Source organism: Malaya genurostris, chromosome 2 (assembly GCF_030247185.1).
Source record: "Malaya genurostris strain Urasoe2022 chromosome 2, Malgen_1.1, whole genome shotgun sequence".
NCBI lineage: Eukaryota > Metazoa > Arthropoda > Insecta > Diptera > Culicidae > Malaya > Malaya genurostris.
Window position 1 is genome coordinate 5,012,138 of NC_080571.1, and position 67,852 is coordinate 5,079,989.

At 36.6% G+C, this 67,852-nt stretch overlaps 1 protein-coding gene across 2 annotated transcripts; it reads right to left on the minus strand.

Moving 5' to 3' along the window:
- Positions 1-17,167: 17,167 nt before the first annotated feature.
- LOC131431179 (mucin-2-like) lies at positions 17,168-60,332 on the minus strand. 2 transcript variants are annotated; one of them, XM_058596741.1, is made up of 3 exons: positions 59,606-60,332; positions 23,569-23,854; positions 17,168-20,191 (listed from the first exon to the last, which is right to left on the minus strand). In XM_058596741.1, the coding sequence occupies exons 2-3, from the start codon at positions 23,850-23,852 to the stop codon at positions 18,130-18,132; spliced, it is 2,346 nt and encodes a 781-aa protein (XP_058452724.1). In that variant the 5' UTR covers positions 23,853-23,854; positions 59,606-60,332; the 3' UTR covers positions 17,168-18,129. The 2 variants fall into 2 exon arrangements, with proteins under 2 accessions (XP_058452724.1, XP_058452723.1); XM_058596740.1 differs by having other exon boundaries at positions 59,594-60,332.
- Positions 60,333-67,852: the final 7,520 nt, after the last annotated feature.

The following is a 67,852-nucleotide window of genomic DNA, read 5'->3' on the forward strand; positions in this document are numbered from 1 at the left end:
AATAGTCGAAAACACGTTTTCGTTCGGCACGTCAGAAAAGACATTGCACTCCGTTGCAAAACAAAAAGTGTTCTGTAAGTAGCAGAAACTTTACGTCTGCTTAGCGGTTCAAATTGAACTGCCGAGTTTAGCACTAAGCAGTTCAATTTGAACTGCTCTGCACTGATGAGTCAAAGACGAAACGTAAAAATAATAAAAACGGTTATGTGCCCTAGCACAAAATTTGGCTAACCCCTAAATGACCATACCTGCATCGGCCAGAAATAGTCGAAAACACGTTTTCGTTCGGCACGTCAGAAAAGACATTGCACCCCGTTGCAAAACAAAAAGTGTTCTGTAAGTAGCAGAAACTTTACGTCTGCTTAGCGGTTCAAATTGAACTGCCGAGTTTAGCACTAAGCAGTTCAATTTGAACTGCTCTGCACTGATGAGTCAAAGACGAAACGTAAAAATAATAAAAACTTATTTCAGTTTTAGTGGTATTCAGTTTTCGATTCGGAAGGCACCCAACAATTTAACTCGTACTACGATTTCTCAAAGTTGTATACACTGATTTTTAAACATTTTGAAACAAATGTAAACTACTCAGGTGAATTTGTCTGACTTCGGCTACACCGATTTTCGAATTTCGGCTCCAGTATCGAATCGTTTCTCAGAAAGAATTAAAAATAAACTTATAGTCCCACAGAAAATTAAATAATTTTATCCAATGCTGACTTCCGATTCTGGAATTATAGGAGGATGAATTTTTAAAATTCAAACCGATATAGAAGATGATAATCCCGAAAAGCTTGAAAGTTGGACTCAAAACTATTGCAATTTATTCGTCATATGGCCATACGAATCGGTTTGGTTTATGCTGGTTCCTGAATACCGGCTCTGGAAGTACCTTAAACTACCGTAAATTCTAAAGTGGAACTTACTTCGACATATCATGAAATGTTTAATCGATTGTCCCCTGTTTAGATAGAGTAATGAGTGATTAAAATGTCAAATTGCAGCTAAAAACGACGGTCATTAAAATAATGTCATGAAAACCGAAGAATATTCATGAAAAAAAACACATGCGGGGTAATAAAAAAAGGTATCATCTCACTGCTAGGTGGATTAAGCACGTTTTTTTAGACGGAATTGGATTGTATGTTTATATTGATGATTATAAGGAAAAGTATACATAAGAAATGAGTAATGGAAATGAATTAAAATCATTGACAAATAGAGATTAGAATTATTAAGAGTTGCAAATTATCGATATAAAAGATGATTCCAATATTTTATGAATCAAATACCATAAAAACTTTTAGCATTTAGAGTTTCTGACAGGATTTCTCGCAGATTGACCCAATCCCGAACAAAACTCGTCCATCAGTATAGAATCTGCAGATGTAAGCCATCCTGACCTCTCCCCAAGGCAAGTATGCGAACTGATTCGGAGGGGCGTCAAGCTCGTGAATCGCGAATTGATCCAAAATTTTACCAACTCTCTAATAAAAGTCGCAGTAAAAGTAAAAAAGTAAAAGTAAGGAGTAAAAAATGAAACCAAGCGTAAGCGCGAACACTGGTGGAGAAAAAGGTAGAAGGGAAGCTGGAAAAGTTCGCTAATGCTGCCGAAACTAATTTCAAAATAGTTAAAAAAGACTCAAAATCCAAGAAGGGGTGTTTTTTCACGTACTTACATAATGAAAATGATGCATACTAACTTTTATAACGAATGAAAATGTTTATTGATACAATTAATGTGTTTTACCAATTTTTTTTAAACTCGGCCAACCTACCCCGGCTCTGGGGTTGGTTGACCAATTTTTTTCTTCGTATTTCATTGTTGTTACCTATTTTTCTGAGTTTTATTCAGGAAGGAAAAAAATTACACATGTGCTCGAAAGGTGTATCTTCATGACAGAGCAAAGCGTTTATCAAAAAGTCTAATCAGAAAGCCCCGGTCTCCCCTATATTGCAATCAAACAATCTAACTGAGAATTCTATCGTTTTTGTAATGTTTGATAATGGTGTCTCTAGTGAATGTTGGATTGTTATATACCGAGGGTAAGTAATCAATAAATTAATCGATTTTCTTTAACTTACTTTTCTAATTATCCTTTTTTATCAAAAACGTCCGCTTTTGTGAGTAGCAACGTGTTTCAAGCCGATTCTCTTACTTCCGTTGCAGGAAAAAAAACATTTTTTGAAAAAATCGTACACGAAGGTTGACAGTATCGATCTATTGCAAATGTTTTTGAACGAAGTATAAAATTCAATGCTCGCAAAGTCCGGTAAAATCTAGTGTTGTTGTTTTTGCCTTTCTCATATAGAAAGGTTATGCAATCACTTGAAAAACCGACTAGTGAAAATTGGCCCGGAGGGCCAAGTGTCATATACCATTCGACTCAGTTCATCGAGCTGAGCAATGTCTGTGTGTGTGTGTGTGTATGTATGTGTCAAATAATCCCACTAGGTTTCTCGGAGATGGCTGAACCGATTTTGACAAACTAGGATTCAAATGAAAGGTCTCGTGGTCCCATACGGAATTCCTAAATTTCATCCGAATCCGACTTCCGGTTCCGGAATTATAGGGTAAAGTGTGTTCAATATTGTACACCGTCACTTAAACCGGCGAAACAAAATACGTAAAAAAAATCTAAACTGGTCTCAAAACTACACAAATTGATAGTAATTATCAGTAGGCAACTAAACAAACAAATTCCGGCTATCCTGGTTATCGGTATCCGGTTCCGGAAGTACCGGAAATAGTGGTCATATATACCAAAATGGATCTCACTCACTTTTCTCAGTGATGGTTTGACCGATTTCCACAAACTTAGAAAGGTCTCGTAGTCCCATACGGAATTCCTGAATTTCATCCGGATCCGACTTTCGGTTCCGGAGTTATAGGGTAAAGTGTGTTCAATATTGCACACCGTCACTTAAAATATTTACGGATGCAACAAACATTTAAATCGTAATTTAGAGTGCGTACTAAAAGAGTTTGTGTGTCATGTTAGTCGGGTTCCGGTGCCGAAAGTGCATATAATAGTGAACCCATTTCGTTTTCTTAAAGATGACTTACGCAATCAAAGCACTGTTTTATTCTGTATGTTATGCATAAACAATCTCTTGGTTTCTTTCAAAAATCGAAGAGAAAAATTTTGTATAGAATACCACAATATTATATGTACATAAGAAAGGCATCAATACACCACTAGGTGGATTTAAACAGGTTTTTATCAAAACGTCCGCTTTTGTGAGAAGCAACGTGTTTCAAGCCGATTCTCTTACTTCCGTTGCAGGAAAAAAACATTTTTTAGAAAAATCGTACATGAAGGTTGACAGTATCGATCTGTTGCAAATGTTATTGAACGAAGTATAAAATTCAATGCTCGCAAAGTCCGGTAATTTTTTTTCTTTTGGTTTTGTTTGCGATACTTTGTCTAACTAAATAATAAACAGTGTTTAATCTAAGTTCCGACCTTCAGCAATACGAGTTGTATTAAAAAATTGCTGTTAATTGTTAAAAGTATACTATCACTGGGACAATGTATCTCATAGCGTAAAAATTGTCCATGAAAATTCATTGGAGCATTCCGTATTATAATTTGTATTTGCTTCTACTGTGCTTTCTACTCCGTCCTTTCAGTTTATTTCTTTCCAAAGAGCGAGTCATGCTCGATCAAAGCAGTTACCGTTGGGTGATGTATTTAGCGCGGGCTGCAATTTTTTCAAACGCCAATAAAAACCGCAGCAGGCCACGCGGACCGTTGCCACAAACGCTCACCGACCGCGCTTCGTCCCAGCATACAGCATAATCATTGTTATCTACTGGGTCAAGAAACGAAGAAAGATGAGGAGGAGAAGGAGGAGAGCATGGTAAAGAAAAAAGCCCTAAGATCTGAGATTGGGCGCCACCATCGTTCCCGCCTGCAGCCTACTGTGCTCGGGTAGTCACCGACAGCGGAAAATATGTGTGTTTCTATATTCATAATTTTTGTCTAATCTATGTAGCGCTAGACTGTGGGTGCTACCAATGAATGAACAAGATTGACGCGAGGCGACGGACGCACGTGAGAGACGACAACATTGGCAATTGCCGCTCGACGGAACAGCTCCAACTCAGCGGAAAACTATATTAGTCGGCCAGATTGGATAGTTCGGATCAGTCGACGAGGAGATTCGGATGCGCGAATAAATCCAATCGAATTATTTGTTGACAGAGTTGTTATTTAACTGTTTAGTGAAATGATTGTGTACATAAAGTTGTGTTTTGTAGTAGTGCTAGCGTTAGTTGGATCAACAGTAGCTGAAACGATACATTTCACCAATTCGGCAAAGCATTTACTGACAACAAAGAACTTTACCACATACGAAGTGGAAGTACCGGGTTCGAAGCCCATCACAATTATAGAGGCGAATCCGGAAAACACTAGCAGGCCGCCAGTTCAAGGACAGTTCCGGAATGTAGTTGGAGCAGGAGTGGAAGAACACGCGAATGTCGTAAGAGATGATCAGTTCGATGGATTGAAAAATGCACAATCGAAGAAAACTTTATATTCACCCGATCTGTTGAACAAATTTCTTCGAGAGTACACAGAAAAATTAAAGAATGCCGATGCAAATACCAAGCAAAAGTTGAATGAAATCAGTATAATCACTAATAACAATGAGATAAACCAAAACAGTGACAGTAGCAAGGAGGACCAACTGAACCTAGAGGACACGGATCAACGAAATGCTCTGGGAAACAGTAAGTGGTACGAAGACGATAGGAAAGCTCATCCATGGAACATTAAGGATGGATGGGTAACAATGGATGCAGTCCCGTGGTCGGAAAGTAAGGTCTCCAAGTGGCAAAGTACATTGAACAAAAACAACGGAATTTATAATCAAAATTCTTACCAAAATGGACAATGGAACAGCAACCAAAGTGGAGATATTTACAAACCAAGACCCTCGTTTGGCTTAACATCATCATCTGCCGTCAATTTCTATGGAAATGATGAGGATGACTACGCTGAAAGTCCTTACTTTTATGTTCGTCCAAATGAAAAACAACCCAAACCAATCGTTGAATCGCTATACAATCGTAGATACAAGCCTTCGGAAAATTACAATCGGAAAACATCGCAGCAAAGTCCAGACTACAGCGGGGATTCGTGGTACGATCATGGCTTCAAAAAACCTATCGACAGTAACAAAGTCCTTCATTCGCAGAGCGGCGACATCATCACCGACGGTCGGAAACCACAATTTCCTCAGTACAATCCTCTGCGTCCCTATTATCAAACCACTAATACGGATCAGACACATCCGCTATCCTACCCTGAGAAAGGAAATGGCGAATGGGTTCTAATATCAACCACCAAAGGCTACCAGTATCCTCGTCACCAGGGGCAACGCGCTATCACCTTTCAGTCCCCAACCTTATCTCACAAATCCGTCAAACTAACCGTTCTTCCAATGAAAAACTCCATGGACATGACCACTTCCCATAATGGCTTGATCGAGGTGTCCTCCTCCTCCCAAACTGTAGAACAATCGTACAACCAACAACAGCAACAACAGAATGAGATTTCCACTGTACTGAAGCCAGGATCTAGCAGCTCAACACCAGCTCCCGTGATCCGTAAGCGAAGAGTCACGCCCCAAATGTCCCTGCTGCATCGTGACAGCGTACATCAGGACAGTTCGGCCGTTCTAGCGGCTGTCAGTGCCGGAATGGTGCCCGCTACCTTAGCCGTCCTAGCCCCATTGGTTCTTGGCCGAAAGCGAAGATCCGTCAGCGAAGAAAATGTTCCTGCGCACCAGCGTCTACTACCTCTGATACCGTCGAGCATCGTGCTGCATCAGTAGGCTTTGATGAAGAGACTCAACTCTTTTGTTTTTAAATGTTTAAACGTGTGTGGTGTCATCATATTCCATCGTTTAAGTATATGTATGAGTAAACTCAATCTTTCTGTGCTATGAAGGCAAACGTGTACGCATGGTAAAAGGTGAGCTCGGGTTTAGGAAGGGGCAATCAGTGGTTTATCTGGAACAATTAATTTTTTTGCGCTAAGTTGTGTTAAGAAACGCATTTCGGAAGGGTCGTGCGAAAAAAGGTGCACTTGTTTGAGAATTCGCACAATGATAGTGTGGTAGAAAAATGAAGCAGGTTTTTTTTTGCAAAATCGGACACTTATGTAGTGCGAAGCTTGAATATACGAATTGATATTATGGATTTTTTAATTTTATGTGTGATTTAATGGTTATCGAGTAGAAACAAATTTCATAGTGGAAATTACCTATAAACTCCTTAATGAGCCTGATTTATTTGAAGTAAATTAAAGGCAATGTAAATGTGCGTCATTCAAGAGACAAAAAATCAACGAAGTAGACACATTATGTAATGTTTGTTTATCTGTGATCGGAACCTGAACAAACAAGTGTGATGAAAAAGTATGCAAACAGATTTTTTTTAATATTCCATCTATTGCTAATCTCTTTAAGAGGCCGTGGAATAGTTTTTATAATGCTGTGAATGAAAATATATTTCATATTTTCACAGATTCACTAGACGAATACTTATGGTTTCTTGCCAAGAAAAACTCCACTGGACCGTTGGATTCTATGAAAGATATAATATTTGTCCAAACCCTCTTGCTTATACAGTTTCGAATCTACCATTCTATTTTTGTTGGAAAGGTCGTACCCAACCAGTGGTGAAGTCATCAGTATTATGCTAAATTACTAAGAGCAAATTCAGCAGCTAGAAGTTCTATATGGAAGATCCATAATAGAGCAGAAACTGGAACAAACGTATCCCCAGCAAGCCGTTCTAGTTTTATTTATTCGACCAGTTCTTCTGTCAAATTTAAAACTGGTCTACGATGCCGTTCTATTTTTTGTATATTTGAAACACTAGTAAAGCACTGCTGGGGCTGCCAGTTTTTCTAGTTATAAAATCCAGATTGAAATTTTGTAACTGACATAAATTATGCATCCAGAATTAGAACACTCCTGAATATGCCCTAAGCGATGCGTACTGACTGATATACATTTCAAACAAAGTTTATGATTTTTGGTGATTATTTTAACGCGCAAGGAACAAAAAGTGAATTATTTATTTCTTTAAATATTGAATGTTTCATTGAATCTTTATTCTAGCCAGATTCTGATTTTCTACTTATATATTCGTGCATTTGTTCACTGCAGCTGATGAATTTGTGAATTTCCGAAGAATTCAATTGTTTTACTTACTGGAGATGGCAAAGCTTCTATATTATTTCTCCTATCAAAAACAGAAAATTTCGGCGAAAGAAAATACCGCGAATTCTAGTTGTTTTTGCCTAACACTCGGCTGTTCAAATTTCGGCAAAGTTTTAGCGAGATTCATGAAAAAAAAGTGTGTAACATACTCACAGATGGTTCAGTCATCGTGTTTTAAGGCTATATTTCGAATTTCCTTGATCGAAGTCGACCTTACTATCAGTTATCGACTCAAATTTCCAATCCGATTAAAGCTTCCGAGTCACGGCCACTTTAGTGTACAGACAACGATTCTACCACAATTTTTTAAGAATTGACGGATAACTGATAGCAAAAATAATTAAATGTTCCACTTCAATTTTTACATTATTTTATTTGATGAATTATTCAACTACAAACTTCGTCTAAATTTTGGGCACCAAATCAAACAAAAACAAATCTACACTGTCCATTAAAACAGACATAGATTGCGTATTAAGGGACACGTAGCTCGCTCTGCGTACTACATTTTCCTTCATGCTCTCTCGCAAATGTGCAAAATGACTCTCGATGTGGTCGGGTGGCCAAGAAAATTTTTATATTTTCAGTTATAAGTTTGACTACATCACATAAGATCCAATAAAGCTACCGCTTGTTTGGCAGCCTTCCTGAGCCGATTTTATTTCTCTCTCATGTTTCGTTACGTTACTAGGAAACAAGAGCAGAAAACAATGGTGCCGCCATAGAAATCAAGTTACCTTCAAAAAAATAACATTCACTTCATTTTTATCGCGACAACATATATGTTTTTATGCACTAATCGCATCTAAATTAAATTATCTAGACATTGTCAGGACAGATTTTTGATCCATGCTTTTGAAGGCGAGATATTTAATGAACAAATTGAAAGACGGCATTTTCAGCTATGCAATTCTTTCTTCAGAAAAAAGACTTTCCCGACCGCTAAAGTCAATGAATCATTTTGAAATTTTCACCGGAAATCAGATTTAAAGCGTGAAAATAGCCCTCTAAAACGCCCTAAAACACACTGGTCTCAGCCCTTAAGTGCGAACACATTTGCAAAATTTTTTTTTTTTGTTACAAAAAATCACGTTTACATTCGAATAAATACGAAGCGTCCCTATGAGAAAGCGGTTAGATTGGGCGTTGAGCGTTTGTTGTTACTCGTTCAGTTTGTTAGAACGGCTGTTGTTTTTTCCTGCAAAAATAATGTGAAAATTGGGTATTTTCTTTACATAAAATGAAAATGTTTTGTTATTCTACGCGAAGTAAAAGTATTCTACAGAAAAGTTGTGTTTATTGAAAATATAGGTGGTTAGAAATTTCCAAAATTCTCCAGTACAACTAGTCCAACGGTGCTCCAACTATTTATATTGAAAATAGGTCAACAATGGAATTCTGTCTGCCGAATTTTTTTAACAGAAAAAATGGCGCGCGGTTCAATGGTCAAAATCGAGAAACGAAAGTCCCGAATCGGCTCCTCGTTGGACGATTTATTGAACATTCATCGGATAACGGTCCAATGTATTGGACCAACGGAGGACTTCCGTTGGGTGTTTCCTTTTTAGAGGGGTGCTTCTGCTTTCGCTTTCCTCTCTACTTGATTTTTCTAATTTGCTATTAACCCAGAATTTTTCAAATAATATGACTCTTAAAAGTCTCAGAATTTTTATACTTGAATATAATCATGTGCACCTAAAAAACTTTTAGGCTCATTTTGTTACGGACAGAGCTTAAAATTGTCACGCATTCTCAATGAAAGAAACCATTCCAACAGTCGCATTTTCAATGCTTTACTGTCTCATTCGTAAATGACCGAAACCAGAAAAAACGGAGAGAAACAAAGCTTTTCTCATCGAAAAAATGAGAGAGTATAATTGCAAACGTCACTCTTTCCTCTATGACAAGACGAAACCAAACTAACGTCTTCATGGTGCATCAGCAGAATTTCAATTCTCATTGTTCCATCGGCTCTTGGCTATGAAGAGTGACTAAAATATGACAAATCGAAGTAATTACATCCCAGAACCTCTTTAGAAGTCAAAACTACTACAAATTTGAGCATCAACAGGTAAAAGTTATTGTGAAACCTTTTTCTGTCATTTTCGATTCTCATTGAATATCGACACTTCATACTATGGGATTTTCACTGAAAACCGCAAATGACTGAAAGGTCAAATGAAAGAAAGAATACAATTTTGAAACTACTGTTCCGCTTATGTCATTGACTGGACATGGATTTCGTTCTCATAGTTTGCAAGCGAAGCTGAGAGTGACTCTAATTTCTCGTCATTTTCGTCTATTTCTAGTAAATGAAAATTACTTTTATTAGCTCTGGTTACGGAAGATTAGTCGCAACAAAACTAAATATTGTTTGTTACGAACTGGTCATCGTAAATGAAAATGAGTGATTGAATTATTACTGACAGGAGCCCACGAATATTGAAAATTTAGTTGTCGCCAAACCAAGGAAGACTAGGATCCTATGCATTGAACCACCAACTCGGGCAAGTCATTCAAGTTTTTATCACGTGTTTATTTTAGTTATATGTTTTGATTTATTTCTTTGATACCGATCTTTTAAAACTTTACTACGTTTCTCCTTATTTCCGGCGTAAGAGGAAAATTGTCGAACTTTTGATTTCATTGTCGACGTTTCACACGTTTAATTCATAGTTATAAAAATTTATCGTCACCTAAGTCACTCAAATAAATTAATAAAAGCCCTTGTCAATGTAAAATCGAGTTAGAATGCATTTATTTTTACAACTTTTATGTGAACGCTAAATTCGCAGGGTGGCAAATGATCGGGAAAACCGGGAAAAAGTCGGGAATTTTGTTTCACCGGGAAAAATATTACTAGCTCACATTTGAGTAACATTTGTTAGCGTAATGATTTTTCTTCAACAAGAGACAATACCCAATTTTACGTTTAAGCGAGGTGTTCAGTAAAAGTGTTTAAACAAATTATTGTCCTGTACAGGTTCTATGCCTACACGCCAATTATATGATAAAAGAATAAGTATTCAACACACTTGCAAAATTAATGCCAAAGTCTCAAGACAACATCGAGGAAATTTAAAAAAAAATTATAAAAAAAAATTAAGTTTGCTAATGATTGCCCTAACTTCATCATAATTTGTCTCAGTAATGTCATCTTGTGTTATGTTCATATTTCTATGAGATGTCAATTGGACTCACAAAATTGGGAAAGTTGTCGACTTCGATCTTATCCACCGTTTTCAGGGAGTATTTGAGTTCCTTCTTTGAGTGCTGAAACTGGTTTCTGGTCATCAGAATATAGAACCTTAGAATGATTTAGAATAGTTCGACTTATTGACGACAAAAAGATTCTTTCGTACAATAAAATAACACAGAACAAATGAGCACAGAAAAAATATGAATTTTACGGGTGACATATTTCTACAAACGATAAAATTCATAACAATTTAATTTTTCAAACGGATATAGGCTTCTTTGGTTCAGTCGATTACCTAGCGTATTTTGTTATCTAATGTTTCTCGGTTCAAGTCGCCCTGTTGCTATCGATCTTTTGTTTTTTTTTTATTTCATTCGACTTCAAACTCCTAAAATTTTCAAATGACACAACTTTACTTGTTCATGAATATAAATCTGTGTGAAATACGATGTTCAACTATTACATTGTAGGATCACAAGAACGTTGATATGGATGTAGATGAAGGAGAATTGAATATAGTTTAAACTTACCGATAGACTCCTAATTTCAATAATGCAATGATTTGAATTATGTATGGCTGTATCGATATTTCCAAAAACAATTTCAAGGTTTGCATTGCTTTCGATATGAGATCTGTATCCTAGCCAATTAGTTCTAAGGTGGTAGAATATATAACTAATTGAACCGGGGACGGGTATAGCTTGATAGGAAGTAAGCGATGCCTTTCATGCAGCCCACCTGGGTTCAATTCCCAACCCCGCACATAGAGTAAAAAAATTGTCCTTGGGTTGAAGCCTCTATAAAAAAACAAAACTAAACTAACTGAACTAATCATTGCTTAATTTGAAACCCTGAATGTTATTGATAGATGGTCTGAATCAAAGTCAGTTTACTACAAATATTACATTAATCTGCTAGAATCAGATCAATTGTAGAAGGATTTCTCATAGAAGATAAATTAGTTGAACTGTTGGAAATAAAACTGGGTTAAAACCAGAGAGTTCATCATGAAGAACTCGTACTATCAGATTATTTTTCTGATTACTTCAAGAGCATTTAGAATCCTTTTAGGAAAAAAAATAGATCGATATATTGTGCGTTTTACAGTTATCATTTGAATTATTAGCTCATCAACGAATCAAAATTGTAAACATGCTGTATTTCAAAAATGTGATGACATGACGGATGTACCTATTTTTTATTGACTAACAAATACATTAGAAAAAAATGGTGTTTTAGAAGAGCCAGTCGTGGCAGCCGAATGGTTTTGGTAAATCTTTGGTATATGTACATCTAATGATTTTAAATTAAATGTTATTACATGAGAATTTAATTTGTTTTGTCTGATTGAACATTGTTAATAATTGGTTTTATGGTTTCCTGTGGGTATCGTTCGTTGAACAGACGTGCTTGGAGGCAAATTACTACAATTTAAACAGCGTATGTCCATATGACAATTTGTTGTACCATGGCCGAAGCCCTGGCAATGACGATATTATGTTAGGTTCGCTGTGCCATCATGCCTTTTATAATTTTCCCACCCAACTGAGATTGTCACTTTGACTTCCAAAAATCACAAGGAAAACTCTGCACAGAATGCTTTGAAATTGCAGGCATAGATTGTTGTTATTTTTTCAGAGTGGCAAGCGTCCGTTTTTCGGGATTCTTGTTCCTTATTGATTTATTTTCAATCATATGTATACCAAAAAATTAATAAAAACAGTCATGTGCACTCGGAAGAAATCGGTTACGTGTAACAAAAACCTCTAGATGGCTAGGAAAAAAAGGTTTATGCTTTTCTAATACGCACATGTTATAATGAATATTTCCTATTTATACATCGAAATGCCTGAAGAGTGCTTGAATCCTCAATTAGCGGGCCTATTATAATGATCTATTTTGGACATAGTTTAAAGTTTGAATTAAATGAATATATTAAAAAAAACTAAACTGGGGGGATTTGAGCATATTCCGAAAACCGGGAACATTTATCTCTAAAAACCGGGAAAACCGGGAAGTTGAAATCGGCAATTCACTTGCCACCCTGAATTCTGCCCTCGAAACATATTGAAAAACAAATATCTTAGTAATATCTATTTGGAGCTGGATATTATTGTTTTTCATCAGATCCTGTCAGTTCTTAAAAATAAATCAGTTTTCAGCTCAGCTACGCCATCGCACGGCATCACATTGAACATAACATGTCCATTGTATGGGTGCGCAGTGCCGCTATTTTGGTGCGCATAAATTTGACATTTCTCTCTCCTACTTGCATGTACGAGATTCGATACGGGTTCGCCTTAGAGGGCATACAATTTGCTCGTAAAATGTGAGAGCTGGATATCTTGATAATATGATGTGTTTGTTTTCATTTACCATGTTTGCCTGTTTAAAAAAATTGAATCTGAGTTCGGGAAAATCGGCTCGGTCATCTCGGAGAAACGTGAGTGCATATTTTTTGCGATCTCGACGAACTGATTTGAATGGTATATGGTACTCGACCCTTCGGACATCGACTCAAGAGTCGTGTCTTACAGTGATTGCATTCAAGGGCTGCGGAGTACACTGACCTCCACACCTGGAAAATGTTTGAGTGTAGAATTCCACACCTGGAAATGCGCTGTATTATCACTTTCCTTCTACAATGAACAAAATTCAAAACTCAGGCCCAGTATCTTCGTCCAGGATCCAGGTTCATAATTCAAGTCCACAATCCTTTTCTAAAATTTAGGTCTGGAATTCAGATTTCAAAATCCAAATTGAGAACTCAGAGCACAACTCCAGAATCCCGATAAAAATCCCTATTCAGAATCCCGGTCCATCTATCTGCACCTGCTGAATTTTTACCCGAAGCCAGAAATCCGAGTTTCATATTTTTCAAATCAGCTTTTTCAAATTCAAATCCAGAATCGCGGTTCAAAATTGAGGTCCAGGATCCATGTTCAAAATTCAGGTCCTGAATCATTCTCTAATATTTAGATCCAGAACCCAGTCCCGAATATAGATCCATAATCCCGGTCCAGAATCCAGATCCATAATCCGATTCCAAAGTCTAGGTTCAGAATTCAGGTTTGTGGTCAATTGTGAAAGATCGAAATGATTTTATTAACCAGTGCTTTTTAGAACCACACAGCAAAAATCACACAAAAAATCATGTAAATTTACGTCTCGATAGATGCACACAAAAGGAGCGTCGCTGTCGACCTAAACTTACAAACCAAAAGGTGTCAAAATATGTCATGCCAGTAATTTCATATCTAAATGATTGAATTTGACATCAAAACAAACAGAAAATTCAGATTTAAATGTTTATTGACGTGATATCAAATTTTCACATTTTTTTCTTATAAATCAACTTTGAATTATTTAATTGTGAGTTATGAAATCATTCATCTCTTTTTTCAGATCCAAGTGTCATACTATTCGAATTAGTTTGTTCATATTCACATCAACAATCTAGGTTCAAAATTCAGGTTCAGAATCCAGCTCCAGAATCTAGCTCCTTAACCCCAATTATAATCCCTATCCAGAATCTATTTCCAGAATTCCGGTCCAATTATCCCTGCATTAGCAAAATTTTTTAACGAAGCTTTGTTTTACGTCATGAGTAATTTTCGAATGCTAATCATATCCTAAAAAGTATTGTTGAAATTTTCTTTCATTGAAATACTAGCGTCAGTATTAATCTAGAGCGTTCTGTTTGTACGTTATTTTCCCCTACCTTGTTTATTTATGTTCGTCGCTATTACCCGCATGAGCATGGCTGCTAGACGGCTGACTAAACGCTGCCAGCGGGCAAAATATGGCTGGCAGTCATTCTGGTGACCGACTGCCTCACCGCTGCCAGACATACACCTCAAACGATACAACCGACGACACGACCTGCCACTCGCTATTAAAAACTGTATCGCAAATTTAACTACCCCTCAGTAACTCGTAATGTCAAAACGAAATTACTCGAAAAATTTATGAAACTGGCAACTCAACCTGAAAAACTGTTGTTTTTAAAATAACAGCTACCGTTACCGTAGTTACATTTATTTACCTTAATATTTTCACAACAGTTGAAAGAGGAAATTATTTTTATTATAAATATTTTTAACAACGAAAGTTGTTCTGCTACTGAGCAGCTCTACTATCTCTACAGAATACCATTCGTTTGGTGATCGTGCGGTTTCGCACGGTTCTCGAAGCTAAACTGCTGTGTTTTTCAAGTCCAACATGGGTTTAAATTCGTATAAGTGACCAATCAGAGTTCTCAATGGCCCTTATTCAGAAAATATTTGTAGTATTTATATTCACTAGAGGAGTGTAGCATAATTTACCAGATCTACTTATACCATACCGAGTTTCGCAATTGACGATAAAGAGACTTTCGAATACCAGAAATTTTTCCAAACGAAAATACTCGCTCTTTTTCTCAAATCTATTCCTAATAACGCTAGCAGAATCGATCGAAAAGTCAATACGCCTAATTTAAAATAAGGATGTTTAATCGACTTTTTATTAATGTTGTCCTGGCTTACTCTCGGCGTATTTGAGCAGATACTGAATTGTGCTAGCATCTTTGCGGTGTCTTCAAGTGAAAACTTTGATCTAATTCGTAGATTCTAATCAAACAAAACAATCATACGAAACCAGTTTTGAATAGCTAAAAAATTCATATGTATCTAATATGTTTATGAAAGTCAATTAAAGAATCGATGCACTAACACAGAACATTTATTAGTGGTCAGAATATCTCCGTTATCCTACATGATCATTTGTTGAACTTGGCTCTAGTGCTGATCATTCTGTAATTCGGAATAAAAAAAAAGTTCAATTCGATCGAAAAGGTTACTTTCAAACTGTGATAAAACTCTAAAATCTTCTGAAAACGATAGATCAAACCATCATTTCTAAATGAATAAGTCCGTGCCATTTGCAATTACTGCTATTGCTCGAACCGTATTCGCATAGGCTGCGAATTCCTCATTGCTTCACGAGATTTCGAAGATCCATTGAGCTTCCTGCGTTTGTAATTTTCAATACGTCATGATACTTATTATCCTGACGCTTGGTCCATGTGTCACATGTGATGTCCTGAAACGATTCGTCATAATGCAACCCCAAAGTAACAATAAGACTTTTAAGCCCAAACTGAATCTGATCCAATACCTTTTTATAAACATTTCCCGCAAAGTAATCCAGCAATAACTAATATAAATTAAGAAATAACTTGTTCAAACTCACCAAAAGTTTGACTAGCGAAAATCGTTCTAATATTTTTCGACATTGTGGTTTATTTATTCACCACGGGACTCCTTGGTAACTAGTTCGTAGCAACCTGAACAGTGTTGCGCAAGAAGGTTATTTAAACCATTTTCAAGGGGTCACTATATTTGTGGTAATTGGCGGTAAATCGCTCACGAACACTTTTTTCCCGATTTTTCTTTGGAGTGCCTGGTCGTGTCGTCGATACAACTGTATCCACCAGGATTTTTCCACATAGAAATTTTTGACATTTCCAGCGAAGGTGAACAGATGAAAACGCTCGGCTAACTAAGATACAGGCGACTATGTTTTGCCAAATTGGATTTGACAGCCGTCCTGAATCAATTTTGGTAGCCGTCTGGTGGCCAAAAGGCCGAGCGGGTAAGACGTACTTTACAACACAGCGAAAAATTATGAGATTTGTAGGTGACGCAAATCCTCATATGACACAATATATAAGAACGTAATCCGTGAAACGACGGAATTTTACAAGAATGAAATAAATATACATCTAAAACATTTCCAAGTTTTTGCACTTCAAATATGTCAGAATGCATTAAATATAAGTTAGATTTACTGTTAAATGGAGTCATTGTCGACACTCACATATGTCGGTCACAGAACACCTAAATTTACACGATTTTTTCTAGGTGTGTATATGATTCCATAAAAATTCTGGAAGAGAGGAAGTGAAAGCTTTCACAATTCATACAATTAATCGGCTAATGAGAACGATTATCGAAATCTACAGATGTGAAGCAAAAGTGTTTATTCGTGTTGATGCCATCCAGTTATGTCCCGGATATTACCCAACTTTTTTTTTTAAAACTTATTGTTGTGTTTCTTCAGACCCGCATATCAAACTTGAATAGTGTAAAAACTGACAAACGAATCAACGGAGATTTCTTTATTGCAGGAGAAATGTCAACAGCTCACGAAGTCGTATCAACTGTTCATATAAACCTTTGTTATTTCGTCGTACCCTTTCGATCTACCAGCTAAACTCTACGTCTACGTTAGAAGAAGGTTGTTGGATCGAGGCTTGACTCTGACCATTATTTTTTTACAAATGTTATTCACCGATCTGATCCCCGTTGGTAATTTCTCAGGATGTTGGTAATTTATTTTGCGAACAATTTGTGTCTTATTTCAAGTTCAAACTGAACAGCTGTCATTTGGAAACCCAGATAAGGTACGAAACATAGCATTAATATTAAAACGTTTAATCAAATATCGGCCTATTCGAAAGCTTGTTTCGTCTTACTGTTAGAGATTTCGTATAGATGATAGAAAAAAAATCATTTCGTTATCATGACAAGTTATTGTTTTCCATATTTAGTTTCCTTCCGGTTCTACGAGTCAGTAAATGTAGGAATTGTCATCAAATAATATGTACTATTTATCAATGTGACCTACACTTTCAAACATTTATATCGTTCATTCCAGAACATTGATCGGGTGTTCCAGAAAGTTTTAAAATAGCACTTCGATCCAATATCGTAATCAATCGTTATCGTGGTTCTATCATAGAAAGCAAAAAACAGTCTACCTATACTAAAATAGTTAATTTAAACTCAACACCCAGGACTGTCTTTCTAACCCGAGAAAATCTAAATATTATGCCTAGTTTACCGTAAGGCTCCTACTTGGACTGATTAAAGTAATTATCGACGAATTTCATTTTATTTATTTATTTATTTATTATATTAAAAATGTCTCGTTATATAAATATATATATTTCATAATAAATAATTAATTTCAAGATAAAACACAAATTAGTTAAGTACGCTTAATAAAAAAAAAAACATAACTAAACAGCACATGTCTTGTAGGTATGTACAACAATTCCGAAAAACAAAACACTATCGTCGTACTCGTTTTTTTTATTTCCGAATTCCTCAGTACAAGCTAGCTGCTGTCCATTCGTGTACGAAACAAAAAAGGGATGAATCAAAAAGGTTCGAAACTGGCTCCTTCCTAGCAGGCCGAGGCGGTTTCCATATCAACAAAAAGCATGGAAAGCAGGATCAGTTCCTCAGCATGATTCTTGCTTTCCATGGACAAACTGGGATAGATCGCGAATAGTTTAAGATACGAGATCAGGAGATAATTCTCATCGAGCATTTTTTTTTCTTATTGTTTGTAGGCTGCAATTAAGTTAAAATATGTTTCCAAATACAAATTCTCAGTCCGATCATGTGATGACGTGTCCAAAGTGAACAGCAAATTTATCTTTTTATCTGTATTACCTTTCTCGATAGATAGAGTCAAAAGAGTCAGGTAAAGCTCATAGAATTCATTACAACAAGCGCGTATCAACGAGAATTCAATCCTCAAACTCGTGTCCTCGTAACTCGACAATAATCGTTCTTTTACATCTAGAAAAGCTCAGCCTAGGAGTATTCCGTTTAGCGCCTAGCTAAATTTTGAAATACCGGAGATCACTGGCGTACCGTAGTCTGGTTAAAGACACCACCGACACGATTCTGAACGCCGTTCAGATATCTCTGGAACTGCGAAGTCACCTGCTGCAGCAGTTTAATGCCCATAACCATCTTCATTTCAACCGTGTTGCGAATCAATTCCGACCAAGTGATCGGTCGTTCGTCGGCAGGCAGGGGTTCGACGATTGCAATTTTATCCTCCTCGGTAACGGCATTGCTACCGTTCAGGTCAGCCCCCTCAGAGGATGTGGCCATTGCCGAATTGATCGAGGAGATTGGTTTCTGCTCTTCACTTCCGGAAATTTCATTATCATGGTCATTTTCAGTTTGTTCTACGCTTAGATCACGTTTTCGACGACGAGGACCATGTTCCGGTACCGGTGCGGACGTGATGATGTCTAGCATGCTGTTATCCTGATGGTAAACGCTGCCCACTACGTACTGCGCGTGATGTTCCGGCCTGTGCTCCGCCGTGTAAGCGGCTGGATTCGGCAGCATCTCGGGTTCGGATTCCTCCGGATCGTCCATGCCTTCGACCGATGCTGACACCGGGTCAGCGCTTGTCAATGGAGTCTGTGTCGTCGACGTCGTAGTATATACTGGACTCTCCGTAGGAGTAAACGCCGGTGAACTCATCTTTGTCTGATAGCTCGGTGGGGTATTGTAATAGAATTCGTTGTGAGACTTCGCCTGAGCGTTTCTATTGTACATGGCGTACATTTCCGGAGTTCCGGCATACGCTGGCCGGTTTCGATAGTTGATGTGAGGATACTTATTGGCGGAGTAACTTTGTACATGATAGTTCCCGTACTGATGACCGGTTCGAGCCGGTTGGCTGATACGCCGACGAATATTGTTGCGGTAGTATGATCTCTCCGGCATACCAGCGATCAGCTTTCCAAAAACTTCCTCCTCATTCTGGCCATCGGTCGTGGCATAGTCCTCATAGTTTGAGAAATATACATCATCTTTCCGATTGGTTTCGTCCGACCTACGTAGTGCTGCCGTTAGTGGGCTACCTAAGAAGTACGATGCTAGACCAGCTGTAATAACCAGTCCAACAAGGCCGACTCCAACCGTTGGCATAACTTCCCGTGATAGGAAGTTCATTATCTGCGTTGTCATCGGTTTACTCTTTGTCGGTTTTCCTTTGTCTCCCGGTTTACCGAGAGCGTCTTTTTCTTCGGGCTTCTTTTTCGAATTCTTTTTCTTCGTGGCCGTGCCATTCTTACGGATAGGCTTCTTCTTAGCAACCTTGGTTGGCGAGCGATCTTCCGGTAAGTCGAACAAAGCATCTTTTGGTTCCAAAATCAAGAAGGTTGAGGTTTCCAGAGCATTATCATCGGGACGTTCATCCGAAGACGTACTACCAAGGGATGATTCTGTAAGGGTCAATTCCGTAGTTGTAGAAGTCGTCGTCGTCGTCGTCGTCGTTGCAGGAGTCGTAGTCGTCGAAGTAGTTGCGATTGGTTTCTTTGGCTTTTTGGTGATCAATGTACTGTTATCCACTTTTGGTTTTATGCCTTCCAGTGAACTTGCTTTTATACGATTGATAAATTTGTTGATCTTCTCCTTTTTCTCTTCCGATATGATTGGGGTAGAACGCGTGTTGGTGGTCGTTCGTCTACGTGGTGTTGTCACAGGCTTACGGCCGCTGGTCGTCGCCGGACGTCTAGTTGTGCTAGTGTAAGGTTTCTTCGTTGTGTTCACAATTTCTTTCTTCGATTCAGTTGAAGTTACAGAATTGCTGCCGCTGAGTAGAACCCACGTGGACAAGCCCTCTTTTGGTGTAGTGGTTTGTAGCTTGATTGAACCTTGTTCCACCGGTTTGCCAAGCTCTTTCGGGTAGTCTTCATCGGACAATGGTTCGGCGACGCCATTATTTCTAGGGAGCTTTTCGTAGGAACCAACATTTTCGTGGCCTTTTCCTTCATTGCTGGAAGCTTTCGGTAGATGTTGGATACCTGCACTAGTTAGGATTTTAGTACTGGTAGATACGACGTATCCCGAGGTGGCGAGTTTTGCTTTCAGTGGTACCTCCTGTCGTTTGAACAGTGGGCTGTAATGAAACAAGCAGAAAGAGTACTAGAGTTCAACAATAAACTGAAACGGTATGTTTCGAGCAACGCAATCTCGCGTCGCCATACCGCCCCAACCAGGTCCAGGAAGTAGGCTGTAAACTGAAGCATTCGCACAGATATGATAGACAGAGAAGCATACATGCAATTAGATTTTCACATCGATATAAGCCTTCACAGGGAGAGGTTAATTTTTTTTTTGTTCGCAAAGCGTTGAACAATTAGGTCTTAAAAGAAGTGGGATTGAAACGCGGGTTTTAGTGTCCAAACACGTTGGAAACATATTTATTGGTAAAATGTTAGTTTGTAATAAAGACACTAACAGCTGACATTCCGTCTGTTAAAATGACTTACGTGCTAAATCTACATGTTATGTTATTAATACTAGTAATACTTTCCAGTATTTGCTACTGCTACTTTCTACTGCTTTTATTTCTACTCCACAACGAGAGAACATACGTTGACAACATTCGAAATCAAAGTAACCTAGTTAAGTTTATACGATAATGAAATCTGATGAGATGGTTACTGCGATTGATGAGCCTACTGCGATTTTTTTCTACAAAGAGAGCAATGTGAACACAATTCCTGTGGGTCGCTCTCATGAGTCATTCATTGTTTACTTATTCGAATGAAAATATGCGCACCGTCAGAAAAAAAAACCTATTTCTATCTAATATTTTCTCTCTGTCATTGTCATCAAGACACTTCTTGGTGGAGGAAATTTCTCCTTGTCGTGATTCATCGGAAAAATTGTGAAGATAATTATAACTCCCCCCATAGTTTGCAGATAGTAAGTGAGTCAGTCAGTCGGTTTGCAACGTCGTGTACTAAAAAATGATGAAAATTGCAATGTAGATACTGCGGTACTGAAGCAAACCCATAATAGTTATCTTCCTCGAGAATCGCGCATTTTACTTCGTTACGGAACTGAATTAAAACTAATATGCTGATAAGCCCGTGGTTGTTCGGGAAAGCCGCATCTTCAGTTCGTTCCGTTGTTTTTCCTCTATTGTTCTCTCACTTTCATTCGATCGGTAAGACGCCTTTTGCTTACAAATTAAAATGTAAGTAGAATCGAGAGCAAAATATGATTCGTGCTATTAAACGAATGAACAAGTGGTTTGCAATGAGGAACTGATGGGTGTGAGATTGAAGTGAAAAATATGTTTATATGGTTTTTTTTTGTTTCAAGAGTCCAAACAACAATGGCAGAGAAAAGAAAAAAAAAGTATACAGATAACAGCATGCATGTGATGATACAACTATTGAGAGAGCATCTTGGTAGTGATCAAAGCAATTTTCTATAGACAGAAAAGTACAGGTGGAAGAATAAAGAATCAGCTGACTAATGTGTTATTAAATACTCTACTTTTCCGGGTTAATTTTCGTTTCCTTATCTAGATTTTGAGCCACTTTTTTCGGCTTGTACATTTTGTTTTTCCTCTTTTCTGAATTCGCATTTCCTCGAGTTTTCTATTCATCATTTTCACCTGATCGTTAGTGGCGTTTTGCATAGACAACGTTAAGCAAATGGATATTATGTTTTATTTTTCTTCAATTCTGTTGTCAATTGGCACAAGAAGTGTATTGTGTTTTCGTTTTTTGGCAAAACCTCGTCTTCTCTTACCGAACCGTAACCGCGTTGGTAACTTCGCCTACTGTGATTACTTTTCGCATCAATGCCCGATGGGATCTGTCATTCTTTTTCGTTACTGTTCCGAAACTACTTTCGGTCCCATTTGTACACGGCGGCAAGGTGGGAGAAGGGTATCTTCCAATCTCGTTTCATCGCCCATCAATGGTCGGTTGATGCGCCCGGTACGGATCCAAACTTCGTCTTCTGTCATCACCCAATCCAAAGTTTGACCAGATATTACCGAAATCGAACCAACCGGAACTGGAAGTTGCGGGCCTTTGCCACCGGTGTAAATCTATCCTCGGGGGAAGCGGTTTCCTGACGACCACGGTACTGTAGTTTTTGATCGATGGAACTTGTTTGGAGTACATGTACATTCCCCATCCGACGCTTCCCATTATCAGTGCGATTGTGGGCAATGCTGTCAGAGCCATTAAAATAATTTTCATTGGAGTCCAGGCTGAGACGGCAGCCATCATTCCGACCATGGCGTGATAGGTGTCCGGAACAAGGGAACTAAAAGAGTCGCTACTATGGGCTACTTTCGGTGGCTTCTGTTTGTGTTTCTTGATCCCACCACCAGAGAGCACGGAATCTGATTCTTGTCCCGTGTTGCCAATGGGATTCGTTAGAAAGGACGATATTGGAGCGGCTGGGAGAATAGGCGGAATCAAGGGTGGAATAGCCAAAGATTCCGCCGGAGCTGCAAAAAGAGAAACATCACTAGCTACAGGACTAGCGGCTGCCACTACTGGATCAGATGCCGCTAGTGGAGCAGCAGCTGGCACCACTGGTAGTATTGGTGGTATAAATGGGGTATCGCTTTTGATTGCTTCGTCGGCAACCTTATTGATGATGCTTATCTCAATTTCTGGACATGCTTCTTTGCCGTTGACCGTTATACGAACCCCGGTACATTCTAGGATGGGTTGACCTTTCAATGTGCCCTGATCATCATAGGGATCTTTGGGCGCATCTTCACCATACACTTGATCTTGCTGTTGTTGTTGCCATCCGGTTGGTTCAATTTGCTGAACTTCATTCCAGTCAATAGCATCCGGACGGTCCGGATCAAGATTTTCTTGTATGGTTTCAGGATTTTTAATTTTATTCTTGTTTTTATTCTTTTTCCGTTTTTTCTTCACGACCAACTTCGAAGGCTCAGTGTAAACATGATCGGTAGGTTCGTAATAAATTGTATCCATACTGTTAGTGCTGAGTTTATCACGTTCAGGTTCGGGAGAGTAGTTATTCACCAACGGAGACAATTCGATCCGATCATTGGTTACTTCGGGGTGTATCGACGGAGAGACGATAATTACAGGTACAGCTGTAGAAGTAGGAACTGCATAAAAGCCACTGTTGGAACCGAAGTTAGTTAACAGATGGGTAGGAGTAACGATCCCGTGCTGTGCCGTGTAGTCCACATTGAATACGTCCTGTGTTTTGTCAGACCACTTTGTGATGATCTTGTGAATTACTGGCTTCTTACGGATATTCATAAATTGGTATTGTGGATGGTTGGATGTTTCAGGGGGATCCCAATTACTTGGGCTGGGTAGCGAAACCGAACGCAAAGTGTTTGGTTCTTCGGCAAGAGAGAGAAGCCCTTGTTGGTAGGTGCCAGGGTTGTCATGTTGAAAGTTTGCCAAATTTTTGATAAGAAAGTTTTGAATCAAGCTTTCACTAGACAATGCTTCGTTAGAATATTTAGTATACCTGCTATTGACCTCCTGCACAGTAGCTGGAGCTGCTGTCGTAGTTGGTGTCTTCGATTCAGCTGCAAACTTCGATTGTGGCGCTGGTGGTGAGCTGCTTCCGATCGTCGTTTGATCTTCCTCTTTGGATCCAATCGTTGGTAGCGTGTTTGTCGTTGCGATGAATTCTTCGGTCACTTCCAGTGGATTTCTGTTGCCACGGGTGTAGATTGGTTCCATATTCGGCATGGCTAGTGCCGGTCCCACCAGAAGACATAGCAGCAGTAAAATGGATTTATGCTTCATCGCTGGAATGTTAATAGGAGAGAACGAACAAATTAAAAACGCGTTTGAGTAATAACGCTCATTATTTGGTGTGCGAAACAATGGACAGAAGAAGGCAACGGAAACACCTCTATAATTGATGCGATGTATTTAAATGTGGACAACGAACCATTGCAGAAAATGACGCATTCAAACTCTAATAGGCAATCATCAACTCTCCAAATCGACTTTCTGCCCGATTTTTTCTAGACCCCACGACCGGCAGGTCTTTTTCTCTTACTTGGTTGTGTGCTGAGTTTATGCAATCTCATGTGCGTCATTTTAGAGCTCAGTTATCCAAGATATCTATTCATAGAAAGATCGCAAATTTAGAATGTTTAGTTAGGTTTCATTACGTTATTTAATTATTCGGATTCGGATTAATTATTCGGATTCGGATTCATGAATTTAATGCGTTAAATAATAATCACACACGGTAAATGGTTCGTATATAGTTTCTAAAATGATGTGGTGCGTGAAAGTTGAGTTGACAAAGTAGGCTAAGGACAGTCGACATGACGACATTAGAAAGCCTGCGGCCAATCAATTTGCAACGATTGGCAAGGTAACATCGAATGAGCATCCCTCAAGGCATTTGTAGGAAAGCTTATCAAATGAGCTTTCTAACTTATCGATCTATTCTTGGTAACATGGCCCTCCTATCTCGAAACAAAGGCTCAAATATTTTTTTTATCCGCTTGTAATATGAAGAACATACGTTCATTTCCTTTTTCCCTGTCAGCATACTATTATAGATACCATTGAGGTTGGTTACTCGATCTTTAAGACTTTGTGGACGTAAAACTGTAGTAAATAAAGACTTTTTAACGAAGAAACGACGTTAATATGGTTGAGAAATGAAATGTTAATCGTTTTAAAATATATCTAGTTTTTTAAGAAATAAATTTAATTTAGATTTATAAAATTAATATTTTAATTTAATTAATATATTAATTTTATAAAATTAATATTTTAACATATATGAAAATAAAGCATATGTTGGATGGTAGAGAACGTAGCAGTTCAATCGGATGATTCAATGAAAGAGATTCTCTAGTGCAATATGAATTAAATTTAAATTATTAAGATTTAAGTTGGGTATTCAGTCCGTAGTGGTGACTTTTCAGTCCTAATATATAAACAATTTGCTCATCACCATCAAGACATCATTTGCTTCCGAAATTATGTGATTTAGGTATTTAGGGGCCGTAAAGTGGTAGGTTTTTTACTATTTTCCCGTTTCAAATTAAATTTTCTTGGAAACGGTGCAAAATATAGAATAACCCTCCTGACAATGTCTTCGAAAATTAGTTGTGAATATTCTGTGAAATTTTCAGAATGATTCGTTGAGTTTAGCGGTCGTGTTGTATTTTTTTCTGACTGAAGAACTACTGAAAATTGGAACACTCGAAAATGCATACCTCTACTTGTTTATCGAATATCTTGGCTTGTATCATAAATCTACCGTGACAAAGTCTAGATAATTTAGTTTAGATGCGATTAGTACATGAAAACATATATGATATCGCGATAAAAATAAAGTCTTGTATTTTTCTGTGAAACAAAGTCAGGTTCAATGAATCCGCCATTTTTTTCGCTTTCGTTTCCTGATAGCATTCTGAAAAAGAAGAAAGAAAAAAAATTGACTCGACAAGGCTGCCAAACACACAGACGTTTCATTGTATATAAACACATTTTTTGTTTCGCATTCAATCTTTGTGAAAGTTGAATATTTTTTCATTTTTCATTGGAATCCATGTAACGTCCAACCCATACGATAGATTTATGTGATAAAACTTCTCATCAAAATAATAAAATGCTTTTCATGATATCACTATTCTGTTTGAAAGTCGAAAGTTTCGGGTATCATTTCATGCCAAGAGTTGAGTGATAAACGTGACAACCGCTTGGTAATTAATAGAAGAGAAAGTAAACAAAGAGAAACTGTCACTTACTTATACGCCCTTTTAAAAAATTAACCGAGATATAAGAGAGTGTACGAAAAAAATACGATGCGCAAAGGGAATTGAGTGAGGCACGTGGTCGATTTAAAACTCAACACGCGACCCTTTGTCCTCAGACCTTAAAATCCCAGTTTTCAAGAAGGGAAATAAATCTGATGTATCCAATTATCGTATTATAGCTGCACTATGTGCCGTATCTAAATTATTTGAAACTATAGTTCTGGATTTCTTGAAACACAACAGCAACAACTACATTTCAGAAACTCAGCACGGATTCATGCCGAAATGATCAACTGCAACAAACTTACTCTGCTACACTTCTTTTATAGTTCGATCTCCACAAGCACGCCTACAGATTGATGCAATCTACACTGATTTCTCTGCAGCCTTTGACAAAATAAACCACCAAATAGCAGTAGCAAAACTCAATAGACTTGGTTTCAGTAGATCGTTGCTAAATTGCCTCGAGTCGTTTCTACTTGGTCGCGAAATGTCTGTGAAGATCGGAGACTTCATTACAGTGCCTTTCGCTGTCAACTCTGGAGTCCCTCAAGGCAGTCACTTAGGTCCATTCTTATTTTTACTCTACCTCAATGATCTCAACTTCATATTGAAATGCCACAAACTATCCTTCGCAGACGACATCAAGCTATTGTATTTAGTTAAATGTCAAGAAGGCACTGTATATTGGCAGTCACAGTTAGACTTATTCACAAACTGGTGTCAGGATAATATAATGGTTTTGAATGCCTCGAAGTGTTCCGTTTTGTCGTTTACTCGTAAACGCTCACTGATTACCTATGACTGTAGCATCTCGCACAATATACTGAAACGTGAATCTTCCGTGAAAGATTTGGGTATCATTCTTGATTCCAAGCTGGACTTCAAAAGTCACATCGATTATGTGATTTCGAAGGCCTCCAAGCTCTTGGGTTTCGTCTTTCGTGTTACCAAGAGCTTTACTAATGTATACTGTCTTAGGGCATTATATTGTGCTCTTATCCGTTCGACGCTAGAATATGCAGCTGTTGTCTGGGCACCTCACTATCAAATCGACATTGCACGCATCGAAGCTATACAGCGTAAATTTGTTAGATTCGCTCTGCGCAATTTACTTTGGAGGGATCCCGCTAATCTTCCTAGCTACAAAGATCGTTGTAAGCTTATTGACCTGGATCTGCTATTTGTTCGTAGGAATGTCTCCAAAGCCGTTTTTGTTGCTGATTTATTACAATCACGTATCGATTGTCCCGAACTTCGGCAATTGATTAATCTGGACATTCATCGACGTAATCTACGCTCTCATCGTTTCTTCTCATTGCACGAACAAATTATGGTTACAATGAACCATTTTCCAGTATGTGCAGGACATTCAATAGCTGCTCCAATGTTTTCGACTTTCTTCTATCTCGAAATATGATCAAACGATTGTTTCATTGCCACTTGTCAGATTAACTTTGGATTAGGATTTGTCTGTAACCGTTTGTATTTTTGTTCAAACTAGTGATGGTTGAACACAAATACAAAAATTTCTCCCATCACCGTTGGAAACTAATCAGATTCGCTCGATGATACTAACCCTTTCGCTTCCCCCTTTCATTTTCTTCGTCTTCTTTATTTCTATTGGAAACTAATCAGCTTCGCTTGCAAATACTAACCCGCTCGCACTTCCTTCTTTTCTCCGTCTTCCACCATCTTTTCGATCACTAATTAGATCTACATGCCGATTCTCCACCCCCTCCACCTACCTTCATCATTCATTTACCTATCCCTTTTTCTCCGCCAGTTGAAGCAAGAACACTATTGCTGCCCTGTAGTGCTTGGTGTCATCAACTAGATATAGGGTTATAGTTTTAGTTTTAATTATTAGTTTTTATTGTTAGTGTTAAGCCTTATTGTATCTGTTGGATCATTGTTGATACGAAAGATGAGGAGGTTTTATGCCTGCTGGAGAGAGAGATTGTCAAATTTCATCTCCATTGGGCTTTTCCCTGCTCCCAAAAAATAAACAAAAATAAACCAAATAGACTGACACTGTACGGAGCCAGGTGTCAATTAAAAAATACAAAACTTGCCACGCAACCTTTCTCTATCATAATTTTCAACAATAATAAATCAGTCATTTGTTGATGGATTGTTGCAATATCGATTCGGAAACATTAAACTTAACCCCGAAATACATACTTTTTGACAACATACCAATTTTTGAGAAATAAAACTTCAACAAAGTAACTTTTCTAACAGTAGCGTATTTCTTAGTAATGTCACCACTGTCACCATTTCGGTCGATGTGTAGAGTATAAATAATGTCTGTAAAACACATATTTTGCTGATATTTTTCATATTTAAGTTAGTGTTGTCTCAAGTTTCGTTTTTTATCATATAGTGAGACGAGATATCCAATATTTTGAGTAAAATAATTGTTATGAACTGAAACAAAAAATAGTATGCTTTCAATGTCAGAGTAGTCTACAAATCTACTATATTACAGATTGATTATCGTATAACGTGAACTTTGAAATTATTTTTATCATTTTTGTGATTTTCATAAGGACCCTCCCCAAATCAGAAAATTAAATCCGCAAGTGCACTTCGAGTACATGTTTGGTTGGATCCATTATTAAACGCCAGAGAACAAAATGATTACCCGACAATGTTTGGAAGGGAGGCTCAATGGGTCGGAAAGATCATGATGCCACTTTTCTGGGATTGTTAAAGTATGCTTTTGGAGGACTACCTCAATGCAAGTATTAGCGTGCATTACAGGAGCGATTAAAGACTGAAATCGTTGTGAAATAATAAACTAATATGACCCACAAATTTAGAGGATGTTTTCTGTTCTCCACGAATCGAAGTAAGGGAACTATCTCGGACAGTCACGTACCCAGAGGGGGGGGCCCGAGGGGCCCTGGCCCCTCCCGAAATCAAAAACATATAATTATTTAGAATGTCTCAGACATGTGTTACAGAAATACCAAGACAATAAACGTAATGAAATGTAATACAATATCAGCTCCAGTGGGAAAGTTTAAAGTGTATGTTAAAAACAACAGTAAAAGTCACACCGAGAATTAGGTACATAGGGAATCTTCAGTAATATTATTTTTTAATCTTTGGGCCCCTCCCGAAATGAAATTCTGGGTACGGGCCTGATCTCGGACCACTTCTCAAAATCCATCACAAGTCTTGTGGATTTTTGTGCTCTAGAAATGGGCATTTAGAAGGTCTTAGACATGTGCGACTGAAATGGGACGACGGTAAACGTTAAGAAATGTAATGCAATAACCTTCTTTCAGTCAAAGTCACAAATTTTATTTTAATACTTAATAGTTCCAGTGGAAAAGATCTGTTAAAAACGCCGGTAAAGGGCGCACCGAAAAATTATGTACATAAACAATCTCCAGTAACATTGTTTCTTTTATCTGAGGACCCCTCCCGAAACGAAATCCTGGATACGGGCCTGAACGTAAGACTAATTTATGGAGTACATTTATAATCCTAATATATTATCTGAAAGTCATAATTCGTATGAACGTAAGACTAATTTATGGAGTACATTTATAATCCTAATATATTATCTGAAAGTCATAATTCGTTCTTATGACTTGCGAAGATCATTTTGCCTGTGTAAAACTAAACTTGATGTTTTAATGTTCGTATTTTTCGACTACTCAATTTGCTGTTGTTTTGGCTGTCTTAACCAGTGCAGTAAAACTTCATTCAATTCAATTGAAAACGAATGTGAAACACATTGACGATCTCTCTACTGCAGTAAACTTCACATTATGACACACACAGCGTTCGCTGACGTACTGAACCGGCAGCATTCAGTTCTTCAATCGATTCTCTTCAAATCAAAGCTCAGTTTAACCACCGTCAGTAGATCTCTTGAAGTAACAAAATATCTCTTTCAATAGTATGAGAGCGGCCTTCAAATGAGATTCATGTAAACATTCGAATTGGTTCAAGATAATAGCAAAGTCCTGGCATTACATTCCTTTTGTGGAATTTGGCCTTTCTGTTTCAACAGACTTCTGTTTCAACAGACTTCAAGATAAGCTGAAGCTGAAAGACAAACCAGGTAGCTTAAATATCAATTACAGAATACACACATTGTTTCCTCCTTCACTTTTCATGTTTAATACTTTATTCCATTTATAATTCTATTTATTCGAACTTGCTCACTACCAAGAGCGAAGACAATGAAGCAGCTAGACTATTTGGCCCTTGAAACTGAGCAAGCAAAACTTCAAATGACTAGGTACGATTATTCAACTGACGATGAATTCTGGGAGCTTCACTTGAAAATGGCAGCAAAAGTCATATGAATTTGTATCGATATCCTGACGGTCAGTGACCATAAAGTTTCATCTGATATCATTCGATTGAAAATGAAATTTTACCGCATTGGTCTAAACAGTCAAATCGGTCAAAATCGAATGCAAATAAATTGTTGAATGATATCACACAGGGAACTAATTTTGCTTTTTTTATATACCAGCTTTAAATTTTGAACACTCATCGGAACTGGAAGTTGAATCAAGATAAAATTCAATAGCAATAGATGGGACTTTAACCTTTGTTTGTTTTATTAAATTTTCTCAACTCGGTTCTCTGCAAAATCTATGTGAACACAATTTCAGAATTTTTGATCACTATGTCCGGTACTTTTAAAAGTGGAAATCAACTACTGGAATCACCTAACATGACCTACAAATTTAAATTGTTTCATAACAGTTTTGACAACTTGGTTTCGGTTTTAAAACGTCATTAAATGTTTAACACTGATTACCATGTATTTCCAGAACCGTAAGTCGGATCCATTTTAATTTAATGTTATATGTGAACGTTAATTTGAATCTAAGTTAATGATAATCAATTCAGCCATTCCGGGGAAACTTTAGTGCTTATCTTTAGTTAAATTTTAAGGAGGGAGGCGGTTTTTGCGAATTAAAATGTATTGCATCATTCCATCAACATTTAGTAATTTTTTCGTGGAAATATATTTAAAAAATAAGGCGGTGAAAAAGTATTTGAGTAGTTGAGGACGCTTCTTAGAAATCATGATTTGAGGTGTCCACTAGGGTGGGACAAAAAATTGATATCGGCTCCACCAAACTTTTCGTGTTCCTTTTGGGTCCCATAAGCATCATGCAAAATTTTAGCTCGATCGGAGAAACTATATTTTCGCGCCCGAGGTTTAAAGTTTGTATGGGATTTAGTATGGAGAAATTTACTTTTAACAAAAAAATTTTCTGGAGATCAACCAATGAACTTTAAAAATCAGTCCATGTGTTATTTTAGTAGGAAATTTATCGAGGAGGAAAACTTTAGAAGACAGCAAAACAATACGACATTTGTAGAAAAAGTTATTAAAGGAAAACCGACTCAAGGTCCGAACAATGGCTAACTCCTTAATATATCTAGCACCACTGCTACTAGTGGTGGTAATATGATTGTGCTCTCTTTTATTATGTTATAACGGTTGATTTTAGTTGTTTGATGTCTTCACAAAAGTTTTTCAGCTGAGTATGAGGATTATTTTTAAGTGACAAGTCATGTTCAAAAACTCACTGTAATGATACAAAAAAGTCTTACTTTCTAATTTGAAGAAATAGGTTTTTAGAGTCTTCCATAATATTTTAGATAAACTAAAATCCAATAACTTTGGGGAATATATAAACTCTCTATCTCTTATAGTTTAGAAGATATAGATGGTACTATTTTATGCAAACAAAAACACAATTTACATGACTAGTTGTGTCTTTCCAGTAAGGTTTGGAGCATGTTTTGTCACTTAAAAATAATCTTTATACTCTGCTGAGTAACTATCATCAAGACATCAAACAACTCGGATCAACCGTTATAGCACATTAAAGGGAAGTCACATTATGTTACTTTCACTAGCAGCAGTGGTGCTATCCCAGTGTATCCCAGCGGAGACTAGTTAGACCTTTTAGACTAGACCTCAATATTTTTGCTTGATTTTTTTTTAATTTTTTGTGGTTGTTTAAGGTCAAAACTACGATTTTCTACATAAAAATTCGCCATTTTGTAGCTGTAAAACCTGTAAAACGAAAATATGTACTCACTCTGATTTGGCGGCTTCTGAGTCAACGATGTTGTTTATTTACCGAATGAGGCAAATCCATCAAACTCGCCTGAGATAACTATCGAGAATATTCTGTAAAATTTTTGAGTCGATTGGTTAAGATTTACTTGCGTATTTCTTAGTAATGTCACCACTGTCACCATTTCGGTCGATGTGTAGAGTATAAATAATGTCTGTAAAACACATATTTTGCTGATATTTTTCATATTTAAGTTAGTGTTGTCTCAAGTTTCGTTTTTTATCATATAGTGAGACGAGATATCCAATATTTTGAGTAAAATAATTGTTATGAACTGAAACAAAAAATAGTATGCTTTCAATGTCAGAGTAGTCTACAAATCTACTATATTACAGATTGATTATCGTATAACGTGAACTTTGAAATTATTTTTATCATTTTTGTGATTTTCATAAGGACCCTCCCCAAATCAGAAAATTAAATCCGCAAGTGCACTTCGAGTACATGTTTGGTTGGATCCATTATTAAACGCCAGAGAACAAAATGATTACCCGACAATGTTTGGAAGGGAGGCTCAATGGGTCGGAAAGATCATGATGCCACTTTTCTGGGATTGTTAAAGTATGCTTTTGGAGGACTACCTCAATGCAAGTATTAGCGTGCATTACAGGAGCGATTAAAGACTGAAATCGTTGTGAAATAATAAACTAATATGACCCACAAATTTAGAGGATGTTTTCTGTTCTCCACGAATCGAAGTAAGGGAACTATCTCGGACAGTCACGTACCCAGAGGGGGGGGCCCGAGGGGCCCTGGCCCCTCCCGAAATCAAAAACATATAATTATTTAGAATGTCTCAGACATGTGTTACAGAAATACCAAGACAATAAACGTAATGAAATGTAATACAATATCAGCTCCAGTGGGAAAGTTTAAAGTGTATGTTAAAAACAACAGTAAAAGTCACACCGAGAATTAGGTACATAGGGAATCTTCAGTAATATTATTTTTTAATCTTTGGGCCCCTCCCGAAATGAAATTCTGGGTACGGGCCTGATCTCGGACCACTTCTCAAAATCCATCACAAGTCTTGTGGATTTTTGTGCTCTAGAAATGGGCATTTAGAAGGTCTTAGACATGTGCGACTGAAATGGGACGACGGTAAACGTTAAGAAATGTAATGCAATAACCTTCTTTCAGTCAAAGTCACAAATTTTATTTTAATACTTAATAGTTCCAGTGGAAAAGATCTGTTAAAAACGCCGGTAAAGGGCGCACCGAAAAATTATGTACATAAACAATCTCCAGTAACATTGTTTCTTTTATCTGAGGACCCCTCCCGAAACGAAATCCTGGATACGGGCCTGAACGTAAGACTAATTTATGGAGTACATTTATAATCCTAATATATTATCTGAAAGTCATAATTCGTATGAACGTAAGACTAATTTATGGAGTACATTTATAATCCTAATATATTATCTGAAAGTCATAATTCGTTCTTATGACTTGCGAAGATCATTTTGCCTGTGTAAAACTAAACTTGATGTTTTAATGTTCGTATTTTTCGACTACTCAATTTGCTGTTGTTTTGGCTGTCTTAACCAGTGCAGTAAAACTTCATTCAATTCAATTGAAAACGAATGTGAAACACATTGACGATCTCTCTACTGCAGTAAACTTCACATTATGACACACACAGCGTTCGCTGACGTACTGAACCGGCAGCATTCAGTTCTTCAATCGATTCTCTTCAAATCAAAGCTCAGTTTAACCACCGTCAGTAGATCTCTTGAAGTAACAAAATATCTCTTTCAATAGTATGAGAGCGGCCTTCAAATGAGATTCATGTAAACATTCGAATTGGTTCAAGATAATAGCAAAGTCCTGGCATTACATTCCTTTTGTGGAATTTGGCCTTTCTGTTTCAACAGACTTCTGTTTCAACAGACTTCAAGATAAGCTGAAGCTGAAAGACAAACCAGGTAGCTTAAATATCAATTACAGAATACACACATTGTTTCCTCCTTCACTTTTCATGTTTAATACTTTATTCCATTTATAATTCTATTTATTCGAACTTGCTCACTACCAAGAGCGAAGACAATGAAGCAGCTAGACTATTTGGCCCTTGAAACTGAGCAAGCAAAACTTCAAATGACTAGGTACGATTATTCAACTGACGATGAATTCTGGGAGCTTCACTTGAAAATGGCAGCAAAAGTCATATGAATTTGTATCGATATCCTGACGGTCAGTGACCATAAAGTTTCATCTGATATCATTCGATTGAAAATGAAATTTTACCGCATTGGTCTAAACAGTCAAATCGGTCAAAATCGAATGCAAATAAATTGTTGAATGATATCACACAGGGAACTAATTTTGCTTTTTTTATATACCAGCTTTAAATTTTGAACACTCATCGGAACTGGAAGTTGAATCAAGATAAAATTCAATAGCAATAGATGGGACTTTAACCTTTGTTTGTTTTATTAAATTTTCTCAACTCGGTTCTCTGCAAAATCTATGTGAACACAATTTCAGAATTTTTGATCACTATGTCCGGTACTTTTAAAAGTGGAAATCAACTACTGGAATCACCTAACATGACCTACAAATTTAAATTGTTTCATAACAGTTTTGACAACTTGGTTTCGGTTTTAAAACGTCATTAAATGTTTAACACTGATTACCATGTATTTCCAGAACCGTAAGTCGGATCCATTTTAATTTAATGTTATATGTGAACGTTAATTTGAATCTAAGTTAATGATAATCAATTCAGCCATTCCGGGGAAACTTTAGTGCTTATCTTTAGTTAAATTTTAAGGAGGGAGGCGGTTTTTGCGAATTAAAATGTATTGCATCATTCCATCAACATTTAGTAATTTTTTCGTGGAAATATATTTAAAAAATAAGGCGGTGAAAAAGTATTTGAGTAGTTGAGGACGCTTCTTAGAAATCATGATTTGAGGTGTCCACTAGGGTGGGACAAAAAATTGATATCGGCTCCACCAAACTTTTCGTGTTCCTTTTGGGTCCCATAAGCATCATGCAAAATTTTAGCTCGATCGGAGAAACTATATTTTCGCGCCCGAGGTTTAAAGTTTGTATGGGATTTAGTATGGAGAAATTTACTTTTAACAAAAAAATTTTCTGGAGATCAACCAATGAACTTTAAAAATCAGTCCATGTGTTATTTTAGTAGGAAATTTATCGAGGAGGAAAACTTTAGAAGACAGCAAAACAATACGACATTTGTAGAAAAAGTTATTAAAGGAAAACCGACTCAAGGTCCGAACAATGGCTAACTCCTTAATATATCTAGCACCACTGCTACTAGTGGTGGTAATATGATTGTGCTCTCTTTTATTATGTTATAACGGTTGATTTTAGTTGTTTGATGTCTTCACAAAAGTTTTTCAGCTGAGTATGAGGATTATTTTTAAGTGACAAGTCATGTTCAAAAACTCACTGTAATGATACAAAAAAGTCTTACTTTCTAATTTGAAGAAATAGGTTTTTAGAGTCTTCCATAATATTTTAGATAAACTAAAATCCAATAACTTTGGGGAATATATAAACTCTCTATCTCTTATAGTTTAGAAGATATAGATGGTACTATTTTATGCAAACAAAAACACAATTTACATGACTAGTTGTGTCTTTCCAGTAAGGTTTGGAGCATGTTTTGTCACTTAAAAATAATCTTTATACTCTGCTGAGTAACTATCATCAAGACATCAAACAACTCGGATCAACCGTTATAGCACATTAAAGGGAAGTCACATTATGTTACTTTCACTAGCAGCAGTGGTGCTATCCCAGTGTATCCCAGCGGAGACTAGTTAGACCTTTTAGACTAGACCTCAATATTTTTGCTTGATTTTTTTTTTAATTTTTTGTGGTTGTTTAAGGTCAAAACTACGATTTTCTACATAAAAATTCGCCATTTTGTAGCTGTAAAACCTGTAAAACGAAAATATGTACTCACTCTGATTTGGCGGCTTCTGAGTCAACGATGTTGTTTATTTACCGAATGAGGCAAATCCATCAAACTCGCCTGAGATAACTATCGAGAATATTCTGTAAAATTTTTGAGTCGATTGGTTAAGATTTACTTGACTTATGTTGCCGGCCGTCAAAATGCAGCACTTTCGCGGAAATGTCGCCAAGCCGCCATTTTGTTTTTCAATTTTTAAAACTGATCATTTTTTGTACTTAAATATACATATTAAAAAGTATTTTATACAAAATTCGGATTACTCCATTTTTTGGATCCCAGAATAATTCACCAAAAAAGTCCTTATCTTTTTTCTACAGTGGTGTAGCCCCTTAAGTCCAAGGTGCGAGCATATATCCAAGGAGAGGCTGTTGAATAAACCAACTTTGCAAAAACATAGCTAATATGTGTGTATTTAATACCTGAGAGTTTCAAAAATATCCGACTGAAAATAAATTTTTGGTGATCACCCAAATTTCTGCTTGTCTGTTGCATGTTTTTTTTCTAGTGCAGTCCTTATTTTATTCAATATTATAATATAATTTTAAGGCACACTGCTTAAGCTCTAAGATGCCAAGGGTATTTACTAATCTTAATTACGACTAACTTGACACTAGAATAGTATCATTATGTAATGTAGCGGTAGCGGATTCTCGAGAAGCGATCGGTAGTGGCCGGTGAATTGAATATTGCATGAGGGTCTTCCATATGCCGTTGGCGAAGATCCATGTTGGCCGCATCCTTCGGTCCGTGTGGGTCCGCGGGATAGTGCAGTCCTTAATTTGATTTCGATTTGTTTAGTGTATGACTCTTCTCAAGTAGGAACCTTGAAAGATCCCAATCGATGTGATCTGATAAGCATAAAATTTTAATGCCACCTTCTGATTGCAAATCGCTGAAATGAGTTATCCTGCCACTTTTAAACGTTTCGCGCAGTTTCTCATTTTTCGATTTCCAATCGTGAGTAGATATCCGTAATAATTCAAACATCCGAAGCCGTAATTGTATCATCACAACTTTCAATTTTATATCATAGTTCAAATGTCTATTCAAAGACTCAACCAATCACGAAAAAAGTGAAACGAGGTCAGATGATGATAACTGAAAAAAATGAAATAATGAATCGATCTAATCTCACGTGACCCGCCCTTCGGCTAGATGTAGGCCAAGATGATTTGGCTTTTTCTGATTGTTAACTCTTCTGATCGAGGCAGCTCAAAGATGTTGGTCTGCGGTAATGATTGGGAAGTTTCAAATACGTGTGGACATTTTAGGCCTACAAAACAGAATGCATACCTCGCAATAGAGCATAGTTTCTGAATAAATCAAACTTACTTTTGGGATCAGATCTCTTCCGTTTCCACACAATAAGACAGCAATATGTAACTCTCTTGTAAAGAAAGGGAACGCTTTTATAACCTAGTGAGAACGATAAACTGGAGGCTCAAAATCGAAACGCCATCACTCGATTGGCAGAACCGAAATTCTTTTTCAGAAGACATATTTCGATTGAAATTGCCGGTACCGGTAAGAGCTAAATTATTATTTAGTATATATTCTAACTGTACAAGCCGAAGATGGAAGTGCTGTTAAATCCTCTAAAAATAACATTTCCACGGCCTACTTTGTGGACAAATTTTAATCACACCTATACGCAATAAATGGGATTTGAAACAGCTGACACTACCGAGACAGCCAAAAAATATCCAAGAAGTGCCTTCAATTTGAGCGTTAAAACGAAGTGGCGTCGTTTCCCATCATCCGCCTTCCAAAGCAAGGGAAGTCCCGTCGTGTTAGCCCGGTTTGCCTTACTTATCGAGGACCGGCAACAAATCACCCATTTGCGGAACGGGTGCCGAAAGAAACGATTTTTCTCGCTATTGGCTTTGGTATAGTGGGCTGAAAGCCAGTGACCCACATCGACTGGGATTGCCGCACAGGCTGAATACAATGGGTGAGTCACGCTTTTATCTAAAGCGTGACTATCGCCGTTGAACATGTTGGAGTACGACGATGTGAGAACACAGAAATAATCAGGACGTGTTGTGATAGTATCTTCGGTAGTAATGCAACAGCATTGATTTGTGGATTTCAGATTGTCCTACGAATTAATGCGCTTGTTTCTATAGAAACTTCCACAAGTCAGCACTTCTGTTATCAAACTTTTAACACAGATAACAGATATACAGGCTCACATATGAACTGGGTGTAAAATTTGCTCAATCAGCGTGGCGAACACTTGCAGATGTCACCACGATCGACACAAGGTGCCACCACGATTTGGATGCCGCTTTCACTGAGCCACAATTTTGGGTGCAACATTCACTTCACGCTAGATTTTTGTTTTGCTGTTGGTGGTTAAAGTGACAAGTTTATTTTTGTTTTATACCGATCGAATTCTCGTGTGATTTATGTGACATGTAAATCAAGTTGTCTTTAACACATAGGAAAATCGTGTGATAAGTGTAAAATGGTTGTAGTTGGAATATTTCTATAACAGGTAGGAGGATCTTGTTATTATTCCGGAACGTAGTGGAAAGTTTTGAAAGATCGCGGCGAACAGTCGAGTAGGTGGCAGTAGTGTTTTCAACGTATAGCAAATTTGAAATTTACACAGGATTTTTAAAAATTTTGTTCGAGCCTGTGAATCTGTTATCTGTGGTGTTATATACCATTCGACTCAGTTCGACGAGATTTTTTAATAATCTTGATAGACGGTTAATTTTTTGTGGTTCTCATTGTCACATATATCACGCTAATGCTGGTGATCGTTGGTAAGGCGAATCCGAATGACGTGTCATCAGACGAAGAGTCGGAAATTCGTTATCGCACTAATCACATCGAAATGGCTTCTCGTTTGTATGAGTACCGCATATAAAGCTATTGTTTAAAAAAAAAAATACTGCACTCGTTGAAAAACATTTTTTTTACTATATGACTCAAAAAATTCTCATTTTTTATTGAAGCCCTACTTTTCCTAGCCTTAGCACAATAACAAAACTTCCAAGCGTATGATGCGACAGTCCAATGAAACTTCAATTTAATTCAGTCAAATTGTCCGAATCTTTATTCAAAATTCATTATGATTTCAGCTCAGATTCAGGTTTAAAACATACTAAAGTAAAGGTTCAAAACATATTAAAGAAGGGTCATCTCTTTCTATTTCATCTCATTTGTAAGAACGTCGCCTCAAAACCCCGATTTAGCCACTAAAATCATTATAACTTTTTCATATTACTGCTTCATTCACCTTGCTCAACGTTGAAAATTGATTCACATTTCTTGAAAATTTAACTAACATTCATGAAACAGCTAAAAACACTTATGATGTATTCACTACTCTGCTCCTAATTTCATCTCAATGGATTTTTATCCATCCTATCGTTGGTCCTTTATTCATCCTATAAATTAGTGATGGCGACAGCAATCAAAACAAAATATTGCACTATTACATCCACAGGCTCAAAATGTCAGAATTCTTCTTAAAAACGCCCTAATGCCAACTATGAGACAACACACGATATTTTTAAAACCAGTTTGAAATCATTTCAACGTTTAAAACATTTTCGGTCGTTTCCGTTACCTTTCGTTTTAAATTTAAAATATTATTGCAAAATTAATTTGGTGAACTTTAAATAAAACCGAAAACGGAATTGTTGCTATTTAGGCATTAGCCCTTCTTAAAACAAAATGCAGAGCCAGAGATGCCATTTATACAGATTTATATATATTGTATAGATTTTTGCGTTCTCATACTGATTTAAATCAATGTACAGATTTTATATAGATTTCCTACCCAAGTAGCACGTTATGTTGCTGTCCTGTATTTTTCTACTGATTGTGCAATTTATCAAATTAGTTTATATTAGTATTCTAGTAACTGTTGTGTTATGGAAAAAGCGCAATTTTTTTTGTTGTGCAACATATCTTTAAGTTCTTCCGTTGTTACGAACATTTATTAACAATTATTGTGCAACTGATACAAAAACTCATGCATCGATCCCATTACAAATGCTGCGATTAAATCAGCGAAAAAACAATTGTGAAACTCTAAAAAACAATTGTGAAATTACTACGTAATGTAAACAAGAATTGAATTGATGTTTACAAAAAAATAGCAAACATAATCTCTAATGAATAAGTTTCACATTTGATTTTCAAAACAACTGCTCGTAACACAAACATGGAACTTTAAAAATATTCTGCACATAAATAAATGGTAATACCAAATACAAATTATAATACGGAATACTTCGACAAATTTTCAAGGACACATTTTGCATCGTGCGGTACACTGTCATGATACACTGTCAGAGTGACAATGTACTTTAACGAGTTTTCTATAAAACTAGCAACACTGAAGGGTAAGAACAAGTTCACTATCGTTACTGTTTATTATAGTGAAAAATAAATAAACAAACAGTTTTTATCTGATAATCAAGATCACAAGCGAAATGTAAGTTAAACAATAATCTAGAATGGTTAAGCCACCATGAATGTATTGATATTTGTAGATTCGTGGGTGTTTGTGTTCATTTTTCATCTTTTGTGCTAGTGCCGGTTATATTTAGACTGATTGTTGCAGTTTAATACAGCAACGATAAACATAAAAAAACAAGTTTGTTTTGCACCGTAGCAACTAGCATAAAGCGTTGCCAGAAACGATCTCCTTCCACATTTTCAAACTATCGCAATGGAAGGGAGTACTTTGCTAGGCTTACTTGTTCAGGCTGTGAACCAAACATTGGCGGTTCGTTTGTATGGGACTTAGGGGTATTTTTATTTGTATTTGGTAATACTACATATTGTAGAATTGATCTTTTATGTTTTAGTAAATAAAAAATCGACAACGAACTGCATTTTTATGGTGAAACATGTCTTCGTACGCCTGAAATTTTCAAGCGCCTTTGAATGTACGTGTTTTGATGATTGCACATCAATTTCTATGAAAATAACAATCTATTCTTTTCAATTAATATGATCGGAATAGTGTTCAAAATATGTATAAGAAAGCTATCAAACATTCATACACCTTTTCAGACGATTTTAATCATATTGATGTTTAAATTAATCTGAAAAATCTTTAAATGAATTTTTCTTCAATATATTTCAACATGGCATCGAAGATAACAGTGTGTTGAAAAGAAAATGGTTCACCCAAAGTAATGATTTATTTTACCTAAATAAATGGAAATATAAACATGTAAATATTGAAAAGGAAAATTTTTGTTTTTATTTTTATCAAACTAGTTGACTTGAACAACAATACAGTTTAGTCATTCATCTTAGTGAACCCGACATTTGTGATACGCACTGTAGGTATTATTTCGGTGAGCCCATGTGCTTTAGTTGCAAAAACAAGTTTCTCAAGCAGTAATATATAACTATGAGAGTAACTATGATGAACTTAACTTTTCGTTCAATATCTTTGAAAAGTGATGTCAGGTCTGTTCATTTTTTCGCGAGATGAAAACCTAATACAAATTATCTGATTTGATTTATGTTTTCATTGCGTATGTAATGATGTATTTCTGAAACTTTTATGATAATATTCCCATGTCGGCAAGTTTTACGTTCATTTGAAGCAGATAAACCTGGTACAACTTATTTGCAAGTTTCAAATTGTTTTTCTAAAAATGAAGAAAACTGCACACACTGACCTAAAATTTCATGAGGCACTCAAGACAATGCGAACTCGGCAGCAAAATAGTTTTTACTGCGAGGGTTTCAATTCGGCTTTTCAGTTTTAGCCTTGCGGAGAGCATAATACCACTATTTTTTTCTTCACAAGAGATATACAGCCATTTCGACATATATTGAGTCCGATACAATTGTGACAGCCATTTGGAAAATTTCTGATAAGTTGAACAATTGTTTTAGTTACTTGGTTTGTACACGACGATGTGAAAATTTTGGCAGAGCTTCTATACCTACTAGTGCAATGTGGGCAAGTTGGTGATTTGCTGCACAATTATTTTACATGTACTTAAAATTGTTCTATAGTGATTTTTTGGGTATTATCGTGAAACTTAACAGGTATAAGTTGCACAACCGATTTTAATATATTAAAAAATCTTTTTGAACATATCTAACATAAAAAAACAATTCTAAAACAATTGTAGAATCTCTTGAAATTTCAATAAGTTACATTTGCTACTTGGGTAAATTAGATACCGATTTGTACAGATTCATAAAAAGTAGGAAGTAAAAAATTAGACTTTTCTCTCTGAGTATCTGTTAGTATTTGATTGCAGTGATTCTTTGAAAGTTTATTAAAGTGTTAAAGTGTTAAAGTGGAAATCTTTTATGCAGATATTTGATTATTATTAACACCACTTTATTAGTGAAAACAGATGATCTGCTCCATCTGTTTTCACTAATAAAGACTTTCTATCCAAAGTAATACATATTTTCTATGAAAATATCTGGCATATCTGTGCACAGCCGATGAAACACACACACACTTCACAGCGTTATGTTGACGTATAGCGGAATGAAACCAGTACGGCTAGATTTGCCACAATGGTTATTTCAATAATATTTAACACGCTCTTTCTGGTAATATTCGAAGCCGAAACAGTTTTATTGAAATATTAATATCAATAATTGAATTAAACTAATGTCACGGATACCAAAAACATACTCTTTGATGATAATTTGAAGAAGAAAAATAATTTTTGTTTTGTAACATTATCAGAAAACTTTGCAACTTTGCGAAACTAAATGAGATGAAAACAAAGCGCAATCAAGTGAACTAAGTGGAAAACTTTCATCTCATATTTTTGAAGACTTTTATTGCTTGTCGGGTAATTTTTGAAGTTTTTAATCGTTAACTGAACAAGTGGTAAGTGAACATTACTAATAATGAAGTTATTCAGCATTCAATAGTAGTGTAATTGTGCGAAATAGTGATCACGTTTTGAGACGAATCGATTAGTAGATAATCAGAAACATGACGAACTGTAAATCTTGAGACGAAAATGTGTCCCAAATTGAGAGGTGAGCTTATTTTAAATGAAAGAAACGATCACTGAACAATTTAAAACCATTTCTTTCAATGGGAAAGTGTGACAATAACATTTATACACGGAACGACCGAAATTAGCTCTGCGCCTAATTCGTATTACTGTTTTTGAATTAGTTGATTTTAACAACAAAATTTCCAAAATAACTATAAATTAGTTAAAATTTAGAATTTACTGTGCTGAAAAAAACTCTTATTATTAGAGAATGTGTTTAGTTGGCGAATATTCTGGACACAAACCAGCAATATTTCAATCCAACACGAAATTCTCATTGACAACTAATTTCGTTATTAAAATCAGAAACTTTGATTCTATTTATCTATCACCGTCATTACTGAAGGACAGCAGTGTCAAAGCAAAACAATCAATTAAAAAGCTAAAAGGGACAGTCTTGTTGAAACTGCTCGCAAATTGTTTAGATGTTTTTCGCATGTGTTACGATATATCCCTATATAAATTTCTAAACCGATATGTAAAAATGACGTAAACTGTTAGTGGAAAGTGTATTTATTCAGAATTTGTGCGCAGTTGAAGCGATTGTGGGTAATAATGTTTTTACGCGAAACAGTGAAGTGAGTTTCGAATGTTGCACTCTAATCGTACACGTCAAATGATGTTTTTTGTATCTTCTCATTCCGGGCTACGCCGTCCGGTGTGCTACTTGTAATCGGTTTTTGTTTTCCGAGTGCTCAAAGTTTTCAGTGAGAGAGTCGATTTCGCGAAGTCGAATGAAGAAAACAGCGATTTAGAAGTAAAATTTTTCAAAAAGAAGTTTATGTTTCGCTTATGTCTTTTTCTCCAATACAACATCGTATTTATACCTGCAAATATAGAAAAGATAACCGCGACTGAAATTTTTGTCGGTAGTAGTGTGCCATCTAGTGGCTAGTAGTCATTACGGTGTTAACGAGCGCCATATAGCTGCTAATTGCAGAAACCAATTCAACCATTTATGTTGGTTGAAAATAACGTTTTATTTCTCTAATTCAACTAAAAAATTAGTTGAATGGATATGAAGCGTGCCTTAGCTAAGAAATGACAGCACGTTTAATTGGTGAATTCAACTAAAAAAAATAGCCATTTCAACAAATATTTTATTATTATTAAGAGAATTAGAATCAAAAAATCTAAATTAGCAAAAGTAAGATTTTTTTAGTTGTCTCAAAAAATAACTAACTAAAATCAGAAAATCAACTAATTTTTTCGCCAAAATGCTAATTTCGGTCTTTCCGTGTAATCATTTTAGAACATTTCACAGTTTGGTTCAGGTACGTTGTAAAATATTATTCATGTTCAAAGTAATGAGGTGAAAGGATGAGATGGAAATAGGAGCTCAGATGAAATAGGGAGCCGCTACCCTAAGCGACGCAAACGTAAGGAGTGTATCGAAAATAAGCGATGCACATACGTTTGTGTTGTACGCATGTATTTGTGATAGTTTTTTACAGTCCGGTGGCAAGGATAAGGCGCTCTAGCAAGTGCTATCGTAGCCAACATCTGGGGCATTGGGTGGGCAATCAGAGCGCTCAGAGAATGGCAAACAAACAATCGAGCATTTCAAATCGAGTAAAGTCTTAATTTTCTTCATCGTAGTGATGATATAGTGATATCCAAATTTTTGTTAGCCATTCTTCTTCATTGTTTTGGTCTTTGCAGAAGGATGCTGACCACAGTTACATGACATCATAGCACGAAGCTGTTTTTTTATGTTCAGATCACAGCATGCTGTGCGTTTGGCTGTCAGCTTTCGTTTTTTTCCTTGTTTGTGTGGTTGAAATTCTGCGTTTTCAAAATGTCGCGTATTGAAAAGAAATTGAGAATTAAGGTTCTAGACACATGGCTAAGTGTGAAGAATTGGCGAAACGGTGCCAGTGTTAAAACCATCATTGATATGTTTGGGGAAAACTGTTCTTTTGATGAGCTACCAGAAAGAGGCAGAAAACCCGGTTCTTCCAACCCGAAACTGGACCAAAAAGTGGTAACCTTAATCATGAAGAACAAATCAATGTTAATACGTGATTTGGCCAAAAAAGCAGGAACGAGTGTCGTATCTAGCGTATCAAGAGGCGAAATCACCTACAAGACCTACAAGAAGCAGAAAATCTCGAAACAAAGTGTAGAACAGAAGAAGCGAACAGTAACAAGAGCCCGGAAATTGTATTCGCGTCTTTTGCAGTGTCCGAATGCATGCGTTTTGATGGACGATGAGACTTATGTAAAGGAGGACTCAAAAACCCTTCCCGGTCCGCAATACTTTACTGTCGTCGTTTGGGAGGATGTGAGCGATGCGGACAGGTCGATTCAAGTGGAGAAAATCGGTCGAAAGGTACTGGTATGGCAAGCAATATGTTCCTGTGGTTTGAGGTTAACCATTTTTTACACTATCGGAAATATAAATGCAGGAATCTATCGATCTGAGTGTCTCCAGAAGCGATTGCTGCCCTTATATAAGAATCATACTACACCTCCACTGTTTTGGCCGGCTTTAGCATCGGCTCACTATGCCAAAACCAATCTCAATTGACTTACGAAAAAGGGTATAAATTTCGTTGAGAAAAATATCAATCCACCAAATTGCCCTCAGCTTCGACCCATCGAACGTTACTGGGCAATCGTGAAGAGGGTCTTCAAGAACATGCAGGAGTTCAAAAAAATTTGGGCTCAAGCGTCCTAAAAATGCGATGCAACACTTTTCCGGAACTTGATGAAAAGCGAAAATTCGTGAAGGAATAACTTCAATTTCATCCGGTTTTGATTATGCTCAAGTTTAACCTCGTACAATAAAGGATCAATTTTTAGTTTGAATAAAATATCGTTTTTAATCATAATTTGAAAGAAAAATTTGTGGATAGCTTATTTTCGATACACTCCTTAGAAGCCGAATTCTTTTCAATTTGCACAGTTTTCTCGATTCCTATACCGGAAATGTTCGTGAACAACGTAAACCTTAAATCACACTTTTGTGAAATAATTTGGAGATTATGGATTCAATGTTACAATGAGACTGTTAGAATGACAACAGAAAGGCATTATCACACATCTATGTAAATTAAGAAGTGATTTGTATTTTTTTTTTCAGGAAAAGCGGTATTTTCATCAGACATCGCATAAATCAAGTTTGATAGGATACTATCATAAATCAAATAAACATAGATTTCCCAGTGTAATAGTAATGTAGTTGAGCAACCCGTGACAGCAAATGCACCGTCTGGTGGAGAATGGGTGCGCTACAAAACCACAGTAGCTAATGGAAACAGAAACCGATACTTTCAACTTTTTATTAAACGGTCAAGATTCTCACTAACACTTATAAAAAAAAATCACAATGACAATCAAAAATCAAATATATGAAATGAAATGGTATTCCCAAATATTTCTGCACGAAGGAAAAGTATCTGAAAATATACTAGTGTGGCAGGCTATTTGCTATTGTGGTAGAAAAGCCATAGTTTTGCTATAACCGTGGTCAAAAACCTCAGGTTATAAAACCTCCTAATTTGAACTTAATACTGCTTCAAAATTTTATTATGTCAACTAATGAACCATACAGTTGTGGGACACAGCTCTACACAATTTGGCATTCCGTGGCGTCGAACGTGACCAAACTGGTTAGGCAAAACTTTATGGAAGTTGTCCAACGAAAGCCCCAGCAAGTCGCATTCTCTTTGAGGGAATATTTTTTTCTTTATTCTGTATAAATTGAACTTTAGAATGAAACATGAATTGAACACATTCTGTGTAAAAACCTCGAAATTCTCCCTGATTAGTACACGGAATGTGAACAACTAAAGTAAGTGTTTCAATTTTTTAATTATTATTCTGTTTTTTTTTTATTTAGTTTCTGATCTAACCTTGAGGTCATTCGCAGATGTTTGTTACAATTCTACTGACATAAGAAACCTTTCCGGGTCAAGACTCGAACAAAGAAAACAGGCTAGCAAGACCACGAACGTTAGACCTATACAATTTTAAACTAACGTGTCTCATGATAAAGGTTAAACGTTTGAACGAAGTATCTCCCTTTGCCGGTATGCGCTTTTTGACTGTTGAACACTCTAAGATGCGGAATATGAAAACTGGAACGATCGACGAAACACTTTCCCTCGGCAGCTGCTACAATTAGTGGCATTGTATTGTATGGAAAGTATGGTCGCTGCCAAGAGAGGCGAAACAATGAATGCGTAGTTAATGAATAATTATTGTCAAGTGAAAATTCCCAACCTGAATCTAATACCGTGCACTACGCAAAACAGAAAAAAAAGTCGCTACCGAAAACTGGATGGAAATCAAAGCATATATCATCTAGTCGAGAAACACGTTGTAGGCTTTGCACGCTTCGAGTATCGACTTAAGTAAACACTCAGTGCCGACCGGCAATTTATTTCCCATATAATATAACATCTATCTATACTTCCACCCGAAGACGTATTTAGTCGGGTTGAGGTGTTTAACTAGTGTAACAGTGGCTTTTGGCGCCTTCGTAGCTAGCTGCGAAAGAAATGACGAAATTATGCTCTCTTCTACTCTACGTTGTTCTCCGTTGCTACGTTCAAGCATAGTAAACCACAGGCCGTCAGCCGCTTAACCCACTTTTTTTGTTCCGAAATCTTCGAGTTTATATATTTTCGGTTTGTTCTCTTTGCACTTTGCGTACAGTCCGAACCGGAGAGACCGGTCCCGTGCGAGTTCCGGAACGTTTCGTCATTGGCAATGACCTTAGCGGATAGTGTCCCATTATTTTTTTGTGGCCGGTAAATTATGGCTCTCAGAGCTTCGAGAAAGCATGGATTTTTGCTGAGAAAGTTTTAATTTTTTTTTTCAAATACACAAACGGTACTTGATGATTGTTTTCAGAGTGTGGCTATGGGTACTTTGCTCGTTTCAACATCTCAGTGCACGAGAGATGTACTTCACGAACTTTCAGCTATGATGGCTACGATAATTATTCTTAAACTTTGCGAACACAATATACATTTAATATTGAAAAACTTCCAAAAGTCTGCCTAAAGACGAAACTAAATTTCCTCCGCTTTCCCGAAACAATTTCTCACAGAAAAAGCAAACATACATGTTTAAATTCGACTGAACCGCTCGATTTCGATCGCTTTCAATTGATCGTGCACAATTCACATCTGTACGTTGGCCAATCAAAACGGAAGTTTATCGACCCAAACATTGATCCTGACGGAACGAATTGACAATTTTACTTTCAAGCCAGCCGTTCGGTGAATCACGTGCCCCAGCATTCCATCCATTCGCCCACTACTTGAATGGGGATTCGCCTTTTGTGCTACTTTCTTCCTGTCAACTTGCTTAAGGCGAGACATGCACCATAAAAAAAAAGTGTAAATACTTTTATGCAAATAAGCGGGTTCGTCGCTTGTGGCACATTCTTTTGATTGGGTTTGTGGGTTCCCAGCGAATATAACGTACAATTTATATCAATATTTGGCAGTTATAGTAGTCCATGAGCGTGCTACTTCATTCATGTTATATGTTGTCATGTGAACCACACTCTAACAACAGCGCAAATTTCCGCAAGGAGTGCTTCGATCTTCGTGATCAGCGCAACTCAAAAGTCATTATATTCACTACGCCTATGTCCGATGGCTGAAAAGCGCTGGAGGAGTTTAAATGCCAGCTTTGCAATCGTAGTGCGTATGGCAAAGGGAAGATCCCGATAATCAAATTCTGTGGTTAACACAATACCGAACGTGGTATCCGCCTCAATAGGTTATGATAGACGCGTGCGTGATTGATTTATGTGTAATTCACAAAACAGAAAAATAACCGTTGAGCTATTTGTGCATACCGGCTGACCACCGCGCCGATACCAAGTGAACGGTACCTTTCGACTTCGACTCGCTGGTTCCGTTGCACTGCTGGCCATTCCGGGATTATACTATTCCCAGTAGAATGTATTGCTTTGTCTTCTATCTTGTTCCTTGTCTGAAGATAGTGGGGCTGCTCATGGCCTATTTATTGCCGGTTGATTGCATAAAAACGAATGCAGGTGAGCAGTCGAAGAGAAATCTTTATGCACTGGATCGGATTAACGGTCTCCTGGGTGAGATCATGGACATTCATTAGAATTATTTAAATTCACTTCGAAGCCAACACCGGGGAAATATTTCAAAGAACATATTTTAAATTTGCAGACAAAGTATTCAAACTAAACGTTTCTCTTTCGTGTTTGAATTGAAGCTTAGAAATTGTCCATTATTGCTCGATCGAATGAAATTGAGAACAAATTTGTAGCTATATCTTTTTGATGAAATTCATTCTTTTGTAACTGGACAAATCTTTGCAGTGCCTCGAATTTAGCGACTCATTCGCAACGATAGCAGTATTTTCTCGTCCGCAACTGCAAATCGTTTGCCAAATCACGAGCTCGTCAAAAACCCCAACTCATCTCTGCCGAACACATCTTCTGGTCTGACAAAGAAAACTAAACCTTTTTTCCAAATTTCAATTTTTTTGTATTCACCTTGAAGAGCAATACAACTGCTCCAACGACGTTCCAACAATTCTACATCACATTTTTAGCACGATTCTTTCTCAGCCTCGTGCTTCACAGTCTCTGCGTTGACCTTATCATTCGAGGCAAATAGCAAATTACAGCAAGCTTCTTTTTTAAATCCGCGAACGGAATATAATCACTGGGTGCAAAATCTGACGAATATGATGGATGGGCTAGCAATTCAAATTTCAATTCACGGATTTAATTTAACTATAAGTTGTTTTTGATCAGCTGCGCAAAAACGCGACAAACACTTTGCAAACATTTCTCCATATTCAAGTGCTCATACAAAATTGTGAATACACTTCATCCTGAAATATTTACAATGTCAGCTATCGTTTACAACTTCTCTTCCGATTGTTCATAAGGAGTGTTTCTTGCACTTTTTTTGTTTTAATTCATGAGGTTTCAACCAATTAAAAAATTCTAATTCCATATGCGGGGTTAGGATCGAACCCAGACAGACTGTATTAAGGTTTTGCCTTTCTCATATGGAAAGGTTTTAAAATTACTGTGTAAACCGACTTTCGAATCAAAGCCCGAAAAGATTCAGTTCGTCGAGTACGCAAAATGCTTGAGTATATGTAACGTTTTTTCACAAACCAAATTCTCTTGAAGAGTTTTCTGGTCTCAGACAAGATTGCAGAGTTTTCACCGGATCCGATTTCCTGTTCCGGATAAAACGTGCAAAAACACTATGCACTAACTTTCCTCGGAGATGGTTGAACCGATTTTCACAAATTTAGATTCAAATGAAAGGTATTAGTGTCCCACGAAGGTTGAGTCCGACTTCCGGTTCCGATGCTGAGAGCAAAAACTGAACCGATTCTCCCAAACTGGAAATAAAAAGTCTTATGGTCCCACACAAAACTTTTGGATTTCATACGAATCCAACTTCCGGTTAAGTAATTACAGAATGAAAAGTGTTAAAAATTTCAAAACTGAACTCAAATTAGATCCAATCGATAGGCCTTACTAGTTGAAGGCTGGAAGAGACGACTTCGGCTACACCGGTTCTCGGTTTCCGGTTCCGGAAGCATCGGAAATAGTAGTCACAAACTCTGAAATTGATCACACTCACATTTTGCAGCGATGGCTTGACTTATTTTTCCAAACTTAAATTCTGACGGAAAGGTCTTATGATCTCCTACGAAATTTATAAATTTCACCTGGATCCAAACTTTGTTTACGAAATTACAAGTGATTAAAATTTTATACCGCCACTCAGGACACTATTCTAAACTATCAATTTTCTAAACTGAATTAAAAACTATTTCAATCGGTAGTCATTGTCAGTAGACGGCCACGGCCAAACAAATCGGGTTTGTAATTTGGTGCTATGTTTCAGTGATTATAAGAACAGTTGCTTTCACCAAAACGGACAAGGCTGTTCTTCGTGTTAAACATGGCTCTTATCCGCATCTGATTCAGAATGGGCAGAATGGCAGTGTCTCGCCAATTATATCTGTACTGACAACCTCATTATTAGGCTAGATATGGCATACTGAGAAACTAACACAAAACTCAGGAAAAATTCTAATACGGCAGCTCAACATAAACTGATTGCAAAATTGCTGCTTAGAACACTGTGGAAACATGCATACGTTAGGTTCGATTTTGGACAACTTCCAAACTAAAATTGATACATATGATCAGACATGAAATTTGCAGCTGCGGTAAAAAAAAAACAAAGGATTTCGTCACTGAGAATACGATGAGGCTTAATAGTTTCACTTTCGACGCAAAGATTGTGCTGTACAGGTAGCGAAGTTAAATTTTCATCGTTGACCATTTTGCATTTTACGCTAAAGAAATTCTTCAACCTTAGACAAAGGAGGAGTACATATGCAAATAATTAAACGTGAAATGTGAACCACATTAGTTGTTTGACGAGGGAGTGGGTCATTTCGCCGATAGCCATTTCGTTCCACTTTAGAGTATTTGGCCATTATTCTCGGTACTGCCAGAACCAGTATTCAGGGATCAGGATAACCCAAAAAAAATTCGAACAAGCCTTTTGAACATTGAATTTTGATATTTGGTTATCTTCTATGATGATTTGAATTTTGTTCTGTAATTCCAGAATCGGAATCGGATAAAACTCAACAACTTTGTATGGGACCATAAATTTTAATTTGAATTTTTTTTATGAAAATGTTTTTGTTTTTATATCAGGGCTTAAAATTGTCACGCATTCTCAACGAAAGAGTCCAATTCAACAGCATCATATTCGTTATTTTTCTGTCTGTCATTCGTAAATGACCGACATTAGAACAAACGAAAAAATTTCGTTTCTCATTAAAAAAAGAGAGTATAATTGCCAACGTCGTCAGACTTTCCTCTATGACAAGAACAAGGGAGAATCAGCAGAATTTCAATTCTCATTCTTTCATCGATGTATTGAAAATATGTGACACTTGGCTATAAAGAGTGACTAAAAGATGATAAATCGAAGTGATTACACTCCCGAACCTCTTTGAAAATTAATACTACTACAGATTCGAGCATCAACAGGTGAAAAAGATTGTGAATCGTTTACTGTCATTATCAATTCTCAAGGCTTCGGTTAAAGACACTGCATACTATGGGATTACAGTCATATTAATTTTTCGTCATTTTCGTCTATTTTGAGTCAATATAAATTAATTGTAAGCCATTTCATTTGAATCGAAATTTTTGAAAAATCAGTGCAACCATCTTTGAGAAATCGTAGTGCGTTTCTAATATAATTTTTGGGGGCCATCCGGGTTCGAAGGCCGAATACCGGTATAACTGAAATAATTTTATTTGGTCATCAAAACCATCAAAATCTCCAAACCCGATTATTTTAAGAGAAATTGATATTTTTACATTAATCACTTTGTATCTCCGGAACTGAAATCCGGATCTGATTAAAAAACAGGAAGTTTTTCATAAAATCTTAAGACCTTTCATTTGAATCTTAGATGGAGGAAATCGGTTCAACCATCTACGAGAAAAAATCAGTGTCACACACATACACACATTTACCGATCTCGACAAACTGATTCGAATGGTATACGGGTGTAAGAAGTTATGTTCTTCCAGCAATTGCTGTAAGCCAGCGGATCCGAAACTTTTTTGATATATCATTATTTCTACTGCTCATCAGCTTGAGCTTGAGCGACGACCCCTGGTTGCTACTCCGTTACTGATCGGGATTAGCTGAAATTGCACACGGAATTTCTAGATGATCCTACCTGGGACTGGCAAATCATCTTTCAATGTCCATCTTCTGGTAACCCCAGAATTCATTGATCAGTACCGGCGCCGGCCAGGCCCGAACGTATCGTCTAAACAATGGGAAGGGATGTTAGTCCAACACTTGTTACTAGAGTCCGTATATATTACTGCGCACTCCACAAGTGTCACGGGAAAAGGATATTGGTTAGTATAAATTTCAGCAATGGTAGTATTCGCGTGCGACCTAGTATGTTCCGGTTTCAAGAGGCATGTAACGAATAAGAACTTCCCTATTTTTTCTAAATGGAATTATTTGCTACGAAATAAACGAGTGAATAGGATTTAGACAATATAGTTGATTCATTCTACTGACATATTCTATAAATTATATCAAGTAATTTTAAATCACTAAATAAAGGTTTGAGTAAATAATGTTGTTATTACTGATATTGTATGAACATATTCAACAACGATTGGATGAACAATTTGATGTCATTCCATACAAATAGTTATGAAGAAGACGTAAAAATTGGAGAGCTATCATCAGAGGAGAAATTAAGTAAAGAGAATTGCCCATCTATCAATTTGACAAATATCATGCTGTAAAATACTATTAAAATCAAATCGAATAAATATCGAAAAAAAATATATGAAAAAAACCCAAGGAAACCTTTTCTTTTCCTGTCGTCCTAGTCTGATTATATGATTATTCAATCCTAGTCTGCTTGAAAAAATTGAATTTTTCAAGTTCCAGAATCGCGACAACGACGGATTCCGACGCTTGAGGCAGCTCTAAAAACGCCTACATGAAAAAAAACACTCGACTTCGGAAATCTCTAAGCTTTCCAAGTCTCAGAGAGTCGAATGTTTCAAAAATTATTCGAATCTGACAAGCAACAACAATTTTGTCCTAATTCTCTGAGTTATGCGGCTTCATTCAATGCGAATTTCCGAATTTAAGCACATAAACATAACTTGAGAGAATCCAGTTCAGTTCAACGTGACTATTAACAGTCATCAAAACGGTTCGGAATCTGTCAGCAGGTAGTGAAGTATTTATTAGGGAAGCCTTCGCACAAATTATGAATAGGGTAACATTTAAAAAGAATAATACTAAATCGATTTGAATACATAGTTTTTATGCTCATAGTCAAGTCCGTTCGAGCTCCGAGAGTCTTCCTTGTAGTAAAATTTCCCAAAAGAAAATAACATATTCTTCACCACATTAGCTAAGCAAATTGAGATACACGCATTGGAATAAACCGTTTATGATGTTTTTTTTTCAATTGATAGAAAAACTAGATTTCAATCAAAAAAAAAACTTGGCACGCAAATTTTTGACATCCGACTTTGGCAAGACCTACTGCTCTCTCCTGATGGAGCACCGATTCGTTGGATAGAATAAAAACTAGCTGCTTGATTGTGGCATGTGAAAATTTCGGTCGTCCCATTACAAAAGGACCCAACTGCATTTAACAATTCGAAAATGGACAACTATCATTATTTCTACTGCTCATCATGCGAAAAACTCTAAAATTCTGTGTCATATTTAGTCACAAATGATTAATCTTGTATTTCTGCTACAATGGGTTAGAAAATAAGTGGCAATAGATACACAATGAAATCTTATATATTATTACCCAACAAAAAGATTGATAAGTGTGTGTGTGTGTGTGTGTGTGTGTGTGTGTGTGTGTGTGTGTGTGTGTGTAGAATCAGATCACAAGAACGAGACTGAAATTTGAAGCACACCGATCGTGCAAAGCCTGACCATGTTTGAAGTATTATTTAATCGGGTTACGTTTCATTAAATGCAGAATAGTTTAGGTAACAAAACGATTTGCCCGGATTAAAGAAGGTTGCGAGTTGCCCGTTTCAATTTTCATTTCATCAGTCATTTTTAATGTTTGTCCTTTCGTTTGGTAAAGTAACGAAGCACGGCATGTAGATTGTATATTTTCCGGATGAATAAGAACTATTCCAAAAGTTATTGTATAAGACTTAAAGTGTAATACCTGATTTGATGAAACCTTTTAGCTACACAAATGGTTTATTTATTCATCCAAAAAAACAGCAAGATCTATACATTGCTACACCTAGAAGCAACTTTTCAAAGTGTTTGCTAGTGATTGTTTCATTCGAGAAAAAATGAATATTCGGGATTGAACAGTATATTCACGGCTCACAACGTTAGAAAGAAAAATCTTAATCTTCCTTTTTGTTTTTATCTCTGTTTGGTAACCAAATTCAAAACTTCAATGACTCCACAACAGAGTTCTGTGACGAACGAATTTATTTATTCTCTGATAGTTCCAAACCACCTCGTTAATCCGTTGTCAGTGCCTTAAATGGACCATATAGATATACAACTGCTCAATTGCACTCGTACTCATACTGCGTATTCGAATTTCAGAAAATGATAAGAATACGCATTAAGATACAAATCTCCGAATAAATATAGCATCTGAATTGAGTTGTACGCTATTCAATACTTTTTATTTGACTGACTTATGTTCTACTAAAAGATTTATTGAAAATTTTCCCTCATGCCTACACTAGCTTATGAAAGATTCATTTGTGCTGGTCAGTCAATTTTTGTCGAGCAAGTGGCGACATCTCATTACTCACCTGTTGATCTTTCAAAATTAAATGCCCACTAAAAATAAACTAGCTCCCAGTGGCGGGCTGCAGGGACCAGTTTGGGAATCACTGCTGTGAACAATTCAAATCAAATTTAAATGAAATTGTTTTGAATTCGGAAATGAGGCCCACTTTCTAATATGTCATATTCGAACGATTATGTTGCCAAAAACGCCATGCGAAAAAACAAAGCGAGCCATGCAAAAATGTTATGGAAAAGGGTGTTGTACACAGTCTTTTAGGTGTTTAGAAACAGTATTAGAAACCGTACTTCACTTTGCTCCGAAACATCGCTTTATTATACAGCGCTCAAAACTCCTGCTACTGGAATATCTCCGTTAAAAAAGTACGGATTTTAACAATTCATGATCAGCGCGCCGGTAATCACATTTTAATCATGCCGCCGATTATATAACATAAGCCCAAAAAATTTTATCATTGTGGAGGTTTTGAGCTATTGGCACATTGTCGCAAAACTGATTTACCGGTAGCGACACCTGCCAATGAAAAACGGAACCAAGAAAAGGAGGATTCTTTCGGAAATTTTCATATCGGTAGTAGTGATTTGCAACATTTTTATCGTTTATTCAATAGTACAAATAGATATCAGCAATAAAAGTACACTCGGAATAGAAGAAAATCGATTTCAAAGTGATCACTACTACTTTTTTTTAGTGTAAACTACGATTAAACATGGAAAATCTTCAGAAATGTGTGAAATTGGGTAAGGTTACGTTTTTTTGGATAAACAGTTTTTTAAACAAAAACCAGGGAAATGTTGATTTCTTGAGTACTAGAATGTATAGCGATCGAGTACCATTTATTTTAGATGCTTTATTTGTTATTTCTGGGCATTTGAAAAATGGTATTAAACCAAGTTTAATGCTTCATTCTTAATAAACGTTAGTTTTGCACAATAAAATAGGATCAACGTTACCAACTCAGAGTAAAAACATTTTCATCAACTTTCATTTTCATTTCGTAAATTCCTAACTTCCTTTCTTTTTGTAAATTCCTAACTATGTTTTTCATAGCAGGATCACGAGAACGTTGATATTGTCGTCGACGAACATTCTGCAACCGAATGAGCAGTTGAAGATTGTCATCGATGATAGAATTCAATTTAGTTTGAGCTTTGCGAACTGAAAGATTTCTAGCTTCGATAATGTAATGATTCAAATTATCAATTGCTGTGTCGATGTCCGCAGAATTTTCTAAAATAGTTTCATGATCCACATGATTTTCAATGTGAGATCTGTAATCCAACCAATTAGCTCTATGATAGTTGAATACAGAACTAATTGGATTAATTATAGCTTCGTTGGAAAACGTTCGTTCCAACGTTTAGTCTGGATGTTACAGGAAGATGATCTGAGTCAAAGTCAGCATGTGTAATCGGTTCACTACAAATGTGACTTTGATTTGTTAGAACCAGATCAATTGTAGACGGGTTTTTCACAGAAGAGAAACAAGTAGGATTACTGGGATGAAGAACTGTGAAGTAACCAGCTGAGAGTTGATTATGAAGTATTTTACCATTACTGTTATTTTGCCTACACTGGACATGCTTTGCATTTAAGTCCCCTATTACGAAAAATTTCGATCGATATCTTGTGAGTTTTTGCAAATCGTCTTTAAAGAAATTTAATTGTTCGCCGGTGCATTGAAATGGCAAATATGCTCCAGCGATGAAATAAATTCCATGAATGGTTTCAACTTTGATTCCCAAGTTTTCAATAACTTTAGTATTGAAAGAAGGTAAAATTCGATGTTTAATTTGCGTTGGACAAAAATGGCAACTCCACCACCCATTCCAGTAAACCTGTCAAATCGATGAATCACATAATGTGGATTGCTTTTCAATTTGACATTTGGTTTAAGAAAAGTTTCTGTCACAATGGCAATATGAATTTTGTGAACTTTGAGAAAATTATAAAATCCATCTTCACTCGATTTTAAAGATCGAATTTTAAAATATTCAAATAATTATTTAACATCACTGTTAAATTTTAAATTCATTATAATATTATTTGCAAATTGCCATTCGATTTGAAATGCTTTAAAAAGTGATGTAGTCGAATTCATTCGGATAATCATTTGAAAAAGTTGATCTTGTAGGTAGATCATTTTATTTTCAGTTATATCGCCTAAATCGACTTCATTCAAAGAAGCGAATGGCATTGAAGGAATATTGGTAGGTAGATTTCTATCTGTTACACTAGTGTAACTGCCATTAGAAGAAGATGATTTGGTCGATCTACCTATTAATAAATTGTTTTCGTTAGAAGATGAACTGCAAGGCGTTCCTGTGTTTTGATTATTTACATTAGAAGAATTAAGTGGTAGTTTTCTGCCTGTTATACTAGCATAACTTACATTAGAAGAAGATGATGACGAGGTCGATCTACCTGTCAATAAATTGTTTTCGTTGGAATACAAATTGGAAGGCGTACCTGTTTTTTATTTTAAATTCGAAGAAATAAGTGCCTTAGAAAATTTAGGCGTGGCATATGTAACGGTTTTTTTTGATTTTCAGGTATGTTCTGTAAATTTAAGGATTTAACTTGTTGTCTAAGCGAACGAGCTTTTAAAATTTTTTCCCTGACAGGACATTTAAAATAATTGGATTTATGATTTCGAACGCAATTTGAACATGAAAATTTATCAGTGGTTTCATTCATTGGACAAACGTCTTTCGAATGCGATTTACCACAATTCAAGCACCGTATATCCATATAACAATTTTTGGTTCCATGGCCGAAGCCTTGGCAACGACGACATTGCGTTGAGTTTGCAATACGATTATGCCGTTTATAATGTTCCCAATGAATTTTAATGTGGGAAATGAAACGTACTTTTTCTAAAGTTTTCAAATTGTTTACATCACTTCGATTGAAGTGTATTAAGTAAAGTTCATGGGAAATTCCAGAGCTTGGTTTAGAAGTACCATTCGCTCTTTTTTCGTAAGATTACTTGGTAAGGGGCAAAACCAAGCAATTCTTTTAGTTCATTTTTAATTTCATCAGTACTTTGATCATTTGATAAGCCTTTCAAGACAGCCTTGAAGGGTCTGTCTGATTTTAAACGCCGATTCACCGCCGCCGCCGCTGGTCAAAAAGCCGCTTTAGCCACCGATGTTGACAATTTTGATCGGCGCACAAGTCTTAAAATAATGTCACTCACTTTTGTCGGAGATGGAACTTCTTAAGATGCCATAAGAATATCCCAATTTTCATTCCGATCAAATAAACCATTCATAGTCCCATAAATGATTTGCTGAATTTTATCCAAGTCCGACTACCGGTACATTTTTTTTCCAGAATTTAAATCGTCATGTGTAGGTCATATTAGTGCATGGTTGAATGAACCGAATGTCACTATGCCGATATCCAGCTTTCAGTTCCGGTAGTATCGGCAACGATAATCAAATATGATAAAATGGAGCTCACTTTCTCACATATGATTGAATAGATTTTCACTAACTTAAATTCAAATGTAGTGTATCACTGCTATAGTATTATGCAACAGAAATCTTCAAAACTATTTTCGGAACTTTTTTAAATTGTAGTATTTCAAGTAATTTCTACTGTAATGTACAGGAAAAAGTGAAAATGAGAAAGGCATCATTACATGGTGGATCCACTAGGTGGATTAAAACAGGTTGTCATTTTGAACGGATAGAAATTTCCACTTGAAATTTTTATCTAATTTTTATACTTTTTCGAAAAGTTACTTTTAAAGGTTAAATCAGGGTGAGAAGAGTAAATATTAATAATGATAATAGCATAGAGTATTGAAAAATTCTACAAGAATTTCGCTTGATTTTGATTCACTCGAAGAACTATGAGAAGAGAAGACGTTCTTAGTTAAAGAGAAAAAAATGTCCAAGACATCACTGTCTAAGGTAAGATCCAACGTAATAATCACTGTGTCTTGGATGATCTACGGAATTGATGACAGCAATCATGTGTTTTCTTCGGTTAAATGTAATCATCGATAATTTGCACTATCAGCACACAAGCTAAAATTCTCATTCTACCTGACCTACTTTCCGGCCAATGAATACTCGCTGGACATCAATATAACAGTAATTACGACTGATAAACAAGAAAAATTATCACATCCTGCTCAAAACGCAACAATTAGCACCTGTTCAAGTGACGGTGGCTGTCGCCCGAACTCCGTACCTTCCCAACGCCATTGGGTGTCAAACTTTCACACATTCCCTCACGCGCTCCGTCCATTGGAATCAGGTTGATTTGAATGTATGCCTTTTGATTCTAGTTCAATTCTTACCGTTATTTTTACCTTCCCACTTGTGTCTCTCTTGTATGTGCGCCCTGGAATGTGCGCGCTCTCAGTCCAGTCTTGAAACGCTGGCCAAGTTGTTACTGGCTGCTGCTGCTGCTGCTGCTCGGGATCTGCTGGATCTTGCTTGCGCTTTACCACAACTTTTTTTCTTCCCAACATAAACTAAGGCACGGATAGAAGTTTTCCCCTTTGGAGAGAGGTTCAGCAAAGAGTCATTAGCCTTTTCTGGCAAACAAGACAGATCGCCTTTTTTTTCTTCTTTACTGTTTGCTTTGCGAAAATTGATCTTTTTTTCCTAATGAAAGAATTAAAATTTTCACTTTTTTCAGTAGTATTTTCGGGTTTTCTACATTCGGATTCTCGGATCGATACGGCTGATCCTCGTTACACCAAGAACAGCGCGAGCTGTCTCGATTAGAAACGGTCAATCACTGTCTTATTTTCCACTGATTCTTCTTTTCTAATAACGGCCTAGTTCTTGTAATTCCAGAGAGCCACTGATTGGTAGGCTAATATCACACGATCGAATGCCGTTTTCAGATTTATTCTTCCCCTCCCGCAGATTAAGTAGTTCTAGGTCAGGTTGGTTGTTTGATCAGTCCGCCTGACTCGTCCGGTTTCGCCAGTCGTTGGGGACCGTTTTATTTTTTATTAAATTTTTCAACTCGGAACTTCCCGGAATTGCGTCCGTTCGCTTTGAATATCGCTTTCCGACTGAGGAAAAAAAAAGCTGCACCCGACCCGTCTAGCTGCCAGCGGAAGAGATCAAGAAGCTATACTCCGCGATGAACGTACTCTACGTACACATAATTTCCCAAAGCTGCACGGCAAGTTGTTTGCTGTTATTTTCTTCTACCGTTGGCTGGTGTTATTGAAAATCTGCTCTCTTGTTGACCGGCACCAGGCTGCTGATGAACGGCTTCCAAAAGGGCTCTCGTTGCTCACGTTGTTAACCCAGCTGATTAATGTAGGACTCTGGCTTTCTACACCTCAGCTTCCAGTGGAATATTCGCGACTGTGACGACCCAGCGAAGAGAGCCAGAGGTTGTGGAGTTTTATGCTTTAAAATCGTGAACTATCAGCAATCAACAGTACAATAATAATGCTGAATTTTATTGCTCTCAGGATCTAATTGGAAAGAAGAAGGAATATGAAAACAATCTCATGACTTTCTGGAAGAAAATGGATAAAATTTGGCGAGTAATTTCGCTAGCTTTGTGGACTTTCTTCAAAAAACGCTATTAGGACTTTTCAATTTATAATTTTTACTACACGAAACTTTCTTTCACAGTTAGCCTCAAATTGAGGCTCAGTTCGATGAAATAGTGATGAAAGTGCAACTGAAAATTGTATGAATTTAAAACAAATAACTTCATTTTCCGAAATTTCATACTAACCAATGAACTTTTTAAAATTTCATACTTTATCTTTACAACTTTTAGCATTTTATCATGCAGTCATATTATCTTGATCAAAAGTTCCCGGAATTTGTTAATTTTATGATTACACAAGATTACTCATCAAAATCGATATTTTTATTTATTTATTTATTTGTCGTCAATTAAAAGTAGACCATAGGATTAGTTACAATAATGTATGTTGTATGTATGTTTGAAGCCACCATCAGTTCAAGGCATTACCAGTGTATGCGGGTAGACTTGCAGTAGATCCGAATTTGATTATCAGATAGCTTTCATATAACTGCTGTTAAGAAGGCCAAAATGGGTTTTGAGGACTCGGCGCCTTCCAGCAAGAACATCCGGCCATATAATAAAGAATTTCGAGAAACACAAAGCTTCCTCCGCGTGACTCAGGTTGGCAATCCTCTCCATCATCCAGTCATTCACTTGTAAGATACCCTGATGCACTCCCTGCCCCTCCCCATTGTCGATATACTTGAGCATAATACAATATAACATAATATGATGCAATACAGTATACTACAATATAATATAATATAATTCAATATAACATAATATAATATAATATAATATAACTACAGAGAACAGGCATCCAAGCTAGTACAAACTTCTTTAAAAAGCTGTGTAAAGCATACATGTTAAAATCCGTTAAAAATCACTGTTGCACACGGCTTTGCACGTATGAATGTCTGTTGGATATATTTTCTATGTGATCTAACATAATATAAAATAATATAACACAGTATAATATAATATAATATAATATAATATAATATAATATAATATAATATAATATAATATAATATAATATAATATAATATAATATAATATAATATAATATAATATAATATAATATAATATAATATAATATAATATAATATAATATAATATAATATAAAATAATATAATATAATATAATACAATATAATATGATATAATGCAATGCGGTACACTGAGGTCTTTTTTATGCGGTCTTTTTTATGCGTTTTATTTATGCGGATTTTCAAAGTTATGCGGTTTTTTTATGCGAAGTTTCAGAGTTATGCGGTTTTTTTATGCGAATTTTCAGAGTTATGCGGTTTTTCTTCTGCGGTTTTTTTATGCGAAGTTATAGAGTTAAGCGAATTTTCAGAGTTATGCGGTTTTTTTTATTGCGGTTTTTTTATGCGGTACGTAAACTCGTATAAAAAAAGAATTCAGTGTTTAATACCATACAACATAATATAACATAACAGAAGATAATATATGAAATAATATGCTATGATACAATGTATAACAGTTGATGTCGCAGTGTAAGTTATGCACTTCTTTCGTCGCAGTACTGCAGGAAATATAATATTTCATTTTAAATAATAATGATAATTAGTAATAATAATAATAATAATATTAATAATAATAACAATAATAATCATTATAATAATAATAACAACAATATATAATACAATGTAATATAATTCAATTCAATATATAACAAATAATGCAACAAACAACAGAACCACATGTTGCAATATACTATGATCAAGGGTGCGAAAATTTGACATTTTTTCAAACTGTCGCCAAGCATAAGACAGTCACTGCCAACGATATGCGCAGCTGCAACGTTCAACAGAAGCCAACACGCAATGACACGAGAGCTTGGCGCAATCATGAGAGCCACGACACACGACATCAATATTGAGAGCAGTTCATTTTGTCGCACTCTCTCACAGTAGTCAAAGCCACAGCGTTCGCTTTGTGGTAGTGTACATACAGGATAAGTAGCTGCTATGTTCATTTTCGGTTGCAGGTTTCGGGAATGTCACGAACTCAAAATGTCATGACATTTTCATAACTAGACTGTCATATCCCCTGTGATCGATTTGTGGCGATAAATTAGGTGCGAATGGCGTGGTTTTCATTACCGGTTCAATTTCAGTTTTGAAAAAATCAATCACAAAGCTTGTTCATGCAGATGTTTCAAAAATATTACAACTATTTACTGAAATTTCATACACGAAGTATCAGGAGCGCAGCTTTTGCTTTCCTAGTATGACACAAAGGCAAGAAATCTTACAGCAAATACAATAGATTTTGCACTCCTGTTACTTCTACAATTCTGGTTTGTGCTGATGGGGTTTAATTGATTGATCGAAAATGTGCATTGGAGTAAATCAACCAACTGGAAATAAAACCACCCGAACTACCAAAACGAACCCACCATCCAAGTTCTTGAAGTCAAAGCATTTACTTTGCTTTTCTCACTGAACCGCTCCCTTTCAACGGAAGTGCAGAGAAACAAAACACGTAAGGATACAGAAAAAACCGTCTGCAATGGGAATCAAGACGTTCTTGGCATGCCCCCTACACCTCATGAGAATCGACATAAAACGAATTTCAGAGTTGAGCCTTGTTGGCGACTATCTCTCGAAAAATGTTGAATTTGGAAGGAGCGACTGTTTATTGTGGCTAGCCATTCTCAGATTAAAAAGAGTAGAACAGCTGTCGATGAGTGCAAACGGCGACATTCACTAGAGAAAATGTCATGAGACCTATGACATTTTTCATCTGCTACTTCACGGCGAAGTACGATCGGCGACTGCTGTCATTTGTGCGGTTGACAGTCTGATGTTTCGTGTCATTCTCCAGTACCGTTCGCAACCCTGACTATGATAAATATTGCACTTTAGCCCACATTATCAGATCCGAATGAATTCCGAATGGATTCCGAATCAATTCCGAATCGGCGAGAAATTTTCATTCAGAATTTCATGTGGAAATCATAATGGATTCCGAATCAATTCCAACTCCAGTGCAACAACCGATTCCGAATGAACCGGTTCGCCTACAACCGGTTGATTCGGAAATCATTCGGAATTGAGTGAGAAGATGCGGACTGAATTGTCAATTCGTCTTCTTCTTCTTCTTTCCTGATTTTGCACGTTTTCGTGCTGATTTTCAGTTTATTTTTCAACGAAAACATTATACAACTGAATATACAAGTTTAAATCTTCATGTTTTTCGGATATACAGAACTAGTAAATAACCAGTTCTTCTTAGAATCCCAACATAAACTATTGAAATTCGCTGGAAATTAACAAAACGGCCTACCTTAGTCAGCATCATCCATTCCTCTAGCTGGAGTGTAGTGAAATGGCTTAAATTTCACACTAACACATTCATAAAATGAGCGAATATTCAATGACATTTAAAATGTCACTGTCAATCAGGTTGATCGAGCAGTCAACTCAGGCGAAAATTCTAGCACTGAACCGATCGAGCACTAAAAAATCATGCAGTCGAGTAAGATTTCATTGCTCATTCCGTCATTTCGATAATGTGGGAGGATGTGCTTCAAACTACACGGAGAACCCTTCGATCATAAAATTGCGATATCGCAGTTTTTGTTTTTTGCGATAGTTGATTTAACTAATTTCTTTTTGATTCAACCAAAATGGTTTTTGATTTGCATATATTCAAGTAGTTGAAAAATATGTTGTTTTGAATGCTGTCAAATGCCGGAGACAGTTGAAAACAAAACAATAATTGCAATGCAAAATCAACAACTTTTTTAGTTGAAATCTGTTCGCGTCGCTTCAAAATGTCAATGAAAACAACATCGATGGTTAAAGCGTTTGGTGAAATTGTGTTCATTCGATTTGAGAATTTTATGATAACAAGTGTTTATCTAACAGCGGTGTTGTGATAAAGTTAACCTTGTTTAAGATGAAAAAGATTTGGTGACAAATTAGAAAATGTTCATGAATGATCATCTCGTAATCTTTCAGGTATGCGCAAAAATTTTATGCTTCAAATTCGATCATTATTTACTTCCAGCAGACTGTTTTACTTCCAGCTGTTTGATACCGATGATGATGTTCATGCATTAGCAATAAAACGCTTTTTGACATGAATTTAGTTTATAAAAGTAACAGGAGCGAAGGGTTTCAAACGCACAGAACGCGCTGCGATTGAATGGCACGTTTGAATTGCCGTCGCAAAATTCCAATTCCCAGCGGTTGATGCACCCAAGCTCATATAAATTGACTAAAATTATCAGTGCATAACTTTAGTTCAACCGTTTAAAGGCATCATTTTAGGTAAATTTAATAATTTCGCTAATTTACTCGCCCCTCCGGGCACTTTTGCTGATCAAAAACGTTTTTATACATCAATCATTTCCGATCAAATCAGAAGTATTTTTTTAGAATTTAGATCTTTACTGATCTCAAAATAAACAAACAAATAAAACCGAATTATTTTTCAACTAACAGAATTTTGTTTCAATAACAACACCAGTTATTTCAACTAAAATATTTGTTGAAATTGAAAGGTATGTGTCCTCACTAATTGACAGCATTTTTTTTCAAACAGTTGAATTAGTTGTTTCAACCATCGTTTCTGCTAATCGAAAAACAAAAATGACAGTTTAGTTAAAACAACAATCGATTAGTTGTACCAAATTTTAACCAATCGAATTCAGAAAATCAACTAATATTCTGGTTGAAATGGGATCGCGGGTGGTTCCGTGTACAAGCCTTTTCGCACCCTCTCATTCTGCTACTAACGCAGAAGGCGATAGCACCCAGTCGACGCCGTTCTATGGACCAAATGTCATCATAGACGCTCGGGGAGGCATGAGATAGGAACTTGTGAGGACTTAGTTATCTCACCATTTGACGACCAGTATTGAAATCCTTTATCGATGTAGAACTAAAACTTCATATCTACTATTATATACACTGAAGTCTTTTTTTATGCGAGTTTACCTGCCGCATAAAAAAATCCGCATAACTCTGAAACTTCGCATAAAAAAAACGCAGAAGGGAAACCGCATAACTCTGAAAATTCTCATAAAAAACGCATAAAAAAGACCTCAGTGTATTATCATATTTCTTTGAAAATTCTGCCTCATCCAGGCACTATTTGTACGTTGTGTCATCTTCCAAACGTTCCCATCCATCGAGAATTGAAGTCATTCTGCAAACACCACCAGAATCAGACAAGCAACTTTCTTTTATTGTTGTCATCTCCTTTTTTGTCAATTCACAAACCCGTACTCACATGTAAAGGGTGATTTTTTAAGAGCTTGAGAACTTTTTTAAACAATAAAACGCATAAAATTTGCAAAATCTCATCGGTTCTTTATTTTAAACGTTAGATTGGTACATGACATTTACTTTTTGAAGATAATTTCATTTAAATGTTGACCGCGGCTGCGTCTTAGGTGGTCCATTCGGAAAATCCGCTTTTTTATCGACAAATTTTGTTCAGCGATGAGGCTCATTTCTGGTTGAATGGCTACGTAAATAAGCAAAATTGCCGCATTTGGAGTGAAGAGCAACCAGAAGCCGTTCAAGAACTGCCCATGCATCCCGAAAAATGCACTGTTTGGTGTGGTTTGTACGCTGGTGGAATCATTGGACCGTATTTTTTCAAAGATGCTGTTGGACGCAACGTTACAGTAAATGGCGATCGCTATCGTTCGATGCTAACAAACTTTTTGTTGCCAAAAATGGAAGAACTGAACTTGGTTGACATGTGGTTTCAACAAGATGGCGCTACATGCCACACAGCTCGCGATTCTATGGCCATTTTGAGGGAAAACTTCGGAGAACAATTCATCTCAAGAAATGGACCGGTAAGTTGGCCACCAAGATCATGCGATTTGACGCCTTTAGACTATTTTTTGTGGGGCTACGTCAAGTCTAAAGTCTACAGAAATAAGCCAGTAACTATTCCAGCTTTGGAAGACAACATTTCCGAAGAAATTCGGGCTATTCCGGCCGAAATGCTCGAAAAAGTTGCCCAAAATTGGACTTTCCGAATGGACCACCTAAGACGCAGCCGTGGTCAACATTTAAATGAAATTATCTTCAAAAAGTAAATGTCATGTACCAATCTAACGTTTAAAATAAAGAACCGATGAGATTTTGCAAATTTTATGCGTTTTATTGTTTAAAAAAGTTCTCAAGCTCTTAAAAAATCACCCTTTATTAGCTCCGGTTTACGTTGGATCCGACGGGACGGCCTAGCCTCAGTTAGGTTGGCATTGTTTTTGTCAATACTCATGATTTTGATAATACTATTGATAGTGAGATAGAAAACGGCCGTGTGCATTCAAATGGGATTGACGTATTGATGGAGAATTGACAATAATATTGACTCAGGTAAGGGCCGCTATAAACAAACGAGGTAGGTCACTGCCTACTGCGACCGCGAATACAAGAGCCGCCAGGGCCAGAACTCAACTTATGTACTCACAGTACGTAGCCAATTGTTAAATGTCCGACCGGTTCTGCCTGATTAATAATAAATGGATGCAGTTGGGTGATGAGCGTCATTGTTTTCCGTTTTATATGGAAAGAACAAAAAAAAATGTGTAGCAAATTTTTTATGTCTTTTTGCTTTCTGCTTCATTTCCACGATTCCACGATCGAGAATAGATTAAATTGTTGATAATAGTTAAGCGGGAAAGTTCTCGTCATTAACATCATCCGCTCGTCTGCCTCGTTTAGCTGTATTTAAAGTGTAAAAGCTGTTTGTAGTCGTACCTATAACTTGTTCTGAACGGAAAACGGTTTCTGAGATAAAGGTATCAATAACCTTTTGAGTTATTCATCTTATTATAACTGCACAGTAAAAAAATATATGTGACTGTTCTTCGGTGTGATTCTCAACCGGTGAAAAAATTAAATGCAAACGTTTTTGAGAATGCAGCGCCATTCTGTTTTCAACATTTCTTGAATTGATTCATTTTAAGGGAATCAAAATTTCCACTAAAATATTTCAATTTTACAAAATGCACTTTGTGGAAGAGTAGAATTTAATCGTGAATATCTCAAGT

Excerpts from the sequence above, each read along its gene's own strand:
- LOC131431179 (XM_058596741.1), bottom strand. The coding sequence starts at position 23,852 with ATGAAGCATAAATCCATTTTACTGCTGCTATGTCTTCTGGTGGGACCG. Across the intron at positions 20,192-23,568 it reads GTGCAGGAGGTCAATAGCAG|CCCACTGTTCAAACGACAGG; the intron begins GTATACTAAATA and ends GTTTCATTACAG.